At 42.8% G+C, this 72,089-nt stretch overlaps 2 protein-coding genes across 7 annotated transcripts; both read left to right on the top strand.

The window, feature by feature from the left end:
• Positions 1–4,897: 4,897 nt before the first annotated feature.
• On the top strand, positions 4,898–44,931 carry LOC120023466 (E3 ubiquitin-protein ligase HECTD1-like). 5 transcript variants are annotated; one of them, XM_038967484.1, is made up of 41 exons: positions 4,898–5,124; positions 7,962–8,245; positions 8,497–8,731; positions 11,758–11,985; positions 12,226–12,507; positions 13,027–13,297; positions 13,554–13,630; positions 15,336–15,434; positions 15,689–15,803; positions 15,943–16,114; positions 17,055–17,193; positions 17,398–17,568; positions 17,731–17,953; positions 18,177–18,440; positions 22,753–22,829; positions 23,980–24,114; positions 24,438–24,584; positions 24,790–24,884; positions 24,983–25,088; positions 27,888–28,022; positions 28,149–28,288; positions 28,412–28,735; positions 28,860–29,026; positions 29,285–29,461; positions 34,624–35,451; positions 36,280–36,501; positions 36,747–36,925; positions 37,206–37,362; positions 37,521–37,743; positions 37,881–37,935; positions 38,626–38,808; positions 39,199–39,415; positions 39,580–39,784; positions 39,981–40,182; positions 40,526–40,663; positions 40,816–41,447; positions 41,696–41,774; positions 41,870–41,963; positions 42,079–42,229; positions 42,544–42,688; positions 43,891–44,931. In XM_038967484.1, the coding sequence occupies exons 2-41, from the start codon at positions 8,106–8,108 to the stop codon at positions 44,026–44,028; spliced, it is 7,767 nt and encodes a 2,588-aa protein (XP_038823412.1). In that variant the 5' UTR covers positions 4,898–5,124; positions 7,962–8,105; the 3' UTR covers positions 44,029–44,931. The 5 variants fall into 5 exon arrangements, with proteins under 5 accessions (XP_038823412.1, XP_038823414.1, XP_038823415.1 ...); XM_038967486.1 differs by having other exon boundaries at positions 36,747–36,880; XM_038967487.1 differs by having other exon boundaries at positions 34,765–35,451.
• A 2,415-nt stretch (positions 44,932–47,346) lies between these two features.
• LOC120023210 (striatin-3-like) lies at positions 47,347–65,805 on the top strand. 2 transcript variants are annotated; one of them, XM_038967249.1, is made up of 16 exons: positions 47,347–47,825; positions 54,707–54,810; positions 54,998–55,071; positions 55,180–55,261; positions 55,540–55,716; positions 55,996–56,131; positions 56,545–56,686; positions 59,491–59,627; positions 62,095–62,270; positions 62,398–62,445; positions 62,597–62,718; positions 62,941–63,108; positions 63,274–63,414; positions 63,685–63,792; positions 63,912–63,998; positions 64,142–65,805. In XM_038967249.1, the coding sequence occupies exons 1-16, from the start codon at positions 47,577–47,579 to the stop codon at positions 64,309–64,311; spliced, it is 2,121 nt and encodes a 706-aa protein (XP_038823177.1). In that variant the 5' UTR covers positions 47,347–47,576; the 3' UTR covers positions 64,312–65,805. The 2 variants fall into 2 exon arrangements, with proteins under 2 accessions (XP_038823177.1, XP_038823178.1); XM_038967250.1 differs by having other exon boundaries at positions 55,183–55,261.
• Positions 65,806–72,089: the final 6,284 nt, after the last annotated feature.

Genomic DNA, 72,089 nt, shown 5'->3' on the forward strand with positions numbered 1-72,089 from the left:
AATTCCATTATAAATTGTATTAAGTTCAGTCAGATTCTAACTGGATGAATTATTATCTTTGTGTCCCTGTCTCTGTTAACAGATAAGCCCAACCCTGCGGTGGCTGAGATCAGTCTGTTGACAGCTCTCACCATCTTCCTGCTGTCTGCCAGTTCTGAAGTCACCACAGCCCAGCCACTGCAGACACGCTGCATAGACATGTTTTAAGCCATCCTGGATTCTAAAGACCCTGTAGAAACTCAGAACTAAATAGTTCAGCAGTAATACAAAACTAAAGCACAAGACAGCTTTTTAGGACTCCTTGGTGACCCACTGTCTTATGATGACTATAAAAGTATTTTAAGAGTCAACTTTTCTACTATTCTAAGTTCCTCAGTATTACATTCTCTTCAAGCGTTCAATGCAAAGATATTCTCCCTACTGATTCTCATATGTAAAGCATATGTAAAGGCGTTATCCACAGCTGACTCTACACCAGCTCTCTACTCTTCCTCAGGTGCTCAGCAGGAGTTACCAGCTGCTGATGTCAGTGTACCAGAGCCAGACGGGGGTGGTGCCCTTCATCCAGGCCCTGGAGGGCTGTGTGGTGGGACACCTCCAGGGTGTGGAGAGGAGGATGCCCCAGAGCCCCGAGGAGCTCCATGCCATCCAGGATGGAGTCAGGACCCTGGAGGGCTGTGTGGTGGGACACCTCCAGGGTGTGGAGAGGAGGATGCCCCAGAGCCCCGAGGAGCTCCAGGCCATCCAGGATGGAGTCAGGACCCTGGAGGGCTGTGTGGTAGGACACCTTCAGGGTGTGGAGAGGAGGATGCCCCAAAGCCCCGAGGAGCTCCAGGCCATCCAGGATGGAGTCAGGACCCTGGAGGGCTGCGTGGTGGGACACCTCCAGGGTGTGGAGAGGATGCCCCAGAGCCCCGAGGAGCTCCAGGCCATCCAGGATGGAGTCAGGACCCTGGAGGCTCTGGTATTTGCTGCAGACGAGACACACCGTGAGTAGGCTAAGTTACCTCAGACTCCTGAATGCTGTGGTCATTAGTGGTCAATATTATTCGTCAGCTTTTCTAGATGCTGAAGTGGAAAACAATAATACGTTCCCAGGTTGGATAATGGGTGTCAAATATGGATTGGTTGATATTTTTCTTTCCTTTCCAATTGTTCTGTCTTTCTGTCCCATGATGCATAGTCTTATTTTGGTTGTGTTTTGATCTTTGACCTCCAGGTTCCTAGTTGGTGGCCATTCTCCTTCCCAGCCTAATTTCTTGTCTGCTGGATGAGAACACCCTGCTCTCTGCCCCTGCGACCTGCATGAGTCCGGCCTGCAGTACCTGATGCGCATTGGCCCCCAGCACTCGTCCGTCTTCAAGGCCCTGATGGCATCCTCACCCCACATGAAGGCAAGGCTGGAGGCTGCTGTCAAGGGCAACCAAGATAGTGTCAATACCAAGGCCACACAGCCCCAAGTACCCAGCAAGACCCCACCCAGCATTCAATTCAAGACCAATTTCTTGTGAGCCTATATTTACCGAAATGAATGCTTAGTTATCATGAGCAGACATGAAACAGAAACACCCACATGTTGTCATTATTAGTGCATACCGTCACTTTATCTTAGTATGATTCTTATCCGAATGGTAGTTACAGTCTGGTTCCATTGCTGCAACTCAAAATCAAATCAAATGTATTTATATAGTCCTTCGTACATCAGCTGATATCTCAAAGTGCTGTACAGAAACCCAGCCTAAAACCCCAAACAGCAAGCAATGCAGGTGTAGAAGCACGGTGGCTAGGAAAAACTCCCTAGAAAGGCCAAAACCTAGGAAGAAACCTAGAGAGGTACCAGGCTATGAGGGGTGGCCAGTCCTCTTCTGGCTGTGCCGGGTGGAGATTATAACAGAACATGGCCAAGATGTTCAAATGTTCATAAATGACCAGCATGGTCAAATAATAATAATCACAGTAGTTATCGAGGGTGCAGCAAGTCAGCACCTCAGGAGTAAATGTCAGTTGGCTTTTCATAGCCGATCATTAAGAGTATCTCTACCGCTCCTGCGGTCTCTAGAGAGTTGAAAACAGCAGGTCTGGGACAGGTAGCATGTCCGGTGAACAGGTCAGGGTTCCATAGCCGCAGGCAGAACAGTTGAAACTGGAGCAGCAGCAAGGCCAGGTGGACTGGGGACAGCAAGGAGTCATCATGCCAGGTAGTCCTGACGCATGGTCCTAGGGCTCAGGTCCTCCGAGAGAGAGAAAGAAAGAAAGAGAGAAGGAGAGAATTAGAGAGAGCATACTTAAATTCACACAGGACACCGGATAAGACAGGAAAGTACTCCAGATATAACAAACTGACCATAGCCCCCCAACACATAAACTACTGCAGCATAAATACGGGAGGCTGAGACAGGAGGGGTCAGGAGACACTGTGGCCCCATCCGATGATACCCCCGGACAGGGCAAAACAGGAAGGATATAACTGCCGTATGGACTCGGGAGAGGCGAAGGTTGAGAGTCATACGTCCTCCAAAACACGACCCTGCCAAGCCACACTGCTTCTTGACACACTGCTCGCTTAACCTGGAAGAAAGCTGCACCAATGTGTCGGAAGAAACACCGTCCAGTTGACAACCAAAGTCAGCTTGCATGCGACCGGCCTGCCACAAGGAGTCACTAGAGCGTGATGGGACAAGGCCATCCAAACCATCTCCTAACCCGGACGACGCTTGCCCAATTGTGTGCCGCCTCATGGGTCTCCCATTCGCGGCCGGCTCCGACACAGCCGGGTCTGTATTGACGCCTCACCACTGCAATGCAGTGCCTTAGACCGTTGCACCACTCGGGAGGCCATAGTAGGATTCTTACCGCATTAATATTTTTAATAGTCACTAAAGCCAGACACAGATCAAGGACAGTGCCGTAAAAATAATTGTATGACTTTGTATAGTTTAATTTCATGGTAGAATAGGTGTTCATTTTAATTGTTTAATCTCTATGTCTTTACTCTGTTGTCATTCCCTCAATGTCATCATCGGACACAGATCCCTAACCAGGGAGCTCAAATGCTGCTGCTAGGTTGACACAGGGAAAAGGTCTGTGGTTAGTCATATCCTATGTGGGGAGTATTCATTAGTGCAAAGTGTAGCAAAACATTTTGGACTGTAGCAAAACGGAAAAGGAAAACAAGTATTTCTTATGGACAAATTCAGGTAGGTCCCTCTCCGTTTCGGCCTGTTTGCTTCCTAGTGAATACACACACCCCTGTTCAATCAGTGAGGGAAACATTAGTTCACCTCTAACCACAGCATTTTCATTCACATCTAAACTTTGCTTGGCATCCATGATTGGATGTCTACAGTATTTGTTTGGTCATATCATTTGAATGGCTGTCATCATATTATGTAGAGAGGCAGTCTATACATATATTATACAGACATTTTCAAAGCTGAAAGAGATACAGCATACATACATACACACTACTGTCATAATTGTAGACTGTTGAAGAAAAACACTTATCTGTGTTAACTTCATTCTCCAACACAACTTAGGTTTGAATTGCCATAGCAATACAGGTCAATCAATGTAAACTACCATGTACTGAAATGTTTTTTTTTTAAGACTAATTGAACTGTACAGAGCAGTGTGTCCACAGAACAATAGAACCACTGCACTGATGTTCTTGAAATGGCATTGCACTTATCATACTGTTTAATGTTGTAACTACATGGCCAGCCAGCAATCAAAACTTTGTTATTAAGTTAACATTATAATGGTCATAATCTTAGCACTGTATTATGGTCACTGACTACATTAAAAGGGCTGCATAGAGATCCACATAGCCAGCAGTCAGTTAGCAGCATCACTTTATCGTTACTACCATAATCCTCTGTGTTCATGTTAAGTTACCCTACATAAATATCCTGGGTTGCTAAGTGTGATAGAATGTATGTCAAAATAAGTTCTGCTCCAAAGAGACACTCATCAGAATAGTGGTTTATGAAATGGATGCATGCATCGAATTTCAATCAAATGCAATTAAAATTGAATTGACAGTATAATATTGGATCAGTCAATCGTGGGAAGGTGGTTCAGAAAGTTCAGAAAGTTAACACAACAAATGAAAAAATGTATGCAACAAAAAAAAAATCTGGTATGGAGGACATTGTCCTGCTTTCAGCTTGGCTTTTGCTCAGGCTGTTTAGCACTTTCATACTGCATTTGTGCCTGTGAGGATACTGTAAAATGTTAGCCTGGCCATTTATTTTGTAAACTGTACAAATAGAAATATTGGGTGCAATTAACACATTCTTTTCTAATGGCAGTGGGTGAATAAAACCAAAATGTGTTGTATTCATTGCTTCATTTGTCGTTGTCTATAACATATGTGAGGGTATGGTAGCATACTGTATGCATGTATTCTGCATTTAGCATGTTCTGTCTGACTGACTGCAATATTCATGAATGACACCAATTGAGTATGTACAGTACCAGTCAAAAGTTTGGACACACCTACTCATTCCAGGGTTTTTCTTTATTTTTACTATTTTCTACATTGTAGAATAATAGTGAAGACATCAAAACTATGAAATGACACATATGGAATCATGTAGTAAACAAAAAAGTGTTAAACAAATCAAAATATATTTTAGATTCTTCAAAGTAGCCACCCTTTGCCTTGATGACAAAGGTTACCACATGATTCCATATGTGTTATTTAATCGTTTTGATGTCTTCACTATAATTATACATGAGTAGGCGTGTCCAAACTTTTGACTGGAACTGTAGGTCCATCCTTTACATAAATAAAGTTATTCTTGAAATGGGGTCTCTGTGCTTTTCCACGTATTGTAGCTAGCGCCCCCTGGCATATAGCCGCAATGCTGTCAGCCCGTGAATAGAGAATACAGTAGGACGCTGCGTAGCCTCGTGATGCATACGACGGAGAGCCAACTCGTTTACCTCGACTGCTCTCCATTTCGCCTGAATTTATGTATTGCATTACTGTCCACTGTGACCTTTATGGCTCGGTAAAAATAACTGTGAATTACGTATTTTATTCCCCTTAGGTTGGATTGTACCTTTACGCACTATTGTATTTAATCGGCCGTCATTTTATTTTTCGTCATCTGAAAGACGGTGAGTGTGTATCTACTATGTTTGTGTTGTAAACCGAGCAACCTAGTTTTTCCTACGTGTTATGACTGACAGAAGTGTTGCGGCCTTGGGCTCTCTTGGAACTGAATCCTCGCGGATTATGTGTTGATGGTCAGGCCATGCATTGTAACATTGTATTACGACCATGTTTTGAACTCTTCTGTATTATTCAATCCGCAGAATATACATGTTAGTAATTATTGTAGCAGTTTCATTGTTTGATTTTAGGCGACTAACGACTGTTAATCTGACTCGGTAGGATGAACTAGGTACGCTAACGTTAATTTAGCTGTCTAGTGATGTACATATTAACCAAAATAACACGCAAATGTTGGCGTCCTCCTATACAGTCTGCTGTGTTTGATATATTATGTCGTTGAGCATGAAGTAGTAGTTATTGAATTAATTGACTTGTATTAGCTAACAAGTAACCGGTTAAATGCTAACGTTAGTCATCTAACAGTAAGCTAACTACAACAGGTAATACGTTATTTGTCTTCGTGGACAGATGGCTAACGTTATGTTGATAGAACTGGGCTAGTTAGCCAGTACCTAGCTAAGTGTAGCCAAGCCTTATAGCAAACGTTAGGTTGTTTACGCTAGCTAGCTATGCAGTATAAATTGTTATGCTGCCACTTAACGTTAACTAGCAGTTCTTTCACAACTGTAATGTCAGTAAATTACGGTTGCTAAACTTCTCTGCAGTAAAAGCGAGCCAAGTCATGGTGGAATTAACTAGCACCTGTAGCTAGTTAGTTAGGTCTATATAAAGACCTGTTTGCTGTACTTTCTGGTGTTACTAATAATAATGGATTTGTGACTTGTTTTTGTGACATTAGCTAGGTACTTGAATAATGATAATGTCAAAAGTAAGGAGATGGGCTGTCTGCACATTATTAGTGTGTCTCTATTGTCAGTTAGACTGTAGATGTAAGATAGATAAAAGTGACCTAGTTCTGGGCTATCCTTTCTGGACATTCAGTTGGTGGCTCAAAAGAAATGGAACCTAGGCCTAATTCCTACACAAGTACTAGAAACTTCTGGGAGACAATTCGGTGGGAGTCAGTAGTTGCCAGTTGTAGAAACCGCAAATGTTCTCTGTCAATTTGTGATTAATCTGTTGATAAGAGGATCTACCCCAAGCATCTTATCCTATAGCCATCCAGGCTCAAACAAAGGACACTGTTTTACTGTTTCAAGTCCTAATGAACATAGTCCAACCCCCAACCACAAATAGTTGAACTCAGTAGTGTGTGGAGATGATACCTCCAGTCTGCAGCCTGACTCCTGACCCACACTAAATCCTGGCAGCACTTCACCCCTGTCCTCTGTGGACTCCAATAGCTCCCTGTCTCCCAATGCATTGATGATAAAACCCTCCTTCTGACCTACAAAGCCCTCACCATCTTGCCTTGCTCCTAGGCTCTGAAACTCCCTCCCTCCCGCCATTTGTAACTCTTGAGTCCATAATTATCTTTCAGTCCCTCCTAAAGCGCCCCCCCACCCACATACAAGCAAAGAAATACACTACAAAGACACTCCTCTCTTCACCATACTGAGCAGCACCTACCCCTTACCCTAAACCTGGTTCGTATCCCAACCCAAATCTTACCCCTTACCCTAAACCTGGTTCGTATCCCAACCCCAATCCTACCCCTTACCCAAAACCTGGTTCGTATCTCAACCCCAATCCCGCCCCTAAACCGGTTCATATCCCAATCCCGCCCCTAAACCGGGTTCGTATCCCAATCCTGCCCCTTACCCTAAACCGGGTTCGTATCCTAATCCCACCCCTTACCCTAAACCGGGTTCGTATCCCAACCCAAATCCCGCCCCTTACCCTAAACCGGGTTTGTATCCTAATCCCACCACTTACCCTAAACTGGGTTCGTATCCCAACCCCAATCCCGCCCCTTACCCTAAACCAGGTTTGTATCCCAACTCCAACTCCATTCCCATCCCTTACCCTAAACCGGGTTCGTATCCCATCCCAATCCCGCCACTTACCCAAAACCGGGTTCTTATCCCGCCACTTACCCTAAACCGGGTTCGTATCCCAACCCAAATCCCGCCCCTTACCCTAAACCGGGTTTGTATCCCAACCCAAATCCCCCCCTTACCCTAAACCGGGTTCTTATCCCCACCCAATCCCGCCCCTTACCCTAAACAGGGTTCTTATCCCAACCCAAATCCCGCCCCTTACCCTAAACCGGGTTCATATCCTAACCCCAATCCCGCCCCTTACCCTAAACCGGGTTCGTATCCTAACCCCAACCCCGCCCCTTACCCTAAACCGGGTTCGTATCCTAACCCCAACCCCACCCCTTACCCTAAACCGGGTTCTTATCCCAACCCTACCCTCCCCATACACTGATACATCATACTCTTTCCCTTCTTTGAGCCCACCCCTCTTTTTATTCATGCTTTTGTTTAGTCTGTTTATTTTGACTCCTGTTTTATTTTTTTTATTCTTGATTTCTATGTTGTAAAGTGACTTTGGGTTCTTGAAGTCACATTTTTTTTATTGTTACATACAGTACCCAGAGAAGTGAGGCCCAAAACCTGTTATTTTCCTGAGAGGAAAAGTTACTGTTGCTTAGTTCTTTATAGCAATTACCATGTTTCAGATGTCACGTGAACTAGCTACAAACCTTTGTTGCTCTGATTTGCCCTACTTAATCCCATTGGCAACTGCAAGTTGAGCCAGTCATGATTAAACTAAACGCCAGCTTTCGCTCTCTCTCTCCCCTCCTCTCTCTCTCTCTGCTCCTCTCTCTCTCTCTCTCTCTCTCTCCCCCCCATCTACCTCTCCACCCCAGGTGAAGGAAGACTACATGACACACAGGAGGGAGCAGTGATTGGACCTGTCTGTGTTTTCTCCATCCGGCGGATGAGTCCCCAGCTCAGCCCACAGCAGTGATTGGGCTAGGTGCCAGATAGGGAGCTGTAGCAGGGGGGTAATTATGGCGGACGTGGACCCAGACACCTTGCTGGAGTGGCTCCAGATGGGCCAGGGAGATGAGAGGGACATGCAGCTGATCGCCCTGGAGCAGCTCTGCATGTTATTGCTCATGTCTGACAACGTGGACCGCTGCTTCGAGACGTGAGTCACCAACACACACTGTCAACTGTATCTCACAAACATCTCAAGCATTAGTCATACTGTTGAGAGGACAATGTCGCGCTTTTACAAACTGCCTATAATGACGGCACAAGCCTTTTTATTTGGTTACTGTTGAGTTGTTCGTGGATGCTTATGTTTATATAGCTAGTCCTCTCTTGCGAAATAGATTTTATCTCATTGAGAATAACCTGTATAAATAAAGGTTATATATGCCCTCCTCTGTCCCCCAGGTGTCCCCCACGCACCTTCCTCCCCGCCCTGTGTAAGATCTTCTTGGACGAAAGCGCCCCGGACAACGTGCTGGAGGTGACGGCCCGCGCCATCACATACTACCTGGACGTGTCGGCTGAGTGCACCCGCAGGATCGTGGGCGTGGACGGGGCCATCAAGGCTCTGTGTAACCGCCTGGTGGTGGTGGAGCTCAACAACAGGACCAGCAGAGACCTGGCCGAGCAGTGTGTCAAGGTACGCTTTTATTTAGAATTTGGGCTTGAAACATTATCCTATTAAACACTGTGTGAGCATTACACCAGTGTGGAGAATTCGTTTTTTTGTTCTACTTTATAAAAACAATTCCCTTGCTTTGTTTATTTTTATGTGATCGACTGTTTGCTTCAGGGCATAACCAGGGCATAAAATGAACACCTGCCAAATGCGGGTCGATTTAGGTATTGGTGGGTAAGAATTAGAGGTCGACCGATTTTATGATTTTTCGACACCGATACCGATTATTGGAGGACCAAAAAAAGCCGATACCGATTATTGGAGGACCAAAAAAAGCCGATACCGATTAATCAGCCAACTTTCTTTTTTTTATTTTCTTTTTTTTTATATATATATATGTGTGTGTGTGTGTGTGTGTGTGTAATAATGACAATTACAACAATACTGAATGAACAATGAACACTTTTATTTTATCTTAATATAATACATCAATAAAATCAATTTAGTCTCAAATAAATAATGAAACAACATGTTCAATTTGGTTGAAATAAGGCAAAAAACTAAGTGTTGGAGAAGGAAGTAAAAGTGCAATATGTTCCATGTAAAAAAGCTAACGTTTAAGTTCCTTGCTCAGAACATGAGAACATATGAAAGCTGGTGGTTCCTTTTAACATGAGTCTTCAATATTCCCAGGTAAGAAGTTTTAGGTTGTAGTTATTATAGGACTATTTCTCTCTATACCATTTGTATTTCATATACCTTTGACTATTGGATTTTCTAACAGGCACTTTAGGCAACACAGTAAAGTGCTGTTTGAATGAATGCTTACGAGCCTCAGTCAGACTGCTCTATCAAATCATAGACTTAATTATAATATAATAACACACAGAAATACGAGCCTTAGGTCATTAATATGGTCAAATCCGGAAACGATAATTTCTAAAACAAAACATTTATTCTTTCAGTGAAATACGGAACCGTTCTGTATTTTATCTAACGGATGGCATCCATAAGTCTAAATATCCCTGTTACATTGCACAACCTTCAATGTTATGTCATAATTACGTAAAATTCTGGCAAATTATTTCGCAACAAGCCAGGTGGACCAAACTGTTGCATATACCCTGACTCTGCGTGCAATGAACGCAAGAGAAGTGACACAATTCCCCTAGTTTAAAAGAAATGCATGTTAACAGGCAATATTAACTAAATATGCAGGTTTAAAAATATATACTTGTGTATTGATTTTAAGAAAAGCGTTGATGTTTATGGTTAGGTACACATTGGTGCAACGACAGTGCTTTTTTCGCGAATGAGCTTGTTAATCACCTGTTTGGCGAAGTAGACTATGATTCAATGATAAATTAACAGGCACCGCATTGATTATATGCAACGCAGGACAAGCTAGATAAACTAGTAATATCATCAACCATGTGTAGTTAACTAGTGGTTATGTTAAGATTGATTGTTTTTTTACCAGATACGTTTAATGTTAGTGTCCAAAAATGCTGATTACCGATTGTTATGAAAACTTGAAATCGGCCCTAATTAATCGGCCATTCCGATTAATCGGTCGACCTCTAGTGAGAATGTCTACTTCACCAGTCACGTTGGCGTGTGTTCAATTTTCAGGGCTCTACAGTGCGAGCATTACATTTGCATTTGTGAATAAAAAATTGTCAAAAGTCAAGTATGAGCATATGTGCGATTTCTAGCATAAAAATGCTGAAGTAGCTGTTTTCAAAGTATTTCTGCTGTTTTGTTTCATAGCCGCTAATCGCACCAAGAAATACGAATACTACATCCCACCTCGCGCAGCAACAGTTTTGCGCACTGTGAGTGAAGTGCTGATAGATCATTCTTTGGAGGCACAGGCATCAATGTTGGTCTAATTTACTCATGACCCACAATTCAATGCAAACTGTAGTCACATGTCAAACTCCGGTGGCACGGTGTCATTTAATCAACATGGCTGTATTTTCGGCATGTGAGATAAAATGATGATGCTGGCTTGCAAAACAAATATGTATAGATGACATTGATTTTAGTGTTGGCATATTGGCTTAGTCTCATAGTGAGGAGCCTATAAAACGTTGTTAGCTTTATAAACAGATTTTTGGGAATTCTGAAATTTATTGGAATAAATGACCAAACTATAAAACTAGCTAGCCAGCTATAAGTAACTGTAGCTAGCTAGCAACCTGACAGGAGTGCTAACTAGCTACGTTAGCTTGCTAGGCACAATAATAGCTTTAGATTGGTTGTTTTTTAAGCTCAATTTCAAGATTTCCACCAAGGACGTTGCCTCTCCGATCATCACTCTCCCTCGCTTGGGCAAGGGACATTTAAGGTACACTCGGATGTGACGATGTAATACGTCATTCAAGAGCTGAGGGTTTAGGGCCGAGGGCTGTCTACTTTTAATTTGGACTGCAGCCACTGTCTACTACTAGTCACATCCCAAATCTCACAGACACACGTGACATGACTCCAGTGGCCCTGTTACCACAGTAATCTCCCACCCTTAAAGGGGAAGCAGAAAGTTTTGTTTAATCTGATATTTTTGTTAAAAGAAAATATGAAATTTAAATTTAGCAATATACCACATTACTTAATACATTTATTGTTTTAGAAACATTACAAAACATGGTCTTTAAAAAAAAAAATATGGCCCAAAAATATTTTGGCTGGTAGATTTCTTTTCATCTACCTGCCACAGTGGCTGGTGGAAGAAAAATAAAATGTTACTCCCTGCAAGAAAACATTCTCTTTCTTTACCTGGAACCTTTTATTCAAATCACAAGATGCGTATGAGGAGTTTATTCAAATTAGGTCTTGAATATGTAGGTCATATTTCACAACAAATATATCTGGTTTAGGAAGGGCTCATGTATGTGGTAGAATATTACAGAACATGCTCCTACTCAAAAGTAGTCAGGTGCAGAGTCCTCGTTGTGAAATCCATAGTAAAATAGATGGGCTGCGCATCATAAATAATACATTCTGAATATATTCTTCTGCTGACTATTTGTTGTGTCATTTGTCAGGTGCTGGAGCTGATCTGTACCAGGGAGTCTGGTGCAGTGTTTGAGGCTGGGGGTCTGAACTGTGTGCTTAGCTTCATCCGGGATAGTGGTCATCTGGTCCATAAGGACACCCTGCACTCTGCCATGTCTGTGGTGTCTCGCCTGTGCAGCAAGATGGAGCCCCAGGACTCCTCTCTGGAGACCTGCGTGGAGTCCCTCTCCAGTCTGCTCAAACACGAAGACCACCAGGTGAATGGGACACCCACTCAGGGGTCATCGGTTGGGGGGGGGGGGGTCATCCATGCACATTGGTGGTGGATGAATGAGTTTTCCCCATTTCTATATAAAGTGCTTTGAGCTACTGGAAAAGTGGTATATAAATCCAATCAGTTATATAAATTGAATCAATTATCACTGGAAAGAAGCTTGAAGGTCTAGTTGCAAATGATTGCATTGTTATTAATGAAAATGCAACCCATTGATTGACAGGTGTCTGACGGTGCTCTGCGCTGCTTTGCCTCCCTGGCGGACCGGTTCACCCGTCGAGGGGTGGACCCCGCGCCACTGGCCAAGCACGGTCTGACAGAGGAGCTGCTGTCCCGGATGGCGGCGGCAGGGGGCACGGTCTCCGGCCCCTCCTCCACCTGTAAGCCAGGCCGGACTTCCACTGGGGCCCAACCCACCGCCGCTGACTCCAAACTCTCCAACCAGGTGTCCACCATCGTTAGCCTGCTGTCCACGCTGTGCAGAGGCTCTCCCCTCGTCACTCATGTAAGAACATTTTACATTTAGTCTTGTTAAAAAAACATTTACAAATCAAATTGCCCATTGTTGGGACAAAATACTTTTCTCAATGTAAGTCTTTAAGTACCAGCTCATATCTCAGAGACTACTTACTCCCTGAGAAGAGTTTTATTAGATGGCTTTTATTTTAAGTCCTCAGCCTTGTCAAATTATTGCAGTTTGATTTGTGGTAGCTGTATTTGGTGTTATGAGCACTCTGGGACACATTTCTGTATTAGTAAGAATTCATCATGTATTTCATAGCAATTTTATTGGCACAGAATGTTTAATATATGAACTGCAATATCTTGAAAGCTAACAGTAATAAAAATAACATAAAACGTTGAAAGGATCTAATTTCAGAATATATTAGTGAAGAGAACTGTATTGTAATGAGAGCTATTCTGAAGTGACACTGACTAGTATAAGAGAATAATGGGATAATAATAGAAGTGGTGTTTTTGTTTTGTCTCTCTGTGTGTGTGTATTTCCTGTGTGTGTGTATAGGATCTGCTACGCTCTGCGCTGCCTGACTCCATGGAGAGTGCCATGCAGGGGGACGAGCGTTGTGTTCTGGACACCATGCGTCTAGTGGACCTGCTGCTGGTGCTGCTGTTCGAGGGCCGCAAGGCTCTGCCCAAATCCACCGCTGGCTCAACAGGACGCATCCCGAGCCTGCGACGGCTGGACAGCTCCGGGGAGCGTTCCCACCGACAGCTCATCGACTGTATCCGCAGCAAAGACACAGACGCTCTCATTGATGCCATCGACACCGGAGGTGGGTGGGTGGATAGTATTGGCTCAAAAGTAATGCACTGTAAAGGGAATAGGGCACCATTTGGGACCCAGATATATCCTGTATGTTGGTCTGTCAGGAGGCTAGGGCACATGATGATGTGGCAGAGGAAGTTTGTCCAATCTGGTGTAATGGTGCCATTTTTCCTAATTCATTTAAATGTGTCATGTTTATGAAAAAGTGTCAGCTGTTATTGCGCACGCATAGTCAATTGCTTAAAATGGTTCCTATGTTGCAGCTTTTGAAGTGAATTTCATGGATGACGTCGGGCAGACTCTTTTGAACTGGGCCTCTGCGTTTGGCACACAGGAAATGGTAAGCTATTTTAGACTGAGTCTCGTATCCCTCATCTCTTTACAGAGATTACCCAATACATTATGGTGACCATTACGCATGCGAACAGAACAGAATGGCTCATTGTGTCAGGGGGATTAAAGATATATTTTGGAAATGAGGCACTGCATCTAGTTCCCCAGAGTCAGATGAGCTCATGGATACCATTTTTATGTCTCTGCACGCAGTTGAAGGAAGTTGTTAACTAGCGCTAGAACAATTGCTTACTAGCGTTAGCGCAATGCAGAATCCCATATACAGTGCCTTCGGAAAGTATTCAGACCCCTTGACTTATTCCACATTTTGTTACGTTACAGCTTTATTCTAAAATGTATTAAATTGTTTTTTCCCCCTCGTCAATCTACACACAATACCCCACAATGACATCATAATAACAAAGAAAAACAGCTTTTTAGACATTTTAGCAAATGTATAAATAAAAAAAACAGAAATGTCACATTTCCATAAGTATTCAGACCCTTTACTCAGTACTTTGTTGAAGCACCTTTGGCAGCGATTACAGCCTCGAGTCTTCTTGGGTATGACTTTACAAGCTTGGCACACCTGTATTTGGGGAATTTCTCCAATTCGTCTCTGCAGATGCTCTCAAGCTCTCAGGTTGGATGGGGAGCGACGCTGCACAGCTAATTTCAGGTCTCCAGAGATGTTTGATCGGGTTCAAGTCCGGGCTCTGGCTGTTTTCTTGGCTGTGTGCTTAGGGTGTTGTCCTGTTGGAAGAAGAACCTTCACCCCAATCTGAGGTCCTGAGCACTCTGGAGCAGGTTTTCATCAAGGATCTCTCTGTACTTTGCTCTGTTCATCTTTGCCTCGATCCTGACTAGTCTCCCAGTTCCTGCCGCTGAAAAAACATCCTCACAGCATGATGCTGCCACCACCATGCTACACCATAGGGATGGTGCAAGGTTTCCTCCAGATGTGATGCTTGGCATTCAGGACAAAGCGTTCAATCTTGGTTTCATCAGACCAGAGAATCTTGTTTCTTTAGGTGCCTTTTGGCAAACTCAAAGCGGGCTGTCATGTGCCTTTTACTGAGGAGTGTCTTCCGTCTGGCCACTCTACCATAAAGACTTGATTGGTGAAGTGCTGCAGAGATGGTTGTTCTTTGGGAAGGTTCTCCCATCTCCACAGAGGAACTCTGGAGCTCTGTCAGAGTGACAGGTTCCGAATACTTTCCGAAGGTACTTTGTCATTGCAATAATGCTAGTTAGCATTGGCTCAGTAAACTACCTCTAACTTCCTTTATACAGGGACACAGAGACACAAAAATTGTATCCATGACTTAATCTGACTCCGGGGAAGTAGATAAAGGGCCTCATTGACAAAATCCCAAAGTATCCTTTTAAGGACAGCATCTCTTCCCTGTTGTGCTGCAAGAATGGGCTCAGTTCTCTAGGTTCTGTCAATAGGTGTCCATAGCAACAAGCTGTGTATGCATGGCCTAATGCAGACGGATTACTATGGTTTGGTTAAATAATGGCTTGTTTGTCACCCCGAAACCAGACCACGACACCGTTGTATTCATTTGGCACCAAACAGAAGAAAATGGACTGAAACAAGGAGAGTCCAATAATAAACGTCTGTTCCAAAATGTTGTAAAAAGTTGTTATTTGCGTGCCTTCATTATCAAGACCCTGTTGAATAACCCCTGTTGTGGTTGATGTCCCAGGTTGAGTTCCTGTGTGAGAGAGGTGCTGATGTCAACAGAGGTCAGAGGTCCTCCTCCCTCCACTACGCTGCCTGTTTTGGACGGCCTCAAGTAGCAAAGGTAGCTATGGTCTCTTTAACCTTGAGAGGAAGTCTCTTGTAATGTTCGAACTGCTGTTTTTTCCACCAACATCCCTTGATAAAGGCCCAGCAGCTGGACTGTTGGCTGCTGGTGTATATTGAATTCAATGAACGTAAAGAAAACATAGGATAACGTTTTTGCGTGTGCACTATCCTCCTCTATATGTTGTTTGGAAATACAGGCAGACCTATGTAAGTTCCCCTAGTAAGCATCATTTTTCTATGTGTCTATAGACTCTACTGCGACATGGAGCCAACCCTGACCTCCGAGATGAAGATGGGAAAACTCCCCTGGACAAAGCAAGAGAGCGTGGCCACAGTGAGGTGGTAGCCATTCTCCAGTCTCCTGGTGAGTTCTAACAATATATTAACAGCTGTGCTGCCGACTGACTTCCATGAAAATCCTTGGTTGTCAGTGGCTCATGCCCATCTGAAAATAAAGGACAGTGGTTATTTCACAATTTGTTGTGTTCTCTTTTGTTCTGAAGGAGACTGGATGTGCCCCGTTAACAAAGGAGAGGACAAGAAGAAGAAAGACTTGAACGAGGAGGAGGAGGGCAGCGAACCCAAAGGAGACCCTGAGATGGCCCCCATCTACCTGAAGAGGCTGCTACCAGTATTTGCACAAACCTTTCAGCAAACCATGCTACCTTCTATTAGGTAAGCACAACTTTGAGAGTAACTTGACCAAAGGAGCTTTGTCCAAACTCACAGAGATGTATATATTACTGAGGTCCTGAATGCAATTTTATTTGAATAGGGACATATACAAATCCATTAACACAGGGTTTCCCAAACTATGGGTCGCGTGATTTGAAAATGGGTTTGCGAGAGAAGTTTTGCGGTTGGTTCATAGAACCGTAACCTCTGGTAGCCGCTACATGCTGTTGTAATAAACAGTGTTATTTTTTTCTTCCTACACATGTGTCTCTATCTTTTGAATGGTTTAAGCTACAAAATATTATGACCCCATCACTGAAAGATACTGTAAGACTCTCAGGAACACGTACGTACTGTTTCTCTCTACTATGCCCACAAGCTGTTAGCACCGAGTGGACAAGACCAGGCTCTAAATCAGACTGGGGGGGAAAGAACATCATCAATGATAAGGTTATTTTCTACATAGAAGATCATACAACATTATTGCCTGATGATCTTCTAAACTTCCCAATCCCTTTTCTAAAGCATTTCAGTCACTTCAAACCATAATGTCTGCTGATTGAAATACTGTCAGACTGAAAAAGTTTGGAAACCCCTGCATTAAAGGTGCAATATGCCGAAATCGTGCCTCCATTTCCTCGTTGCTAAAATTCTAATAGTTTGCATAATTTCAGTTTCTCGTTCAGAGAATCATTATACCATCTAAACCGCTGTGAAATATATTTTCAATAATCAAAAATATTGTAGTTTCAGCTGTTTTGAAGCTGGTGTACAAAACCGAAAGCAAAAGACGCAAAAACGACATCTGTTCTATCGCATCTTATACTTGCTTTCAATGATCATGACAGATCTATAACTCACATTTCTATGGGCATTTGGTCAGGTTGCCCAAAAAGTGACATATTGGTGCTTTAACATGTCATCCCTCTGTCCCTTACAGGAAAGCTAGCCTGGCTCTGATCAGGAAGATGATCCACTACAGCTGTGAAGTGCTGCTGAAGGAGGTGTGTGACTCTGACGCCGGTCACAACTTGCCCACCGTGCTAGTGGAGATCACCGCCACCGTGCTGGATCAGGAGGTACTGCACTACACAACATCCATCTCTTTGTGTATGTGTGTGTTCAAGATGCTTGATTAGGAGGTGTCCGTGCGTTCTCGTGTGGGTGATCCTCCACTGTTAACAGTCTACCAATAACCTAATGCCTGTTAAAAAGCAATTTAGTTGCACCAGCTCTCTAGTAATCCACAGGCTAAGTTAAATGTGGTGTCTCTTCCCGTACAGGACGATGATGACGGTCACTTGCTGGCACTGCAGATCATCAGAGACCTGGTGGACAAAGGAGGAGATGTCTTCCTGGACCAGTTGGCTAGACTGGGTGTCATCAACAAGGTGTCCACTCTGGCTGGACCCACCTCAGACGATGAGAACGAGGAGGTGTCCAAACCAGAGAAGGTGCAATAAGAACACCATAATGCAGTCCAAATATACACTGATAGAGCTTTGTGATTTCTGTGTAATAAAAAGCGTTCTGCAAAGAAAATGTATTTAAAATCTCTGGATAAGAGCGTCTGCTACATGACTAAAATGTAAAGTAAATGTCTCTGGTTCCACCAGGAGGACGAACCACAGGAGGATGCCAAAGAGGTGCAGCAGGGGAAGCCCTACCACTGGCGTGACTGGTCCATTATCAGGGGGAGGGACTGCCTGTACATCTGGAGTGATGCTGCAGCCCTGGAGCTCTCCAACGGCTCCAACGGATGGTTCCGCTTCATCCTGGACGGCAAGCTGGCCACCATGTACTCCAGCGGCAGTCCAGAGGGAGGCTCCGACAGCTCAGGTAGACCTAGCTACATACCTTCTCAATTGACCTGGTATGTTATGACTTGAACTTTCCTCAACTAGTTACTTATTCCTCTCCATCTCTTATTTGGAATTGAGGCCAGAATGAGCTCCCTCCACTCACATACATGCAGTTGTAACAAGTGAATAAACTTATTATAATGGTGATATCATAACCAACATCAAACTGTTCCAATTCCTCTAATGTACTACCCACCCAGAAAGTCGTAGTGAGTTTTTGGAGAAGCTGCAGCGTGCCCGGAGCCAGGTGAAGCCTGTGACAGCCAGCCAGCCCATCCTGTCTGCCCTGGGTCCCACCAAGCTGACGGTGGGGAACTGGTCCCTGACCTGCCAGAAGGAGGGAGAGATCGCCATCCACAACTCTGACGGACAGCAGGCCACCATCCTCAAGGAGGACCTGCCCGGCTTCGTGTTCGAGTCCAACAGGGGCACGAAGCACTCCTTCACCGCTGAAACATCACTAGGTCTGTTAGTTTGAACTTCAGTGCATATAGATCATATAATTTTGTTGTATTTAATTCTGTAGTTAAATGTGCCTAAATCGTTTATAGATCTCTCATTTTATTATTTATTTATCTCATCTCAGGGTTTCCGTTATGAAAATGTGGCCCTGGACATTTGACTGGCAGAATTTTAATTTTCCGGATGTTTTGAGAAATTTACCATAACCTGATTCTGACCCACGATGCTCAGAATGACAAAAAACACAATTTATATTATGGTAATTAATCTTAACAGAACATGCAAATCGAGGATGCGATGATGTGTCCTTACTGCACACATTTAGTTTTCCTCAGTAATGAACAGCAAAATCACTAGCCTATACATAGGCTGTGCGTGACTTTCATGTTTCGGGAAGCACATTTTCACCGTAAAAATGCACCTTTTATAATAAATCATTCCATGCATCATCACATTTGCAGACTTATGTAAGAGCCTACTAATCGTAATGTGATTAGATTGGATAGTCATAATTTAGGCTAATATAACTCAATCACTGTTGCATGGCTGAGCGTGTAGTGTAGAGGCCTGGACTATAAGCTATATCAGATATGTTTTTCCTGTGCAAAGAAAGAAACCTACGTCATGCAATTCTACTGAACTTTATATGACTGGAGACAGCAGAATCTTTTTTTAGGCCTCTGAGAAGGGGAGATAAATAGAATATGACGTTCATCTAAACTGGAGGAGAAAGTTATTGTCCTAAAACAAACTTTTATGTGTCACTGACCCAACAATGATAGAGTGAATATGCGCAGTGCACACTCACTGGGGATCTGGCCGATGTTCTCTGCTGGTGCCAATAAGATAGACTACAGGCCTACTCTTGTTCACTCAATTAAGTTGATCATTTTCATAACTTAAAGACATTAGTATTTTTTTCATTGTCTTCTCTTCACAGCAATAGCCATTTGCTTTCCAAACTGTTTTTATTTATTTCTGTAAAGACAGAAGTATGCTGATTAGGCTATATAATTTTGGCAATTTAATTCAATTTACTTAGGGAAAGCTTAGATTCCCCTAGCCTTTTGGACGTGCCGCTTATGTCAATCTACTACCCCAATAGTAAAAAAGTTTACCTGGTCTATTGGTCAGCTTGTCAAGAAAGAAATATCCCAAACGGACAGTTGTGGGACGATAGATCCCAAATTCATACAACTTTTAAAAAGCAATGAATCTGATGCAATACATCAGAACGTTTCGCTTAAAATGTTGATCAACTAATTCTTAACTTTATTAGTGCTGCAATGCACACAAAGCACTAGGATATGGACGATGAAATAAAAGAATTGCCTCCACGGCAGTGATTCTCAAATCATATCGTCAGGTCAGCAAGGAGGAAACTAGTTTGCTAATGAGGAACCTTTGAGTTTAGGAGGCTCTTTTGTGATCAACCTTGACAGCCAAACTGTCCATTTTGGTGAATACTGATTTTGAATAATGTGTATATAAACTATGTAAATAATACAAATTATTTGATTTATGTAAATTACATGAATACTGTATGTCTATTTTGAGTTTAAGATGAGCGAGAGGACAAAAACATTTTTTTTTTCATGAGCGTGGCCTTATTTCTATTACAGCATATTGGAGGCCTGTCATTCATATTCCATTCACCCAGTTCAATGTAACATCAATAGGTTTTAGGCTACTACAAAATGTTCCTATACCCATCATGAGGTTGCTACAACTTAGCCTATGAAAAGTTGTAGTAGCAGGTCTAGAGAGAAATTAGGTGAGACAGTGACACATGGACAGACAGTGACACATTCAATACCGCCTTTCACACTCCTGCCTGCATCTAGCTGATCTAGGGTGTAATTATTAGTCCAACAGTTGCAAATGAGAGTTTCTATTGGACAAATTCAGGTATGTTTATCACTGTTTCGTTCCGTTTGCTTCCATTTTTAAGAAATGTTTTTCAACAGAATAGGCGGAATGAATACACCCCTGATCACACACAAACACAGTTCACTTTCATAGCAGCCACGTTGTATTCCTTCTCATCTCTACACGCTCTCCTCTCAGCTTTTCCCTTCGCTTGTGGACGTCAAACCATATAACCTACACACAGCCTACATTGTTGTCACCATATTAGCTAAAGTAATGTGATAGACAACATAGCTAATAGTACTAACACATTAGTAAACCCACTACAAGCATGCAGTACAGTGTAAAATCAGTAAGCAGTTTAGCAGTTGCACCGGTGGGTCTCGGTGGCAATAAATGAGTAAAACCAAAAGCTTACCATGACTTGGAAGAGAAATTCATTTGTTTTCAAACTGTTCAACTATTGTCTTTCTCTCTCTTTGGGTCAACTACTCACCACATTTTCTGCAGTGCTAGCTGTAGCTTATACTTTCACTACTAGATTAATTGGATGGATAACATGTTAGTTCATGCTGCAAGAGCTCTGATAGGTTGGAGGACATCCTCCAGAAGTTGTCATAATTACTATGTAAGTCTATGGAAGGGGGTGAGAACCATGAGCCTTCTAGGTTTTGTATTGAAGTCAATGTACCCAGGACGGAAGCTAGCTGTCCTCCGGCTGCACCATGGTGCTACCCTACAGAGTGCTGTTGAGGCTACTGTAGACCTTAATTGCAAAACAATGTGTTCTAATAAATTATTTGGTGACGTGAACATGTTTATAGTATAGTTTTATCTAAAAATGACAATGTTTCACTATAAAAAAAAATATAGAAATAATAATTCACTGAGGAATTGTCCTCACCTTCCTCCTCTGAGGAGCCTCCACTGCTCTACAGATATGGTTGGGTTTTGCCTAGGCTACTTTGAAGCAAGGTAATGTCTCATATGTAGTGCCACATTCTGGTTTCAACAATTAGGTAGCCATATGTTTTCTAAATGCATACTGCCTCCAGCTCATTGCAAAGTGTTGTGTGGCGCACTGAAGCCTCCCTACTGTTGCCTAAGCATTTGAATAGCGAATGAGAAGTGCACTGAAATTGCCAGTTGATAAATCGAGTAGCTTATTTTAATCATGGCCCAAAAATGTATAAGATCCATAATGAATATACACCCTCCAATTTAATTACCCTAAATTATGCAAATTAACTCATAGACCAATAAGTATGACCAGTCAAATGTATTTCCATCAATTAATAGGCTATAAAGCATTATCTCAATAGGATTTGTTTTCTATTCCCGGGACAATTGGCCTTTAAAAAAAGAAAAGGCCAATATTAGCCGGTCAAAAGCCGGCTAATACCGGCTAACGGAAACCCTGAGACTATATAAAAAATTATGTGGACACCACTTCAAATTCGTGGATTTGACCAGTTCAGCCACACTTGTTGCTGACGGGTGTATAAAATCCAGCACACAGCCATGCAATCTACAAAGAAAAATATTGGCAGTAGAATGGCCTTACCGAAGAGCTCAGTGACTTTCAACGTGGCACTGTCATAGGCACATTTCCAGGTTGTCAAATTTCTGCCATGCTAGAGCTGCCCCGGTCAACTGTAAGTACTGCTCTTGTGAAGTGGAAACATCTAGGAGCTACAATGGCTTAGCCATTAAGTGGTAGGCCACTCCCCCTGCCCGAATGCATAATGCCAACTGTAAAGTTTGGTCGATGATGAATATTCTCTGGTGCTGTTTTTCATGGTTTGAAGGGGGCTAGGCGCCTTAGTCCCAGTGAAGGGTAATCTTAACTCTACAGCATACAATGACGTTCTAGGCGATTCTGTGCTTCCAACTTTGTGGCCACAGTTTGGGCAAGGCCCTTTCCTGTTTCAGCATGACAATGCCCTGGTGGACAAAGTGTGAGGTGCATAGAGAAATGGTTTGTTGAGATCTGTGTGGAAGAACTTGACTGGCCTGTAAAGTTCCCTGACCTCAACCCCATCGAAAGCCTTTGGGATTAATTGGAAGGCTGACTGCGAGCCAGGCCTAATCGCCCAACATCAGTGCCATACCTTACTAATGCTCTTGTGGCTGTATGGAATCAAGTCCCCACAGCAATGTTCCAACATCTAGTGGAAAGCCTTCCCAGAAGAGTGGAGGCTGTTATAGCAGCAAAGGGGGCATTAACTCCATATTAAGGCCCATGATATTGGAATGAGATGTTCGACGAGCAGGTGTCCACATACTTTTGGTCATGTAGTGTATGTGTGTATAAAGAAAAATGTGACGTTATCCTCTACTAGAATGATGTGGTGATGGCTAGTGGAAAGCCATCAAGTGCATTTCCCAGTCCGCCCTGCATTTGATGGGGATTGTCTTAAAGTTTTCCTTCTCTGTGTTGTACAGGGTCAGAATTTGTGACTGGCTGGACTGGAAAGAGGGGAAGAAAGCTCAAATCCAAATTGGAGAAAACAAAACAAAAGGTGGTTGAGTGTCTGCTGTTCAGTATTTTTTTTTTTGTTTAAAGCCAGCTTCCTTCTTCCTGAATTGAGAAGATTACTTTGTCTATTGTCACAGGGACACTTTTTGTTGTTGTTGCTTTTAGAGCACATTACATATTATCCATCTAGTTTAGCTGTCATATCATTCTTCTGTTTAATATAACAGCAGGTAGGCTTGGGCAGTATCCAGATTGTCATACCTTCATACCAGCCTTGTTCCATACTGGGATCTTAGGTAATACCGGCACTAAACACAGGGAGCACTGTTTTCAAACTCCACTGAGCCTTTGTAACACGAAGGTTAGCAATGCTAACAAGTACATATAAAATCCCATAGAGAATGCTAACGATCACATTGCAAACATTTTATACAGTCTCTGACCTAAACTATTTTCAGGACAGACATCCCAGCTCATGATGTTATTACAAGTAACTAAAAAATGCTACTCCCAGTTTACTGCACGCACAAAACTAATATTAGACATATATTGGAAGAAGCTAACCTCTTTGCTAGATAGCTAAGTAGCTACTACATTAATGAACCAAATGTACAACTGCAGAGCATTTGGCACATTTTAGACAGTTAACTTAATAGTTCTAAGATATCTAGCTGGCGAACATTTAGTTGTGAATTCCATACTGTAACTAGATCACCTGGCAGGTGCTGCACAGCAGTGAGCGACTCATAAGGCTCTGGTCTCTCGTCATTGTGTGCTTGTAAACAAACACTAGGTGACTGGGTACTACTACCTGTAAGCTTCATAATGAAAAATGATCTGACAGGTGAAACGAAGAACACAATCTTCTTCATCTCCTAACATATTTGACAAGTTGACTATGTATTTTACTTAAAAAGTAGCTGCAAATATTCCAATGTATAAAAAAACTTCATAGTTTCAACAGTATTGGAAAAAACATCCTGTGTCTATTTCCAAAAACCCCCGGTATACAGCCCAAGCCTAACAGCAGTTTTATGCTAGTTATCCCTCACTTTTTCCTTAACACCCAGCGACCCTAGAGCCCCTCTGTCTGTTCCTATGATGTGTGGTTGTGTTACCTTAGTTGAATGCACTGATTTGTAAGTGGCTCTGGATACGAGTGTCTGCTAAATGGCTAGAAATGTGAAACGCAGGTGAAGACCATGGCCAGAGACCTGTATGATGACCACTTCAAGGCGGTAGAGAGCATGCCCAGAGGGGTGGTGGTCACCCTGAGGAACATCGCCACCCAGCTGGAGTCTGCTTGGGAGCTGCATACCAACAGACAGGTAGGGGGAAAAAGCACATCACCTCTAACCTAAATGTATGTCAGAGTCGGATAACATTATGATTACCTACAGACAGGTAGGTGGGGGAATCGCCCTGGTCCACTCACAGATTGACATCAATTCACGTCTACTTGCACTTTATGGAAAGTGCGTCTTAATGCAATTTACAGTAAAATTGTTACTTTAATTAAAAAAACTAAGTAGATATTTTGATTGACTCACTCTGATATGTAGTTGTTTTCTTGGTTGTTCTGTCTGAAGCTGTAGGCTACAGGTTTGATGACTCAGTGAAAGTTAAATGTGCTGTTTTGTTTCTGTGGCAGTGTATCGAGGGAGAGAACACATGGAGAGACTTGATGAAAACGGCTCTGGAAAACTTGATTGTGGTTCTCAAGGATGAGAACACCATCTCCCCCTATGAAATGTGCAGCAGTGGCCTAGTGCAAGCACTTTTTACAGTCCTTAATAATGTAAGTAAGATGGGATGGATGAGGTGTACAGGGACAATTTGCCCAAAGTAGTACTCTATACAGTGAATATGGTTCCATCTGGGCTGCAGATTTCTCTTCCTTTCATACTTTTTCTCAACACTGTCTGGGTAACCAACTTCCGCAATGTTCCTCAACTTCCTCGTTAGTCCAACTCCAGCTCAATTAATGTTTTTCTCTTTTTCAGAGTGTGGAACTTGATATGAAACATGATTGTAAACCATTAATGGAAAGAATAAATGTATTTAAAACCGCATTCAGTGAAAACGAAGATGATGAAAGGTAATAATATAAAATTATATAATTAATTTGTATAAATGTATTTTTAAATAATAAAAACCTGTCAGTGGCTCACTTCCTGGTTTGTCCCATTCATTCAGCAGACCCGCAGTTGCCTTAATCCGCAAACTACTAGCAGTCCTGGAGTCCATTGAGAGGTTACCTCTGCACCTGTATGACACCCCAGGCTCCACCTATAACCTGCAGGTGAGTCTCCTCCACCACACCTCTCAGTAGTATAGTGGTGATGGTCAGTTTTTGTTTGTTCCAGCGACCTGTTTTAAAGCTTAGGTTCAGTAAAACTCTTTCTAGGGATGGGCATAAGTACTCGAACTAACGTCAAAACTCGATCTTTAACCAGAGATCCCATTTTTTTCCAAATACAGTGCATTCAGAAAGTATTCAGACCCCTTCCCCTTTTCCATATTTTGTTATCTTACAGCCTTATTCTAAAATTGCTTAAATTGTTTTTTCTGCCTCAATCTACACACAATACCCCATAATGACAAAGCAAAAACAGGTTTTTAGAAACTGAAATGACATTTACATAAGTATTCAGACTCAGTACTTTGTTGACGCACCTTTGGCAGCGATTACAGCATTGAGTCTTCTTGGGTATCACGCTACAAGCTTGGCACACCTGTATTTGGAGGGTTTCTCCCGTTCTCTGTGGATCCTCTCAAGCTCTGTCAGGTTGGATGGGGAGCGTTGCTGCACAGCAATTTCGGGTCTCTCCAGAGATGTTCGATTGTGTTCAAGTCCGGGCTCTGGCTGGGCCACTCAAGGACATTCAGAGATTTGTCCCGAAGCCACTCCTGTGTTGTCTTGGCTGTGTGCTTAGGGTCGTTGTCCTGTTGGAAAGTGAATCTTCGCCCCAGTCTGAGGTCCCCAGCGCTCTGGAGCAGGTTTTCATCAAGGATCTCTCTGTACTTTTCTCCGTTCATCTTTGCCTCGAACCTGACTAGGCTCCCTCTCTGTCGCTGAAAAACACCCCCACAGCATGATGCTGCCACCACCATGCTTCACCGTAGGGATGGTGCAATGTTTCTTCCAGCCATGATGCTTGGCATTCAGGACAAAGCGTTCAATCTTGGTTTCATCAGACCAGAGAATCTTGTTTCTTTAGGTGCCTTTTGGCCTTTTGGCTAACTCCAAGCGGGCTGTCATGTGCCTTTTTACTGAGGAGTGTCTTCCGTCTGGCCACTCTATCATAAAGGCCTGATTTGGTGGAGTGCTGCAGAGATGGTTGTCCTTCTGGAAGGTTCTCTCCCCCCCCCCCCCCCCCCCCAATCAAGTTGTAGAAACATCGCAAGGATGATCAATGGAAACAGTATACCCCTGAGCTCAATTTCGAGTCTCATAGCAAAGGGTCTGAATACTTGTGTAAATAAGGTATTTCATTATTTGCAAAAAATATATAACTGGTCGCTTTGTCATTATGGGTGTAGATGTGTAGATTGAGGGAAAATATTTTTTGATAAGTCTGTAATGTAACAAAATGTGGAAAAAGGGAAGGGGTTTGAATACTTTCCGAATGCACTGTACTGTGAAACTATTTGCTTTTGATTCTCGTGTTCATTTGTGCATTTGCGGGACACAACAACAAATAAACCAAGCCAAGCATCACACAGTTATGTTCTTTAAATTCCCTTTTCCTTCTGTGTCTCACTCAATTAAGTTCTGATCGCTCCCTCTACACGTGTGTGCTTACAGAAATAAATGCCTATAAAAACGTATCTAACTGATTGGATACACAAGCTACATTCCTTGCCAAATGACGACAGTTTTATCACAAATTCTAAATGGAACGGTTGACTGAAGTAGGGAAATATGTGTTCCAGCAATGACGTGCAGTTTTGGAATAAATGCGTACTTTTCCGCTTAGGCTACTTTGCGGTGCCACAGTCAAAATGTAAAAACAATTATGAAAACAAAAATACGCTTTTCGATCTTAATTTAAGGTTACAGTTAAAATACAATTTTGTAGAAACGGGCAGGGTTTATGACTTTGGCAACTAACAGTAGTGACAACCCTACTTTGTAAACTGCTAGTGGCATTTAGAATTGGTTAGCCTAGGCTATAACCCCCCCAACATAGACAGGCTCTACACTGAACATCTGCAAAAACATTAGTTTGATAAAGACGGTGTATTTTCATCAGAATCGTTAAGCTAACCAGATGTTCTGGCCATAATTCAAATCCATGCGGTGTTCAATGTAGAATTGTTAATCCTTTTAGAAAATAACAAGGAACAGGTATAATAAACTAAATTCTAACAGAAGACATAGTTTGGTTTGTAACTCTGAAAAATGTAGTTCAACTTGCCAAATTGAGCACTGTTTCAAATGATCTCTTTGAGAATAGCTGTTCTAGACGTGAGATGCGATTCACATTCTGTTCTATTTTATTCTGTTTTATTACATCATGGTTATTTTTACTATAAAATAGGTGTCTTGACAGTGATAAGGGCTCGGGAAATTTAGTGTTTTGTCTGCTAAATGAACAAAAAAATGCTATGTCATAGCAGAGCTATAGGCTTCTACAAGCAAGCGCCACTGCTGGGGTTACTAACTTTTTTAAGTTTGTGTTCCACAATATAATATAACCAGTTGATATTACGGTTTCAATAAATGAATCATAAATGGCCCTTTTATTTATTATATATATATCGGTATATCAAGTTTGGACACACCTACTCATTCAAGGGGTTTTCTTTATTTTTACTATTTTCTACATTGTAGAATAATAGTGAAGACATCAAAACTATGAAATAACACACATGGAATCATATAGTAACCAATAAAGGGTTAAACAAATCAAAATGTATTTTATACTATGGATTCTTCAAAGTAGCCACCCTTTGCTTTGATGACAGCTTTGCACTCTTGGCATTCTCTCAACCAACTTCATGAGGAATGCAAGTACTCCTGCAAGTACTCGAACAGTCAAAGGTCAAATGCCCATCATTCGTCCTTCCTGTGTGTGTGTGTGTGTGTGTGTGTTAGATCCTAACGAGGAGGTTGCGTTTCCGTCTGGAGCGTGCGCCTGGGGAGACGGCGCTGATCGACCGTACAGGGCGTATGCTGAAGATGGAGCCCCTGGCCACCGTGGAGTCTCTGGAGCAGTACCTCCTCAAGATGGTACCACCCCCTCTTCCTTAACCATGTTTCATCTTCTCTCACTATCTGTCCATTCAGCATATTTGAGGGGATCAGTTTGAGCAAACACTCACGCGGTCTCAGAGTAATCTCCTTTCTCTCCCCCAGGTGGCCAAGCAGTGGTATGACTTTGATAGATCCTCCTTCATCTTCGTCAGGAAGCTAAGAGAGGGACAGACCTTCACATTCAGACACCAGCATGACTTTGACGAGAACGGAATAGTCTACTGGATTGGTACCAATGCAAAGTACGTCTCCTCCCATCGTCGTTGTGTTAAGACCTGATGATCAGCTAAATGCTTATTATACAATACAAGAAAGTATTTAGAAAATAACCTTGTATTAATCTTGTGTGTTTCCTCTGTCTCCAGGACTGCCTATGAGTGGGTGAACCCAGCAGCCTACGGCCTGGTGGTAGTGACCTCCTCTGAGGGTCGTAACCTCCCATATGGCCGACTGGAGGACATCCTGAGTCGGGACAGCTCTGCCCTCAACTGCCACACCAACGATGATAAGAACGCCTGGTTTGCCATCGACCTGGGCCTGTGGGTCATCCCCTCTGCCTACACCCTGCGCCACGCCCGTGGCTACGGCCGCTCCGCCCTCAGGAACTGGGTGTTCCAGGTGTCCAAAGACGGCCAAACCTGGATGAGTCTCTACAACCACGTGGAGGACTGCAGCCTCAACGAGCCGGGGTAAGTAAGCCTTGTCCCAGTCAGAAGGGCCCATATCCAGGAGCCTATGGTCAGGAAGAACTCAGGATCCAAAACCTATAAGTCTGATTCTGACAGTGAGTTTGTGTCCTGTCCTGTTGTGAAGGTCCACAGCCACTTGGCCTCTGGACCCGTCCAAAGAGGAGAAACAGGGCTGGAGACACATCCGCATCAAGCAGATGGGGAAGAATGCCAGCGGGCAGACCCACTACCTGTCTCTGTCAGGCCTGGAGATCTACGGCACCGTCAGTGGTGTGTGTGAGGACCAGCTAGGTAAGAGTCTGCTCCTGGGTTCTCTTGAGGTTTCTTCTCTCTGGGGGATTTGTCCGTGCCACTTCTGCTTGCTCTTTGGGGGTCTAAGCTCATACCACTGCTGTCAAGAAACAGTCAAAATGCATAAGTATTTTAGTAAGGTATGTGCGAGGAGCACTCTTTTTACTGAGACACTAGTTGGAGTATGTTTATGAATCATTATTCATTAGATTTGAATGATGCAAAGCAATCTGACCAACCTCCTTCTCCCTTCTACAGGTAAAGCAGTGAAGGAAGCGGAGGCCAACCTGCGCAGGCAGAGGCGTCTGTTCCGCTCCCAGGTGATGAAGTACATAGTGCCCGGGGCGCGCGTGGTGCGGGGCATCGACTGGAAGTGGAGAGACCAGGATGGCAACCCAGCAGGAGAGGGTACGGTGACGGGGGAGGCCCATAACGGTAAGACACTAGTACATCCTGAGCCCCACCATCTAATAAAACATCCCTCTGTGTGGAACTGAAGACACACACACGGCTTGCATAGAAAGCTTTTGTTTTATATGAAAAAAGTGTTTGTTAACTTCTCTGGGATAGTTGGGACGCTAGCGTCCCAACTGACAAGCACCCCCAACCCCCCCCTCACTGATTAGCATCGCGTCACAATTAAATAGTAGCATGTAAAAATGTAAATATCATTAAATCACAAGTCCAAGACACCAAATGAAAGATACAGATCTTGTGAATAAAGCCACCATTTCAGATTTTTAAAATGTTTTACAGGGAAGACAAAATATGTAAATCTATTAGCTAACCACGTTAGCAAAAGACACCATTTTTCTTTGTCCACCATTTTTTCTCTCCACCAGTAGCTTTCACCAATTCGGCCAAATAAAGATATTGATAGCCACTAACCAAGAAAAAACCTCATCAGATGACAGTCTGATAACATATTTATTGTATAGGATAGGTTTTGTTAGAAAAATGTGCATATTTCAGGTAGAAATCATAGTTTACAATTGCACCCACCATCACAACTCGACTAGAATAAATACAGCGAGCAACGTGTATTACCTAATTACTAATCATAAAACATTTCTTAAAAATACACAGCTCACAGCAATGGAAAGACACAGATCTTGTGAATTCAGACAATATTTCAGATGTTCTAAGTGTTTTACAGCGAAAACACAATAAATCGTTATATTAGCATACCACATGTGCAAACGTTACCCGAGCATTGATTCAAGCCAAAGAGAGCGATATCGTTATCATCGCCAAAATATATTAATTTTTTCACTAACCTTCTCAGAATTCTTCCGATGACACTCCTGTAACATCATATTACAACATACATATAGAGTTTGTTCGAAAATGTGCATATTTAGCCACAAAAAAACGTGGTTATACAATGACAATACTAGCAAAACTAGCCTGAAAATGTCGGGCGCCATTTTGGACAGTGATCTGGCGTAATGAATAACTAATCGTAAACTTTACTAAAAAATATAGGGTGGACAGCAATCGAAAGACAAATTAGTTCTTAATGCAATCGCTGAATTACATTTCTAAAATTATCCTTACTGTGCAATACAGGGTTCGCCAAGCGAAGCTACACAAAACAAAATGGCGGCTTATGCGTTTGACATTTTTCAACAGAATAACGATTTATCATCAAAAATAGTTCTTACTATGAGCTGATCTTCAATCAGAATCTTGGGCAATGTATCCTTTCTCCGGTCTAATCGTCTTTTGGTCGAAAGATGTCCTCGTCCTGTCGAAATGGCCACTAACGTTCGGCATGTACTGGAAACGTGACCGGCTCTTCAAAGTACGTCACAAAGAAATGCCTCAAAATCGCACTAAACGGATATAAATTGCTATAAAACGGTTTAAATTAACTACCTTATGATGTCTTTAACACCTATAACGAATAAAAACATGACCGGCGATATATAAGTGGCTAAACCAAAACTTGGAAGGAGGCCAGTCCGACGACCACTCTGCGTCGAGCGCACTGTTGAAAAGGACGTTCTTTCCGCTCCAGGGTCTATTTATAGAGCCCGGATTGCGCAATCCACTCCATTCAAAATCTCCCCGCTTACTGACATCTAGAGGAAGGCGTAGGCAGTGTTTGTAGCATCATAGCATTCACAGGGACTTATGAACTGACCTGGGAGCAGGGGCCAAGATTTCTGAAATCTCACTCCCTGGCAGGAAAAGTGCTGTAGAATGAGTTCTGTTTCACTCAGAGACATAATTCCAACGGTTATAGAAACTAGAGAGTGTTTTCTATCCAATAATAACAATAATATGCATATTGTACGAGCAAGAATTGAGTACTAGGCAGTTTAATTTGGAGATCAATTTTCGCTAAGTCGAAACAGCACCCCCTATATCCCAGAGAGGTTAAGAAATGTTCTGTGGGACTTAGTCGGCTGACATGATGATGCATGTTTAAACTGCTAAAGCAGGACCTAATGCTGAGCTTTATCCCAGAATAATCCCATACGTCACCCCATCATCATCACGGGGGCAGTGTTATAATAGTAGTTCAGAGACATCGGGCTAAGTAACTATGACGATTGAACATAAGATGTGCAAAAACTAGTGACAAGGGAGTCATTGATAAATATGGTAGACCAACCACAAAACAAATTGTGAACATCAAGTGCATTTATATAATTTGAGGAGCCTTTAGTGCATCTTAACCCAAAGCACCTATTACTAACGCTGTTAGAAAAGTCTCACTTTTGTATGTTAAATACTGTGGGGGCAGCCAGAAAATATCAACCAGCAGTTGTTCATTGTCCTTTCATAACATTATTAGTAACTTGAAAAACAATGTCTGTATCAGACATTGTACAGGTAGTTTGTGGGTGACGCTACTCAACATTTCTAAACGGTCCAGCCTTTGTTCCTGGTTTTCCAACTGAAGGCTTTCTCCTCTGCTTCTGACCTCACACTATAGGCCTATTACTTAACCTACTGCTTCTGACCTCACACTATAGGCCTATTACTTAACCTACTGCTTCTGACCTCACACTATAGGCCTATTACTTAACCTACTGCTTCTGACCTCACACTATAGGCCTATTACTTAACCTAATGCTTCTGACCTCCCTAGAGGTCGACAGATTATGATTTTTCAACACCGATACCGATTATTGGAAGACCAAAAAAAAGCTGATACCGCAATTTAATTTTTTAAATTTAATTGTTTTAATTTGTATTATTATTTTTTAATAATAATAAATAAAAATATTTTTTATTTTTTATTTTTTATAAATGATGACAATTACAACAATACTGAATGAGCACTTTTTTTTATTTTAACTTAATATAATGCATAAATAAAATCAATTTAGTCTCAAATAAATAATGAAACAGAAGTGCAATATGTGCCATGTAAAAAAGCTCATGTTTAAGTTCCTTGCCCAGAACATATGAACGCTGGTGGTTCCTTTTAACATAAGTCTTCAATATTCCCAGTTAAGTTTTTTAGGTTGTAGTTATTATAGGAATTATAGGACTATTTCTCTCTCTACCATTTGTATTTCATATACCTTTGACTGTTGGATGTTCTTATAGGCACTATAGTATTGCCAGCCTAATCTTGGGAGTTGATAGGCTTGAAGTCATAAACAGCGCAATGCTTGAAGCACAGAGAAGAACTGCTGGCAAACGCTGGAAAGTGCTGTTTGAATGAATGCTTACGAGCCTGCTGCTGCCTACCACCGCTCAGTCAGACTGCTCTATCAAATATCAAATCATAGACTTAATTATAATATAATAAATACACAGAAATATGAGCCTTAGGTCATTAATATGGTCAAATCCGGAAAATAAAACGTTTATTCTTTCAGTGAAATACGGAACCGTTCCGTATTTTATCGAACGGTGGCAAGCCTAAGTCTAAATATTGCTGTTACTTCATAATTATGTAAAATTCTGGCAAATGAATTACGGTGTTTGTTAGGAAGAAATGGTCTTCACACAGTTCACAACGAGCCAGGTGGCCCAAACCGCTGCATATACCCTGACTCTGCTTGTACAGAACGCAAGAGAAGTGACACAATTTCACTAGTTTAAAAGAAATGCATGTTAGCAGGCAATATTAACTAAATACGCAGGTTTAAAAATATATACTTGTGTATTGATTTTAAACAAAGGCATTGATGTTTATGGTTAGGTACACATTGGTGCAACGACAGTGCTTTTTTTTTGCGAATGAGCTTGTTAAATCATCACCCGTTTGGCAAAGTAGGCTGTGATTCAATGATAAATTAACAGGCACCGCATTGATTATATGCAACGCAGGACAAGCTAGGTAAACTAGTAATATCATCAACCATGTGTAGTTGACTAGTGATTATGTTAAAATGTTTTTTATGAGATACGTTTAATGCTAGCTAGCAACTTACCTTGGCACCTTGCTGCACTCGCGTAACAGGTGGTCAGCCTGCCACGCAGTCTCCTCGTGGAGTGAAATGTAATCAGCGTCGAAAATGCTGGTTACCGATTGTTATGAGAACTTCTAGTCGGCCATGCTGAATTAATCGGTCGACCTCTAGGCCTCACACTATAGGCCTATTAGTTAAACTACTGCTTCTGACCTCACACTATAGGCCTACTTCCTCTTTGTCCCCATTGGCAAATAAGGCCATGCTTTATGTTAATGAAGGATAAATAATTACCTTGAAATGCACTAACTGTAGAGGCTGACTACAGAGCAGCGTAGTTGTTGATCTGAGTCAGTGCTACTGCTGTGTGACTAGACTGCATTACGTGATGCTCATCCTCCTATTGCTCTCCTACCCCATTATTTTACTTTTAACATTTTATTTTTTATTATCATTAAATACAAGGGGCGTGTAAAGGATTACATGTCTATCTCTGTATGCCAAAAGTCTTAAAACCGATCCCATTATCATTTACGTATTTGACTAAACTTGCAAACTGTCACTACCATTATACCCTTTTTGTTATTAGTTTGATATTTTGAAGTGCAACCCTCCCCCTCTCCCCCAACTTATCAGGTAACCTTTTCATACTTGTACAATCATTTCCTCCGTCGCTATCTGTTAAATCTCTGGGCAGCCATGTTTCCAGTGTGTTTTTAAATACGTTTTGACTAATTGTCTCCATCAATCAGCTGAGTGCATGTTGATGTCACAATTTGCAAGCTCTGAATGGGCTCCATTGCAATTTTATTATATTTACATTGACAACGATATTATTCAGTTCCTTTTTCTCAAGTGGCTTTCAGCTTTGCATTTGCTAAATTCTACCTTGCTTTGTCATTTTCTGTAACTCATGATTTCTATCTGACTGCTTCACCTGGACCAGAGTACTAGACCATACAGTTTCATCAGGACATCCAGTATCTCAATTTGACTTGCTATTGGTTTTACTATTCAGCACAATGCTAACATACTGACTATCAGCTTCAGTATAGCTGTATAGAATGGTATACTGACGGTGAGTAATGGATCTAGTCTGAATCTGTATTCAGCCCACCTGTAGACAATGTCACAAACATGGTTATCTGGTCCAGTGTTGAGCAGAACTGCTGTCTTGACTTGCTCTCTGCTGGGTCTCACTACATTCATATCCTTTTCCAGGCTGGATTGATGTCACCTGGGATGCTGGTGGCTCAAACTCTTATCGTATGGGTGCTGAAGGAAAATTTGACCTCAAGCTTGCGCCAGGGTACGACCCTGAGTCTGCGCCGTCACCCAAACCTGTCTCATCCACTGTTTCAGGCACAGCGCAGTCCTGGAGCAGCCTGGTGAAAAATAACTGTCCGGACAAGGGTGGCTCCTCGGCTGCAGGGGCCAGCTCCTCCAGCCGGAAGGGCAGTAGCAGCTCGGTGTGTAGCGTGGCCAGCAGCAGTGATATCAGTCTCAGCTCCACCAAGTTAGAGCGTCGGGCTAATAGCCTGCTGGAGCAGGGAGGGGTACTAGGGGCTGGTGGTGGCATCCCTGGGGCAGAGGGCCAAGAACCCATTGTGGTGCTGTCCTCCGCCGAGGCCGGATCCACCTCCAGCACCAGCACGATAACCGCGGAGGAGGGTGGCGAGCGGAAAGCGGGCGCGGACAGGCAAGCAGCGGCAGACGCCACGGCCATCTCCATGGGACTAGTCAGCGTCAGCTCGCCTGACGTCAGCTCCGTGTCTGAGTCCTCCAGTAAGGAGGCTGCTTCCCAGAGGCCTCTATGTTCCGTGGCCAGCGCCCGTCTGTCCGTCAGCTCTCTGCTGGCGGCCGGCGCTCCCATGAGCTCCAGCGCCAGCGTGCCAAACCTGTCGTCACGAGAGGCTAGCCTCATGGAGTCGTTTGTGCGGCGAGCTCCTAACATGTCCCGCACCAATGCCACCAACAACATGAACCTGAGCCGCAGCAGCAGCGACAACAACACCAACACACTGGGACGAAACGTCATGAGCGCTGCCAGTGAGTATTCAGCCTCTACTGTCTGCAGGCCAGGGATACATGCAGCCTTCAGTCCTCCTCAACCTTCAGTCCTCCTCAGCCTTCAGTCCTCCTCAGCCTTCAGTGCATATAAAGGGACCACTGTCCTGCCAGCTCACTCGACATTATTGGCATGACTTGTAGAAGGAGCCTTGTAGCTTTGGTTTAGAGTTTAGCTTCATAGAGTTTAGCTTTAGCTTGTACAGTAATAAGTTATCACATTTTTACATTAACCTAGAGTAGTAGTCAACAAAATTTGTTCTGGCAATGTAAAAATTGTAGATTGTGTTGAATATTGATATGATTGCTAATCCGACTCTTGATCACCACACAAAGGGAAGGAACAGGACAGACACTCATCTAGCCAAGAAGAAGAATTACTGACTTCACATCTGAATGGTGTTCCTGCTTTTGTGCTGCAGTTTTTTTCTGTTTTTTTTCTCTCTAATATTAGGCTATTTCATTAAACCAAGGAGAATCAAATGCCTCACCAATAAATCATATTATTGCATTGCTGACAGAGTATTACTGACATGTTCTAATTACATTTTTGCGTCATCCTTGTGTAAAGCGAGCGGTGATCAGTGCATTATTTTCTAATGTTAACCTTCAAAAGTAAGATGTGCAGTTTTTTTAAAACTCAAAACATTACTTCCAGTGGTCAGAAGGTGCTGACTGAGGCTTGAATGTGACAAGCATGTGTAGTGGTAGAAGAGCAACCAGCATTCAGTTTTAACTGGAACCAGTCAAAATAATACCTGCTTCTTTTTCTGTTTGGGAACTAATTGCATTTTGGGTTTTTGTTTGCAGCTTCTCCTCTCATGGGTGCACAGAGCTTTCCTAACCTCACCACCACTGGTACCACCTCAACTGTTACAATGTCCACATCCATAGTAACCAGCAGCAATAATGTAGCCACGGCAACCACAGGTTTGTCGGTTGGCCAGTTGCTCAGTAACACTCTGACGACCAGCCTGACCTCTACGTCTAGTGAGAGCGACACTGGTCAGGATGCTGAGTTTTCCCTTTATGGTAGGCTATACTAGACTTACTATTATTCCTATATTATACATCTCTCCTATCCTCCTCCACTACTCCTCTGCTTCTTCATCATTTAACACATACGTGTTTCTACTGCCTAACTTCCATCTTGTCATTTCACACTTCTTGACTCATCAGTGTCCTCCTCGTACATTTGGCTAGTGCTTTCTGACTCTATATGAAGTGCATTATGATCAGAGTTGTTTCTAGTGAGATTTCACCACCTCTCCCTGCAGACTTCCTGGACAGCTGTCGTGCTAACACGCTATTGGCTGAGTTAGATGATGAGGAGGATCTACCTGAGCCTGATGATGATGATGATGAGAACGAGGATGACAATCAGGAAGACCAAGAGTATGAGGAAGTTTTGGTACGGTCCAGGGTAAACCTTGGTTTCCACATTCATTTTAATAGGGTAAAATCTGTTGCAGTTTCTATTCATATAAAGTGTACTTGTCGATTGCATGCTTGCACCCTCGTAAAAAAAGAATTGCCTGAAAACCTCCCTATTTCAGTTTAAGTTCTTGTCAATTTCGAATGTGACGTGTGTGACTAAATGTATGTGACCTTGTTTTTATGAAAGTTTTGTTTCTCCTGTAAATGTCGATCTGTTGCATGTTGTTTGTGTTGTGTGTAATATCTTGCCTGCCACTCCCAGAGAACTAAGGGCTGTTGTTCATGTCCTGTTTTATCAGGAAGAGGAAGAGTATGAAACCAAAGGGGGTCGGCGTAGAACCTGGGACGATGACTTTGTCCTCAAACGGCAGTTCTCTGCTTTAGTCCCGGCGTTTGACCCCAGGCCAGGCCGGACCAATGTCCAGCAGACCACTGACCTGGAGATCCCTCCCCCAGGTACACAAACACGACACAGTTCAGTTCAATATCCATCTGTGGATGGACTTGGATTGTACATGATTACTAGACAAATGGCAAGTCTTTCACACCTACTTAAATTGCACCCTAGGGCATAGTGGTGAGCTCTTTCCTCATGTTTTTCCTTGTCCTTGCAGGTACACCTCGCTCTGAAGTCCAGGAGGAGGTTGAGTGTGCCCCCTCCCCCCACCTCGCTCTCATCCTCAAAGTGGCAGGGCTTGGAACCACCCGAGAAGTTGAACTACCCCTCTCCAACTACAAGGGTACTATCTTTTACTATGTCCAGAAGCTTCTACAGGTCTCCTGCAACGGGAGCATCAAATCAGATAAACTACGCCGGATCTGGGAACCCACATACACGTAAGTCTGCCTGGCAGGATGCTAGTTTATTTGGGTGTTTAGTTTTTCCTCAGGATTCTAACTTGACGCTATGATGAAATCTAAACTGAAAGTAGCTGGAATTAATGGCAGATCTCCATTTTTACTTTGTTTTGCAGGATAATGTACAGAGAATTGAAGGATTCGGACAAAGAGAAGGAAGGCAGAAAAATGGTAATTAACAAGTTTCACACCTCCCGCCGTCTTTCTCCTGCCCATTTTTTAAATCTTTGCTGTGAATTTTTTGTGGCTGTTTTCAATGTGTAGCGAAATGCTCCTCCTGGATAATTAAACAGACCTAGTCTCGAAAACCCGACCTAGGCAACAGTGACTCTTTATGGCGTAGAGGAACTACGTCCCTTCCCACATCACTACCTTATCCGCTTGAATACAATACTAAACAGTAGCTGGCAAGATTGAGATCACTGAGGTTATTTTTAGTGAGTGCATTTCGCAAGTGGCTATCTTCAATAAACCACTGCAAAGATTTTGCCTGAACTTTGGTTTCCAATTGCAACATTCTGGAATGTCTGCATCGTGATTTGTTGGGAGAGTTGTCTATCTGAAGAGGACCCACTCCGGAACAAGGACACTTTTTTTTTTTTTCTCATCAAAGTTGCCAAAAAAGTCTGTTATTGAAACCGGACCCTAGTCATTGTTGCCTAGGGTCGGGTTTTCGAGACTATCTCACTAACCTTTAAAGCAGCAAGGATACTGTGACTTAAAACGCTATTAGTTATAATGTAACTAGAGTAACTGCACGGGTCTCTTTTTAGTGGTTAAACCAACCTACTGTAATGCATGTCTATTTTCCTTGAGACTTTACAATCAGGAAAGACCAACATTTGGTTCTTCCTGTTGTAGGGTTGCTGGTCTGTAGAGCATGTGGAGCAATACCTTGGCACTGATGAATTACCAAAGAATGACTTGATAACCTACATGCAGAAGAATGCAGACTCCTCTTTCCTGCACCACTGGAAATTAACCGGCACTAATAAAAGTATTAGGAAAAACAGAAATTGTTCTCAGCTCATAGCTGCATATAAGGTATAGACCGGCATCAAGATGTTGCTTATCTGTCTATGTATCTATTTATTTTCCCTTCTCTGTTTTGATATATTGTTTTCCTTCTTGCTTGACTGTCATTTGTCTAGCCACTTGTTAGACAGTTTTTGCTGTTCTCTTAACTTTATCCAAATGGCTTGTGGCTGTTCTGTAAATTATGCATTACCATGATTTACATAGTGAATCTGTTCCCTTTCATTATTTTGTTGTACGAACATAATGATTGTGAGAATGCAGTAACTGGATGTATGTGCAGCAAAATAGCCATGTCCAGTTTTATGCTACTGTCTTCGCTGTTAATCAGAGAGTTTGTAGAGTCAGGTAGCTGCGGAAACATCAGGTTTAAACCACGGTCCATATGATTGCTTGCAGGACTTTTGTGAGCATGGGTGCAGGTCGGGGGGCCTGAGCCCTGGGTCTCTGGGTGCCATGCAGACCTGTGACATCCTGAGTGTGGCTAGTGAGCAGGCCCAGGCCAAGGCTGGCTCCAGCCAGAGCGCCTGCGGTGTGGAGGATGTGCTCCAGCTGCTCCGCATCCTCTTCATCATCGGAGGAGACCCCCACACCCACACACGCACCTTCCAGGAAGGTACAGATACACACCTAATACCACCTCAGACCGCCCTCCCCATCACATATCACCTGAAGATAAAATGCTACCTTATTTTATTATCCTCTTGCAGTGAAAATGTTACTTGTTAGTGTTCTTAATAACACACGTTGTTGATTAACTGTGTTTTTTACAATATGTAGAGGATCTCCAATTCAATGCATCGCCCGAGGAATTCACCAGCAAGAAAGTCACAACGAAGATTCTCCAGCAGATCGAGGAGCCTCTGGCCCTGGCCAGCGGGGCCCTCCCAGAATGGTGTGAGCAGCTTACCAGCAAGTGTCCTTTCCTCATCCCCTTTGAGACACGGCAGCTCTACTTCACCTGCACTGCGTTTGGAGCCTCCAGGTTAGAGCTGCTTGACGTTTAAACTAAAGGGGTGTGTACTCCTGAAACTGGTGCAACGTCTTCTCACATCCACACCCATTTCATGTCTTTGTTTATATAGCATTGAATAACAAACTAATACAGCTCTCGCATATTACAGGGCCAATTATTGCTGTTAATTTCATTGACTTCGTACTGTATTGTCGGTGTACCTCAGGGCGGTAGTGTGGCTGCAGAACCGGCGGGAGGCGACCATGGAGCGCTCGCGGCCCTCCACCACGGTGCGGAGAGACGACCCTGGGGAGTTCAGGGTGGGCCGGCTCAAACATGAGAGAGTCAAGGTCCCCCGCGGAGACCAGATGATGGAGTGGGCTGAGAGCGTCATGCAGATCCACGCTGACAGGAAATCTGTTTTGGAAGTAAAACACCACGCCTGATTAAACCAGATTAATTGTACTCCTGGACTAACATGTATGCTCATTGGAGAGTCTGTGTGAAGGGATTATTGATTGTCATTGGTACCCATGAATAAGTGGTCCATGTCATGCTAAATGAAATATGTACTCATTCATCCAATTCATAGGCATACATTTTGTAATCTTACTGTACACCTGTTTTTTTCCAGCTTGGTAATGTATTCCCCTATTTCTTTGAATGGTATTGCCACAAGAGGTTATAGTGACTGGTTATGAGATAGCTATGAGAGGTCATAGTGACTGGTTATGAGAGGTCGTAGCGAATGACCAGTCTCTCTCTCCCCAGGTTGAATTCCAGGGGGAGGAGGGTACAGGCCTGGGTCCAACACTGGAGTTCTATGCTCTGGTGGCAGCTGAGTTCCAGAGGACATCCCTGGGTATCTGGCTCTGTGATGATGACTTCCCAGACGATGAGTCTCGCCAGGTAAGTGCTGCTTCACTGTCACATCATTCAAATGTAGTTCTAAACGGTAATATTTGAACCATGTCAGTGTCACCTTTAATTAATATTTTTGGGGTTAAGGTCATGTCAATGAAAATGCCCTGCTTCTTATTGACTGTGTTGTGTACTATCAGGTGGATCTGGGTGGGGGTCTGAAACCTCCAGGCTACTACGTCCAGCGCTCCTGCGGCCTGTTCCCAGCCCCATTCCCCCAGGACAGTGACGAGCTGGATCGCCTCAGCAAACTCTTCCTCTTCTTGGGGGTCTTCCTGGCCAAGTGCATTCAGGACAACCGCCTGGTGGACCTTCCCATCTCACGACCCTTCTTCAAGTTGCTCTGTATGGGTGACATCAAGAGCAACATGTCCAAGCTGCTGTACGCCTCCCGTGGGGGCCCTCTCCTCCTCGATCCCACCGAGCAGCACCACCACTTCTCAGAGATCCAGTCGGAGGCGTCTACCGAGGAGAGCCTGGACACCTATTCTGTCGGAAGCTTTGACGAGGACTCCAAGTCCGAGTTCATACTGGACCCCCCTAAACCCAAGCCCCCGGCCTGGTACCACGGCATCCTGACCTGGGAGGACTTTGAGCGGGTCAACTCCCACCGGGCCAAGTTCCTGAAAGAGATGAAGGAGCTAGCGGTGAAGAGGAGGCTGATCTTGGGGAACAACAGTCAGTCTGAGGATGAAAAGAACACTAGGCTGCAGGACCTCATGCTGAAGAACCCATTGGGCTCCGGACCCCCACTTAGTGTAGAGGACCTGGGGTGAGCACAGCTACTACCACCACTCTTACTGAGCTTCTTAAATTAGTCAGGCATTCAGTGGATAATATCCTGAACTGGAATGACATTTTTGCTAATTACATTGTTTTGTAGGCAATGATTAATCGCTTTTGAATTTGTTCACTTTTCTTTTGGCAGTTTCCCATGATGCTGATATAGTATTTGATCTTGACAGCTGTAAAGTTATGTCATCATTCAACATGGTTCATTTTGAGTCCCTTTTCCCTCAGATTGAATTTCCAGTTCTGCCCCTCATCCAAAGTGCATGGGTTCTCAGCAGTGGACCTGAAGCCCAATGCGGATGACGAGGTAGGTAGAGCACCACTGTTGGCTCTGACCTGAGTTGTATTAGTTAGATGAGTTGTCTGAAACTGTCCTGTTTCCCTCTCTGTTCATCCATCCAGATGGTGACCATGGATAATGCTGAGGAGTACGTGGAGCTCATGTTTGACTTCTGCATGCACACTGGCATCCAGAAACAAATGGAGGCATTCAGAGGTATGCCTATTGATATGACTCGCCAATTGGATCTCTTTAGCATTAGTTATCACAAATAAGTTTGTTTTCCTACACTACATTTTGGATGTAATGAAATGAACGGTTCCTTTCTCAGAGGGCTTTAACCGAGTGTTCCCCATGGAGAAGCTGAGCTCCTTCAGTCACAAGGAGGTGCAGATGATTCTGTGTGGAAACCAGTCTCCATCCTGGACAACTGAGGATGTCATGAACTACACAGAGCCCAAGCTGGGCTACACTAGGGACAGGTATGATGATCCTCCATCTACTGCAGCTTGTAGAATAGAACTTCCTTTGGCCAACTTGGAAATAATTTCTTTGTTGTTAGATCTCCTTGTATTGACTGTTAGTCATGCTTTAAAAGGGACTCAAATGACAAGAACTGAAATGGCAAGGTCACTGACATAACCAGAACATTACTTACTTAATGACCTTTGTTTCTGGAGGAACATGAGGCTTGTACTAAAGTACCAGTTCATCAACTGGCGTTATCTAACAGCTTTTCATATTTAGCTGGAGAGTCCTTTTAATGGTTTCATCGGTTATCTTGTCCTCTCCACAGTCCTGGGTTCCTGCGTTTTGTGCGGGTGCTTTGTGGAATGTCGTCTGACGAGAGGAAAGCCTTCCTCCAGTTCACCACAGGATGCTCCACTCTGCCCCCTGGCGGTCTAGCCAACCTGCACCCACGCCTCACCATCGTTCGAAAGGTAAGGAAAGGGCTCTCTATGATGCAAATCACTACTGAGTTTAGGAAACTATGTCAACCTTGCAGTAAGCCATCCTAATGAGGCTGATGTTGACATGTTTCAGAAATGCTGACAGTAGGAATTTGGGGAATGTTTGATATTAAATGTATTCTATTTAGCTTTAAAACAGTACAATATTATAATCCAAGAATGACACTACCTCCATCACTAATATCTGCCACTCCATACCTCTGGGATTATAGACAGGGTTCAAACTACACTGAACAAAAATATTAACGCAACTAGTGGTCAGAGTGTTGAGCCAGTAACCGAAAGGCGACTGGATCGAATCCCCGAGCTGACAAGGTAAAAATCTGTTGTTCTGCCCATGAGCAAGGCAGTTAACCCACTTTTCCCGGGCGCCGAAGACGTGGATGTCGATTTAAGGCAGCCCCCTGCAACTCTCTGATTCAGAGGGGTTGGGTTAAATGCGTTAGACACATTTCAGTTTAAGGCATTTAGTTGTACAACTGACTAAAGTGTTGTTCCCATGTTTCATGAGCTGAAATAAACATTTGCACAAATTTGTTTACACCCCTGTTAGTGAGCATTTCTACTTTTCCAAGATAATCCATCAACCTGACAGGATTGGCATATCAAGAAGCTGATTAAACAGCATGATCATTACACAGGTGTACCTTGTGCTGGGGACAATAAAAGGCTGCTAAAAAGTTGAGGGAGTGTCAATTGGCATGCTGACTGCAGGAATGTCCACCAGAGCTGTTGCCAGAGATTTCAGTTAATTTCTTTACCATAAGCCGCCTCCAACGTCATTTTAGAGATTTGGGCTGTACGTCCAACCTACCTCATGCCCTGAGACCACGTGTATGGCGGCGTGTGTGCGAGCGGTTTGCTGATGTCAACGTTGTGAACAGTGCCCCATGGTGGCGGTGGGGTTATGGTGTGGGCAGGCGTAAGCTACGGACAACGAACACAATTGCATTTTATCGATGGCAATTTGAATGCACAGAGATACTGTGATGAGATCCTGAGGTCCAGTTATGTGAAATCCGTAGATTAGGATCTAATGAATTTATTTCAATTGACTGATTTCCTTATATGAACTGTAACTAAAATCTTTGAAAGTGTTGCGTGTTTTGTTCAGTATATAGTTTACCGCAAGGTGACTGCAATGCAATTAAACTAATTGTTCCTTTCCATAGGTGGACGCGACAGACTCCAGCTATCCCTCTGTTAACACTTGTGTACACTATCTGAAGCTGCCAGAGTATTCCTCTGAAGACATCATGAGAGAGCGTCTCCTAGCTGCCACCATGGAGAAGGGCTTCCACCTCAACTGAGCATGCCCTGTCTGCCCCATTATGACTGACAAACCCCCCCTGCTGGTGAAGCCTATTGTGTTTTGTTGCAGAAAAATAGATCTCTCTCCCCCCTCCTCCCAACCCCACCAACCACCCTCCCTTAAATATCCCCTGTTCCGTCCTTTCCCCCTGAGAACTCTAGGAAAACAGTCCCATGTTGGCTCAACTAGCTACTGATACAGATAAGGTCCGGGGCACCCCCAACTTCTTCCACTCCACCCACTACAGCTCACTCCCTCCCCAGGGCACACTGCTGCTTGAAGGACTTGAGCGACTGGAAGACAGTTTCCTCATGGTCTACAGTGTTTACTCTCTCTCATACTCTGGCTGTGAGCATCTGTACATTCTCTGTGGATTTAAGGGTTTTTAGATTGCCACCATCTCTCCACCACCCGGCTGTCAACCCCCTTCCTTTCCCTGCGTGACGTGAGGGGAGAAGGGTATCTGCTTCTGTAGTGCTAACTGTAGTGTGTTTGGGCATTTCCTTACCAGGTTAAGTTTTACTAGTGCCTGCATTGTTTGAATATTAGGATTACATTTTTCCCTCATTTTACTTAATCTTACGGCATACAATCATGATGCACATGCTTATTATTTTTGCTCTTCATTTTTCTTTCGTTATGTATGTTTTGATTGTTTGTTATCCTGCTATAAGGATCAAAGTCCCTGAGTGCATTTCTTGTGTAATTTTACAATAAAGCTATAGAGACAAAAACACTGGTTCTGTGTGCAAGGCACATTTTTAAAAAAGAAAAAAGCAAGCTATGCTTTCCCTTGTATTTTCTTTGTATATTATAAACATTTATTTAACTCAAGTTGCAATTTGAAGTACAGATATTTTCAAATGTGTATGCTCCAAAAAATTAAAATGTTTGCAAAGTATGAAACATCTTGTTTATTTACTTAATAAAAGACCTGAATTACATATTCCAGGCACATTCAAGAACCAAACACAATACAGGGTTTGTGTGATACCTTAGTCAATCTATCACTACAGCTGTCTAAAACCTTCCTATTCTATATTAATAACAATGGGTTGTTGATAAATTCAAGTATGAAGTCCATGCCATCCAAATGATTCAATGTGTTCCCTTTTTCAAAGACTGATAGTCATCTTGTTCAAACAACTGCTCAATGTGCCTCAGAATTCTGGTCCAGAGCTAGTAGAGGTGCCAGGATGCGGTTCTTGTTGGTCTCCACTAACATTGAATACATTAATACACATTACTACTTTACACCCTATCCCAGTGTAAAGTAGGGCATTTAACCCCCCCCCCCCCCCCCATGAGCCCTTTCCATTAGTAAGACATTTTGTTATTGTTAACCCTGGCTACTCAACAGAGGGGTCAAAGTTCACTGTGACATTTCAGTCATGGATTCTTTGAAAAATAATTAAACATTGAAAATGTCAAACTCACAGTTTAATACATGTACAAAGTGATTGTCTTTTTGTAAAAGGATGAATTGACTTTAAGTTTCAGTCATAGAATTTAACCTCTGCATTAACATGTCTCACCAGGTTGAACAACTTTAAAAAACCCAACCGACTGTAGTTGCATTACACTTCTTATGACTGGTCTGACCCTGGCAAGTCTGACTGCCCACTGAGAAAAAGACTCAAACAATGACAGTTGTCTTCATCAGTCTGTGCAGTGCCGCACTAAATGCCAGGCCTGGAATGGCACAGTCGGCTAGCCACATGACAAGCCCCTAATGTGAGGGGTGGACACGCAGACAAGCCCAGCATATGTTTCAATTAATTTCCTCAAACTGGTTAATAACAAAACGTATCATTTGTAAAGGATACATCCAATTCACTCTTTTAGGAGAGAAAAACAAAGCAGTTACATGGTTATTTTTATTGTATTTATTTAACCTTTATTTTGACAGGGAGTCATGCTGAGACCAAGGACTCTTTTGCGAATGAGCCCTGTAATTACGAGAATATTCACATCAATACAAAAGGCAAAATAGAGATACATTAGGCAAACCAAGGATACACCTGCCAATGGAAAACAACTTAAATGTGTAGTATTGGCTTCTCTAATGGGGAATGCTCAGTTTAGAGTCATGTGTTTTTGTCCCAGAAAAAGCTGACCTTTGAAATGCTTAGCTATGCACAGGTGGTTGGATAGTTGACATGCAGAAAATCTAGCATACAGCCAGAATGTGCTGAAGTAGTGAATAAAAAGACACTCTGAACTCACCACATGACTGAAGTACTTGTCAAGAACCTCAAAGTTGTGAGCTCATTCTGTGGGAAAGAAAGACATCCCACACCATGAATCATGAATACTCTCAATAATATAATCTCAACCTTAATCTGATAACACTATTTTTACACATAACTCTCACCTTATGAACTCTCACCTCAGTGTCACTGATACCAACAACTATGAAGAGAGCAGCATACTGTCGATATACTAGTTTGAAGTCCATAAAAGGGGCACTAGATAGAAAATAATAGTTACTTGGATGTTTGAATAGCAGAATGAGTTCTGTGTCACCTGTATAAAATGCATGTGGACTGGCAGTGGCAAACTAACTCAGCATGAAGAATGGCATAACCAAAATTATAAATTAAAAGGATGGATGTAGGTTATTGAACTGGATTTCTTTCTGTTCTGTATTGTCTCATCCATGCCCCTGTCACCAGTTATGTACATCTTCTCACTGTTGTGTCCTACCCCTGAAAGGCAGGTCTGGCCCTGCTTGTTCACCATCAGGAGGAACTTGATCCTGGTGACCTCCTAGTCCAGTGTATCTGCAAAAAAGGAAGGAATAATATAAATAGCAAATCATGCATAAAGTCTTTACGTAATACTATTTTGTGTTAATGCATCTGTAACCGAACAGTTATATCCAATTCAGCAAAGTCAGGACGACTATGGCCAAGCTTTGAATGCATTCAGTCAAGCTTGAATACTATTAGGCTACTCACCCTAAACCAACAACGTTTCAGATGCAAGTCAGACCTTGATGAGTCTGACAAGATACATATAAACAATATACTCAGGAACACTCAACAATGAGCAGAGAGAGGTCCATGGTGCTGGAAAGAAGGCTCCCTGAGAGTCCCAGGCCTGCCATGCAAACACCTGATTGTTCGTTTTGTATCAAGATATATTTTTCTAATCATTTTTATATTATTTCCCTGGTTCACATTATTTGTCTGTGGTGTAACTGTACTAACGGCAGACATGCCCATGCTCCTGTATTTGGATCATTGAGCTGCTTTGGATGACAGGAAAAAATAAAAAGGTGAGCATGTCCCATCATGCAGTGCGGGCAAATTCTTCCTCACCCCCGCAGTAAGTAGAATAGACTCTCATATCCAAGGATCGGACTAATGGCGGTCGTTAAATCAGTACACTGAGAGCAAGTTCAAAACATAGCCCTGTCTCACTACAGTCGCCGAGGAATTTCAGGGAAAGGTATCGTCAAATCCATACGGGAATAGTGAACTGAAAGGGGGAGGGGGGCAAATTCAAGCAGCAAATTGTGCTGGGACTTTCCTCTTCTTAAAAATGGATGAACACCCCGGCGGAGGAGGAGTTGGAATGGCCGCCCCAAGACCTCAGCAACAACCGCTGGGGAATAATAACGCTAATCCCCAAATCGGTGGTGGAGGTGGCTCAGGGATGGGGCAGCAGCATGACGAGATGCCACGGCCACAGCAGTATACCATCCCCGGTATTCTACATTATATCCAGCACGAATGGGCCAGATTCGAAATGGAGAGAGCTCATTGGGAAGTGGAAAGGGCCGAACTTCAGGTAGCAAGCTAACTTGGTTAACGTTACCTTAGCTAGCTAAATAAACATTATATTGAGCAACAATGCATTTTGCCTGGATAGTGTGCAACATTTGTTTTACACCCTTTGCATACAGTGGCCATGCTTCGATAGATAAACGTCTACTGTAGTTTGTCCGCCCAACTTGATTATGTTATCAAATACCACCACCAGCTAGCTAGTCACGGATAACAGGTAACGTTAAATAGCTAACGTTAGCTTGCCATCCTGCTGTGTGCTAAGCTATGTCACTCTTTTTTTACAGTGGAACATCATCAGGTTGATGTGTTTGCAATGTCTTACACGTGATTTTATTAATAATGTTAACTCTTGTTGTTGTGGTATTCCAATTTAGAGTCGTTGAACTACAGAATGATCTAATCAAACCACTGACAGTCAACTAATCTCCGAGACTAGGAGCCATTTTGGTTTGGTCATTATGGCGACGACTTGGCTGGGTCTTCTTGAATCACGTTAAGTAACCATCGATCTTGAATAGGAATAAATCCCATTTTATTGATCATATCAGTTGTGCAATATTTTTAACAAATATATTTTTCAAAGTTTATTTCAAACCAATCGAAAATCCCATAGTCTGATGCCAGTCAGATGGCTCGTGCCTGTTGTTAGCAAGCTAACGTCAACAAAGCTAGCTAGCTGTCAAGGCCCCACACAGTCTGACAGTGGCTATGCACTTTACGATCGAACGGTAAAAAAACAAACATCTGTGGCTTTAGACTTAGCTAGTTTGCTATCTAGCTACATTACTTTTATAGTTGTTTGTTTCACGGATGCCATCTTGGCTAGGAATTATTTATAATTTTTGTGCGTATTTTTTACATTTTGCACGGTTTTGTTATAACAAGTTTATGACATCAGCTAAGTGATAATTCTGTCTTGCAGAATGCAGAGATTAAAGGGAATGTTGGTTCAGTTTTATGATTGTAATAATAATGAATGTGGAAGTGTTGAAATGCCTGGGACAGAGAGTAGAGTACTGCTTTGTTTGAACACAACCCAGGCCAGGCCAGGTGAGGTGGAGGCAGACTTTACTGACTTGCTCAGTGACACATGCCTTCAGCATGACTCACCAGTCAAGAGACTGAAATGGATAGAAAGCAGCACAGTCTTCCGCATCCCTGTAGTGCTCTGTGTATTTCCCCTCAGGACTAGTGAAGTGACAAAACTACATGTTATGACCCTGTAATTGGGTGCCTCACTAGATGGCCAAAAAACGAGCCCGATTTAGGGCACTGCATGTGCTTCTACATCTGCATTGCTTGCTGTTTGGGGTTTTAGGCTGGGTTTCTGTACAGCACTTTGAGATATCAGCTGATGTAAGAAGGGCTATAATAAATAAATTTGATTTGATTAAGGGTTTATGTCATAGGTATTTTTATATATTTTTTTACATTTCACATAGTCCGTATTTGAAGTGCAATATGATAGATAATTGTCTTGTCAACATAAAGTAGTAGCCTATGACCTGCCTAATTTGGCAGAACCATATGCTGTTATATTGTTAAACTTTTTATTGATAAAACAATATGAATCAGTGTATGCGCTCTGAACTTCTTTCTTGGTCACATTATTTAAATTTTAAATTATTGAAGCAAGCTCACAGCCTAGATTATTTTGGTCAGCTGCACCTTTCCTATTGTTTGAGTTGCTTTGTGGTCCAGCCACAAGCAGTTAGCTTTGTTAGCACAAATCACTTCAATGTCCACAGCAGTCGCATCAGGCCTGGAAGTATCTGGGTTAAATCAGGCTTTATAGGTCACTGAGACATCCAGGGCATATTATGAACCATTCTTATGTGCTCTGTTCTTCCTTTGCCCTGGCTGTAGAAGACAGGCAGGCAGACAGACAGAGAAATGGTAGACTGACAGGGCCCTTTCTATTCAGAATCTGTCTTGGAAATAAAATGTTTATTAACACACAGACGCAGTGATTGTTCTATCTGGGTTTTATTTTTGATATGTTGATGCTGAGTATTTAAACACCACAATGAAGGTTTGACAGGATTATGTTATCCAACTGATAACATGCTGTTCTCTCTTGATGAAATTGAAATCACTAACTCAATGTAGGCCTATATTCATACCTTAGTACACTGACTGCACACACAGAAATAATGTATTATTCACGCCATTCTTTCATTGTGCTTGATTTGGTGGGTGATGTATTTTTCCACTGGGCGCAGGTGTTTCCTCAGGATGTGTATGGTGATGCACAACTATGTCAGCACTCTATCCTTAAAGCATCAGTGTTAATTAGTAGTACACTGCCATTTACTTCCACAGTTCTTTCTTGGTTATACATAACATCTATAAGTAGACACGCTGAAAATAGCTGTTCTACTTAATGGACTACCTCGGCTCCTAAAAACGGTGCAAACTGTGTGTATGCATTTGACAGTTTCAGTCTTGTCTGATAATAAGGTATTATTTTTAGGCCAGCGTTGTGAAACCTAGATAGTTGAAAATATGAGTTCACTGACTTATGTTTATTCGTTGTTTATTGAAGCAAGATGGCTTTTATACACAAAAACACAAACAAGTAGACAGACAGGCGAATCCAAAATACAGCCCTAAATGTATCCAAATGTGTGAATAGGCCTAAGCGGTGTTCCTTTGCAGTGAAGTGGTAGGTATATGATACGTTGGGGACAACAAAGCTCCAAAAGGCGGCAATGTCTATTCCTGTTCCAATACAGCCCATTCCTTTGTCAGTATGTTAACTTGGGTCTGTGAGCTCACGCTGTGTCCCCAGTCTGACCATTACACATCTCAACGCTGTGACCTCACACATACATAGCAGCTAGGCCTATACTGGCTTTGCTAGCTGCACTGGGATTGGTTTGAGGTGGTATCTGAAGTGTGGTCCTTCGGGCAGGGGCGATTCCCAAAGTGGTTTTAGCAGTAGTGCTGTAACATTTAAACTATGATTATAGTTGAGATTTGATCTCTGATTAGTGTACTGTATTTGTAACTATGCCTGCCATGCTCCTATCAGGGATATTGAAAAGTGAGGTTAACAAATTGACTAATTAGTATGCCCTCTTAGATTTTAGCTGTATATTAAATCTACACATACAGTGATATTTATTTGAAGAACGTTGTAGCCAGCTGTATCTGCAGAGCTAGTAGCATGCTTGTGTAACAGACTACTCTGTCCCCTGGCTGTTGAGTTGGTTCCAGTGTGTACACAGCTGTTCGTTCAGCTGAAACCTTCCTTCTCCCTCTAGCTAACATTGACTGGCCAGACCTCCCATGCTTTTGGTAATAGCAAGATGTTAATTTGGCCCTTGGACTTGCTTACCAAGAAAGCAGGCAAAAGGAAGAGAATATCGTACACAAAATATTACTGTTCTGTTTAAGAGACCTGATCTCAGTCGACTGAAGTGAATCCTATTGTTAAAATTGACCCCAGTTCTCCCATGTTTTCCTGTAGGGAGTTACATCTCCTACTCCTTCTCTCCTTGAATGTGGACTTATGTCTTATCTTATTACTGTGAGGGAGTGACTAGACCAGGTGAGTCAATGGTTCAGATCCGCCGTAGTGTTTTCTTTGCTGGTATGGTCTAATACCAGAGCAAAGGAACTGTTATGTAAGCTAGCCGGTGGCCCAAGATGTGGAGTCACTATGTCAGAGCCAGGGCACCACACTTTCTCAGTCTCCATGACTACGGAATGGAAATCGGTCTCCGGTTTACCTGTCAATTTACAACTGGGTCGCTATGGGCACCATGACACCCAAACAGTCAAGAGAGGGGTTTTTAGGGGCAGCTGTCTAATATTCTATATAGGTGCAGGAGCTCAAGCAGTAGAACATTCGAAGTGCTGGTACTCTGCTTCCATGAGCTCCTGCCCAAGTCGAGCACTGCCCCTACAGTCAAGGGGGGGCTGACTAAAAATACCCCATGCCTGCTACCCTTTAAATGGCATTGGGTTTCACAGCTGCTCAGTACTCCCTAGCAGTACAGAGTTGAGCAGGAGAAGAGGGCCAGCTAAATAGTTCTGTATGAACTGAACACCCCTACAGGGGTGATGGTGCTAGAGAGGCCTGTGTTACAACCTGGGCCTGCTGCTCTGCTGATCTGAGGATAGTCAGACACACTGCTAATTGCAGTCCTACCCTGACCCGCCAGGTCTATACCAAGGTTCCCCCAATTCATCTGTGCCTTATAGCTTTTTGTTAGTTTAGCTCTATTTTTGCATCCACAGTGACTCTTAGAGAGAAATTTAAAATGTCTAGGGTCAATGTTGTACAGCCGTGGTCACCAACCGAGTGATCACAAACAACTGGTTGATCTCTAAATCAAATTTCAATAGTCAAATGCACCAAATACAACAGGTGTAGACCTTAAAGTGAAATGCTTACTTACGAGCCCCTAACCAACAATGCAGTTTTAAAAAATATATACGAATAAGAAATAAAAGTAACAAGAACTTAAAGAACAGCAGTAAAATAACAATAGCGAGACTATATACAGGGGGGGTTCAGAGTCAATGTGCGGTGGCACTGGTTAGTCGAGGTAACATGTACATGTAGGTAGAGCTATTAAAGTTGATAACAACAGAGAGTAGCAGCGGTGTTAAAGGGGTGGGGCAATGCAAATAGTCTGGGTAGGCGTTTGATTAGATGTTCAGGAGTCTTATGGCTTGGGGGTAGAAGCTGTTTAGAAGCCTCTTGGACCTAGACTTGGCACTCTTGTACCGCTTGCCGTGCGGTAGCAGAGAGAACAGTCTGACTAGGGTGGCTGGAGTCTTTGAAAATGTTTAGGGCCTTCCTGTGACACCGCCTGGTAAAGAGGTCCTGGATGGCAGGAGGCTTGGCCCCAGTGATGTACTGTGCCGTTCGCACTACCCTCTGTAGTGCCTTGCGGTCGGAGGCTGAGCAGTTGCCATACCAGGCAGTGACGCAACCAATCAGGATGCTCTCGATGGTGCAGCTGTCGAACATTTTGAGGATCTGAGGACCTATGCCAAATCTTTTGTCTCCTAAGGGGGAATAGGTTTTGTTGTGCCATCTTCACAACAGTCCACAATCATCTCCTTTGTCTTGAACACGTTGAGGGAGAGACAAAGGAGATGATTGTGGACTACAGGAAAAAGACGACAGAGCACGCCCCCATTCTCATCGGCGGGGCTGTAGTGGAGCAGGTTGAGAGCTTCAAGTTCCTTGGTGTCCACTTCACCAATAAACTAACATGGTTCAAGGCATTCCTAGTCCATCACCAAACATTTCTGTTGAAAAGCCACTGATAAAAGCATAAAGGCTTGCTCTTCTTTTTTCTTTGTTTTGTGTGGTTGGTGGTAGATGCACTTAATTCAGAAGCCCTGTGCACCGGTTAAGCAAAGTGTTCCTGTTTTTAACCATTTTAATTTGTCTCCGCCTACCCGGGGGACCAGGAGATCTGTGGCTAAGTCCAGTGCACTTATGCGCTGGCCAATCGAATAGCACAAATCACTGTGCCTACCTTCAGCTTCCATGACCCCGGCCACAGCAAAGTTTGTTAGTAGCCTACGTGAGATTTCATAACATTTAAAACCATGACCAGTGAGAGACTGTCAAAGAATGCAGCAAAGAGCTGCTGTTTGTATGAGTGAGTTTATGTTTTAAGTTTTATTCAGCACTGTCAATAGTTCTTATTAAACACAATTACAAAACATTAAATGCACTTCTCTACTTCCACTCGCGCTGCAGCTGCAATGAGTGAGTAGCCAAGTGTATCGATAGCCCTGCGTTTTTGTTATTAGCTATTTTGATATAGAGGAGTATTTCACTTTCTCTAGTCATAGAAACAACATGAATTTGTGCTGAGGCAGATGCTGTGCCACTTGAGGTCCGCCATCAGGTGGAAGACTGTCTCTCCTCTCTCTGGTCAATCACCGGTGGAAATGAAGGAGAGCGCAGGGACTGAGGCAGACCCTTTGCTGCTCTCCATCTGCTGCGACTATTGCCATGTTAAAAACAACTGGGAACTCAAATATCCGACTTCAGTGTGTTCAAGACAACTGGGAACTCGGAAAAAACTAGATCCGACTGGGAATTTTTTGGGAAACTGTAATCCAACTTGAAACCTCTGGCATCTTTCGAGAGCTCCGACTTTCGACCTGAAGTTCACTGAAGTCATGATTTGACCTCGATTTTTCCCAGAGTTCCCTGTTGGCTTGAACGCACCATGACCATCAGATGCAGATACCATCAGTCCAGTAAAATTAAAAAAAAGTGAGTTATTTCAAATTATGCTAAGCTGTGCTTCACCAACTGATCTATTTTGTTATCAAAGCTCGAGTTTTGATATATAATGTGGTCTGAGAAGAACAATATTTGCAGGCCAGGCATATAGCCAATATGCTGTGATAATGTATTAGGCCTACTGCACAAACCTCATTCCTACAGAACTGTTATTAGGTTAATGTCATATATTTTTAAAGTCATGTTTAAAAATGTAAAAAAATAATCTGAGCCGTAGATCTCTGCTTGCTTTTTTGACTGCGAAAGTGATCTTGACTCAGAAAAGGTTAGTGACCACTGTTGTACAGGGTCCCTAGCTGGAATAGTAAGCCCCTACATGTGGGTTGTTTGTGTGAATAATTCAAGTTGAATTTGATACAAAGATTTGATGGAGTAATTTTTTGAATGGAATATGAGGACAAGAGGAAGAGTGGTAGTACTAGGTGATGAAGTTGTTGCTGCCTCTGAAACAGATCTGATGTTAAATAATTCAGTAGTGTTTGATACACCACAAAATATTACTTTTAATGTGTAGTGCTATCAAAGTTGAGAATATAATGTTGACTTTATCGGCAGACGCTAAACGTATTTCTTATTTTTTCTTCTCTTGTTTCTTTCAGGCTCGAATAGCATTCCTACAAGGAGAAAGGAAGGGTCAAGAAAATTTAAAGAATGATCTAGTTCGAAGAATAAAGATGTTAGAATATGCATTAAAGCAAGAAAGGTGAGTCTATACCTATTACCTAATCACTTTTTACATGAGTCCATGTAAGGCCCATTTCAATCTTCGTCTCATTTACCTCAATGCCTGACATTTATACATTGCCTGTAAATGTTGTGCATAACTGCAAAGTATGCTTTATTATCTCGCCACATGTACTAATCTCTTTACTTTGTCTTTACACTACTAGAGCAAAATACCATAAATTAAAATATGGAACAGAATTAAATCAAGGTGAAGTTAAGATGCCCAGCTTTGAATCAGGTACGGACCTCCTCTGAACTGCAATAAAACATAATGATGACAAATATAATATGTTGACATACAGCTAGCTATACAGCAGTTTCATTAACGTTTCTATTGTGTTTACAGAAGATACCAAAGACACAGAGGTCCCTGCTGTACCTCAGAATAGTCAGCTGACGTGGAAACAGGGCAGACAACTCCTCAGACAGTGAGTACTCTACAGACAGCACACACGGTTTACAGGGCCTCTCATGCAGCTAACACGCTTACTTATTGATCAAGATGAATTCCCATCCGGGCCTGCATCTCAGAATAGGAGTGCTGATCTAGGATCAGGTCCAACTTGTCTGTCATCTTATTCCTTATGATCTAAAAGGTCAAACTGATCCTACAGCAGCACTCCAACTCTGAGACGCTTTAGGAATACGTGCCCAGGTTTACTTAGTTAGCTAAGGCATTTTTATGTGTAATTTTTTGTCCCAACAGATATCTTCAGGAAGTAGGTTACACGGACACAATACTAGATGTGCGGTCTCAGAGAGTGCGTTCGTTACTGGGCCTGTCCAGCTCAGAGCAGAATGGCTCCGTGGAAAACAGGAACCTGGATCAGATCCTCAATGGAGGAGAGTCTCCAGCCAAACGAAAGGGACACGATATGAAAAGGTAGGTAGGTAGGCCTCATCTGATCATGCATACTGCCACTGACTTCAGTGACTGTCTGAAGGAATTGGTGTTATCCAACTGACACAATGTTGTTCACTTTTCCTGGCGACTTCCCAGATAGCAGATTTCTGATTGATTCTGTACATTCTGCCTCTGTGCTCAGAACCGTCTGCTCTGAATAGCATTAGATGCATCATCCAGACCTGTGCCATGTATGTGAATAATCAAATCATCCACAGTGATGAATTGCTCTAAATAGTTTTCTACCTGTTTTACTAGGAATCCAGGAGATGTTCTGGAAACATTTAACTTCTTAGAAAACGCAGAGGACAGTGATGAAGATGATGATGAGGAAGGAGACCTGATGGAGGATATAGACAGTGGCAAACACACAATAAAAAAGCATAAGATAAAGGTGAAAACCTCTTTGCTACAGATGATTACATCTGGTCATAAGTGAAAAGACCATTCCTAATGCTGTGCTAAATGTACTGCCGCTGTCATCACTGTGTAAATGGTTGTAATAATGGCGTACTAAGACCAAAGCGGTGTTCTTGACACTAGACTAGTTTCTTCAGACCTGATTCTAAATGTTGATATTCATCAAGAGAGAACCTTTAAATGCCTGCTGTGTTAAAGAAGTCAACACAATTACATTGGTACAAGAGCATATGGAACGAACATACCAAGCACTAGTCTCCTAAAATCGAATATGGAAAATAGAAGTATTGTAAGTTAAAAAAAAACTTTTAATACAATTATTGTATTAACTCTATATCTTATAATCCCACTGTGCCAGACCTGACTGTATGTTTGTCCTCTGTCCAGGTTGGGAACGAGGGCCTGGCCTCTGACCTTCCAGATGACCCCGACACAGAGGAGGCTCTGAAGGAGTTTGACTTCCTGGTGAATTCTGAGGATGGAGAGGGAGCAGGGGAGGCCCGGAGTTCAGGGGACGGGACCGAATGGGGTAAGAGGATATCAGATACCTATCTCACTAGCTGCTGAGAGCTAACTTATAGATGTAAAGTCCTCTGTTTAGGGGACCTGCATGGTTCTGGTACCGTTTCTGACCGTCATTTTCGATAATAAAATATGTGGACACTGTAGATCGAAATGCCTTGCATTGAGCGATAGCCCTTGTTCCCACTGACAGAGTATGTTTTCTGAGCCTGTGTGGAATAGGATGTAAAATCTGAAACCACTTGAAGCTGGGATGTCCCTCCTACCATTTCATTGCTCTTCTGACCGTCCATCAAGTCCTGGCTGAAGACAGCCGCTGACATGTCTGCAATCATTACATTGTTGCACAGCAGGAGAGAGTGGTTTCATCATGGTTGCACATTCAGGGATCAATTTATCTACAATAATGAATCGATTTAAAAAAAAATATATATATAACACTTTGTTTGTCATAGATGGATAATATTAATATGAGATGAAAGGCAAGTTCCTAAGAAGAAAAGGGTAAGCTAGAGCTCGGTGAGATTTTCACAGCAATAGCGGCAGACGTTTTGATCAAGTGAGACCTTCAGAAAGTATGCCCATTTTCTCTAACACTAAACATACAAATATGTATTTTACAGTTATACGGAAGGTTAGTCGTTTTATCATTTGATAATGCTATATTTTGAAAGCATATATCATTTCAAGTCTTATTCATACAGTTTAGTTGAATAGGAAATACATCAATACTGTATTTCATATTTCTATCATTTGTACTGTGTACATGAGCTTGTGTCCTCAGAAGTGACTACACCTTAGCAATTTATAAAAAAATGTACAGGACAGGTGAGATTATAACCTTTCTTGGAGTATGCAGCATTACTAATTATTGTTTATGGCCCTCATGATAAATAATAACTTTTGGGGATTATGTAGATGACATTTAGTTACATTAAACTCCCTGGAGTCGTTTGCTGCACCGGTGCGTCAGTCTAAATTACATAACAAAAATAACCCAGTCAAAATCTGTCCGTTTAAACTAGAGATCTCAGATATTTTTGCAGCGGGTGTGTCTCAATCCACCGCATCCGGCGGTGTTGCACTTCTGCATCTGTTGTAAAAGGTGGCAGAGCCAAAGAGGTGTTTGTCACACCATGAGATATCCCAAAAATCGCTATTCTTAAGAAAATGTCTGTAGCGTAAGTACGGTTTGACGTACAAGCTAATGGGAACCCACTGTGGAAGAGGAGATTCTCACGAACACATGTTTTGCTCTCCGACCTCCACAAGTGTCACGGAACTTGTCTGAAGGTAACCAGTACAAGTTTTAAAAAACGAATGGAAGTATGAAGGTAGTTTTGTGCATACCCCAAAAAAGGGTTACATGTCTGTTTAAAAAAAAGTTAAACCAATTTTTTAAATCCTAGATGTTTCTTATGAAGTATTTTTTGATTGTCCTTTTTGCCATGTATGAATGTGTTATTAAATCCCTTTCTATGGGCTTTATTAGTAAAGGCCAAAATGTAAATATTTTTTTTTATATATACCTAAAGGGGTCCTAAAATTCCAAATCAAATAATTTTTTTAACAATTCCATATGTCAGCTTAGCACCCCTCTCCCCCATCTTCTCAGACTCTAAAGAATTTACTGGTTATACCCCATTTTGCACCATGTCCATTTGGCATAAATGCGCCAAGTCTAATTTGTTAGCCAATATGGGTGTTTGGTAGAAGATCTGTGGACTGTGTGTGTGTGTGTTAGGTAGAGGATACATGTCTATGTGTGGGCCAGTGGTAGATAATAATTGAACTGGGGTGGGGGGTTATTCTAATCTGCATCAAGAAAGGCCCACCCTGTGGAATCTCAATTGCGCCAATGCTGCGTCAACATTCCTCCTCACTTGTGCACAGGATATTCTGAGCCCTGCCACACACACCTCACTGCTGCTGCATGCCCTGTTCTAATCACAGACTCTAGGGTCAGTCACAGTACCCTCAGGCAGCACTACTCTCAACATTACTCTCAGCACAACGCTTCACAGTGGCTGAGAGAAAGAGTTGCGTACAGAGCACCAGTCAGGCTCATTAGTCATGAAATGAACCCTGTTCTATACAGTGCTGGTCTATTTGTTTTAGTTTTGTGCAGGAGGCCTAACCCGTGTCATTGCTTCTCCTCGTTAAAGCTGCAATATGTAACTTTTTGGGCGACCTGACCAAATTCACATAGAATTGTATGTTATAGATTTGTCATGCTCATTGATAGCAAGTCTAAGAAGCAGTAGGTCTGTTCTATGTGCGCTAGTTCTATGCTTCCGGTTTTTAGACGGGGTTAAGTTTAATTTTTGCACCTTTTCGGTTTTGTACATCAGCTGAAAATATCATATTTTGGGGTTATGGAAAATATATTTCATAGCTTTTTAGATGGTACAATAATTTCCTACACTATACTTGCTTGTTTTGTCACAAATTGAAATTAAGCAAACTATTAGAAGTTTAGCAATCAGGAAATGCACTATGCAGAAATTGTTCCGCCATCTTTAGTGTTAGTCTGTTTAGGAAATTGTTTGTTTCATTGCACGCATCAACATTTTTTACTCAGGCTTTGACGTCTACCCAGGGGAATACTTAACTTTCTACTAGTGTTTAACATGGCAAGATAATATTTTCTGTCTAGCAGCTTAGTGTGCTGCAGTCTTTCCCATTTAGGTGAATGTTTTAGCACCCTGCTGAGAGGAGCTGAGCTCTTTGGTTACCAAGCATCTCTGTCTCTGTCTAGGTGTGGCCTGTATGGTGTTTAATAAAACCTCCTCCTCTCCGTCCTGTTCTTAGCCGAGCCCTTACCGTTTCCCTCAGGTGGGGGCAAGTCCTTTATCATGGGCTCTGATGACGTGTTGGAGAGTGTCCTGGGACTGGGAGACCTAGCTGACCTCACTGTCTCCAATGACGACGCCGACTACAGCTATGACGTAAGCACCACGATTCCCACCTGCCATCCTTGAACCCTGAACACCCCCCTGCCCCTCCCCACCCTCTCCTGAATACCTCCCTGCCCCTCCCCACCCTCTCCTGAACACCCCCCTGCCCCTCACCACCCTCTCCTGAACACCCCCCCTGCCCCTCCCCACCCTCTCCTGAACACCCCCCTGCCCCTCCCCACCCTCTCCTGAACACCCTCTCCTGAACACCCCCCTGCCCCTCCCCACCCTCTCCTGAACACCCCCCTGCCCCTCCCCACCCTCTCCTGAACACCCCCCCTGCCCCTCCCCACCCTCTTCTGAATACCTCCCTGCCCTTCTATCTCCTCAATCACCCTTGAACCCCTCCCTTCTCTCTCTCTCTTTCTCATTTAATTCAATTAAATGTGCTTTATTGGCATGACGTAACAATGTACGTATTGCCAAAGCTTACTTTGGATATTTACAATATTAAGATAATGAGAATCAAAATTGTCAACAGGACAACAGTAACAACAATAATCTAGAGTCAAAATAACCATACATTTAACAATAACAATAAGCATACAGTAGAGGACATGTGCAGGTTGGTTGGTCTGTCAGACACTGTCCCTCATCTTATGGCAGGCAGCAATGTAGTGCGCTGCCAACCCACAGCTCTCTGCGTCCTCCCCCAACAGGACGGGTAGCCTATTCTCATCAGAGAGGTCTTTGAAACCTTGAATCATTCCCTGAGATCTGGATTTTCTCTGAAAAATCCAATTTTAATGCTGCACGTATTGCCAGTATACATTTGATTTAATTATGTCATATGTTTTACCTCCTACACCACTTTCAATAACTTTGTAGAACAGTCCTGTATGCCAAATAGAATCAAATGCTTTTTGGAAGTCGATAAAACAAGCAAATATTTTGGTATTATGTTTATCTATCAGGGTGTGTAGGGTGTGAATATGATCAGTCGTGTGATGTTTTGGTATAAATCCAATTTGGCTTTTACTCAAGACATTGTGCTTAATAAGGAAGTTAAGAACTCTTACATTTATAATACTACAGAAAACCTTCCCCAGGTTACTGTTCACACAAATGCCTCTGTAATTGTTAGGGTCGAATTTGTCTTTGTTCTTAAAGATTGGGGTTATGAGTCCTTGATTCCAGATGTCAGGGAAATAACCTACACTCAGGATCAAATTAAACAGTTTTAATATAGCCAATTGAAATTTTGCACTGGTGAGTTTGAGCATCTCATTTAGGATGCCATCGGGCCTGCATGCTTTTTTTTAAATTTGAGGGCCTGAAGTTTCTTATAGAGCTAGTCCGATTTTGATTGTCCTTTTATAGCTTTTTCTAATCCATTCAACTTCTCATGAATTTGGCGTTGTTCTGCGTTTGTGTCAATTTGAACGGTGTTGTAGAGTGTTTTGAAATGTGTTGTCCATATGTCACCATTTTGTATCGCTAATTCCTCTTGTTTTGATTATTATTTTTTCAATTTTGCCATAAGTTTGTTTGGACTCCTCAATTAGTGTCAGCTGCTTGCTGTTGTACTGTGCCTTTTTGGTTCTGAGGTTACTTTTATTGAGTTTAAGTCTCACAGTAATGAAGGCGTAATTCACCATTATTTGGGTCTCTGTGCTTTTGGTTGCATAGTGTTCTAAGTTTTTCCCTTATACTTTTACAATTAGCATCAAACCAGTTGTCATCTGTGATCTTTTTTGTTTTGTTTTTGATCAATTTCAGTTGTGCTTCTTTTGCCGTTTGTGTGTGTGTGTATATACATATATGTATGTATGTTAGTTAATGTTTTTTACTGCTATATTGATGCCTTCTTAACTTTCTGGATACCACATTCATTCACAGTAATTCACAGTAATCTAAGAGTGTTTGGATATTTTGGTTCCAGGTTGCTTTCTGGTATTCTTCTGTGCTGTTTTGGCCCCATCTGTATGACTTTCTGATGTACAGCTTACTGGGCTGTGAATGTGTGGTTGTTTCCATGTCTGTTCTTTTGAGGAACATCGTAATTTGGCTGTGATCAGACAGAGGTGTTAGTGTCTTGACAGTGAATGAGCTGAGAGAGAAAGGGTCAATGTCTGTGCTGTGGCCAATAGGTGAATCTCCCCAAAGAGTCCCCGTAACCTACTATTGACACAGTACAGACCCAGGCTTCTACAGAGCTGCAACTTTTTCTGTCTTTTTCTCTCTCTCTCTTTCTTTCTCTTTCTTTTGCTCTCCTTTCTCTAATTTCTCTATCTCTCTCTATAACAAAGCGTTGAGAGGGGGAATGTTCTTGCTTTGACAGTTGGTCAGAATCATCACAAGTCATTAGGAAGTGGAGGGGCATACCGCCCTCCAGTAGTTCTAGTGCAGTCTATTCCCCCCTTGCTAACTCACCACCAAGCTGTCTCCATTTTTCACTCCACACTTGTTTAAAGTTGCCCTTCTCTTCTCCTCCCCTGTCCGGTCGATCTATTTTTAGCTGCCAGCCAATAAGGACACGTTCAGGAAAACGTGGAATCCCAAGTACACCCTGCGCAGCCACTTTGACGGGGTCAGGGCTCTGGCCTTCCATCCTGTAGAGCCTGTCCTGGTCACCGTGTCTGAGGACCACACCCTCAAACTGTGGAACCTGCAGAAAACTGTGCCTGCCAAAAAGTAAACACACACACACACTTGTTTACATGGTTGGATTATCTTGTCATTATGGAATTATAGAATGTATCATTAGATTAAATGGGTCTGAAAACCCTTTTTAAGGAATTGTTTGTTTCCTCTTCTTTAGAAGTGCCTCTTTTGATGTGGAGCCTATTTACACGTTCAGAGCTCATGTGTAAGTATCTAATTACCAGAAGGTGCAGTGGTAAAGAAGACAACCTAATAGGATAAAGCTGTAATTAATCAATACAACTGTTTTTCATTTGGCTTTCTCTCACTGTATAATAATGATGTAAATTATTAAAAGTCCCCTTTCCTCTTCTCAGGGGGCCTGTGCTGTCCCTGGCTATGAGTTCCAGTGGAGAGCAGTGTTACAGTGGAGGGATTGACCACACAATACAGTGCTGGAACATCCCCAGCTCCAACGTGGACCCTTATGACACCTACGGTAAGGTTGGCACATTTAGCATGGCCACTATTCTGTCTCTCCTCTGTGCCTTCACACATTGACCACAGTAACAGAAGTCAGGAATACTTTCATTCATCTGTCATATTATTGGAATTGACTAGTAGACTTTCTCTTCACTTTATTCCAATCACGTCATTGAGTAATCACGGAGCTGTTTTTCCCACCCTTATTGAATGGGTATGACTGACCCTGTCCCCTCAGACCCCAGCGTCCTGGCTGGAACCTGGCTGGGCCACACAGACGCCGTGTGGGGGCTGGCCTACAGCGGGATCAAGAACCGCCTGCTGTCCTGCTCTGCAGACGGAACCGTCAAGCTGTGGAACCCCCAGGAGAAGAACCCATGCATCAGCACTTACAATGCAGAGAAAGGTAGGAACACTGTGCACTTGAACTTCCCCAGTAGTGTGATGGAGAGCTTGTTATCCACACTGACATGACATTGGCACTTGTCTGTGTGTCAAGTGGCCAAGGTCAGAGAGTACTGGTGTAAAAGCCTCTTTAACTGACAGGTGTCTCTGTCTGTGTGTACGACAGAGCACGGCATCCCCACTGCGGTGGACTTCAACGGCTGTGACCCCGCCCACATGGTGGCGTCCTTCAACACGGGCAACGCTGTGATCTATGACCTGGAGACGTCACAGACCGCCGTGGTGTTCGCTGGTCAGGGGGAGAGCAGTAAGTCTACAATTTAGACTAGAACCCTAATCCTAACCTAGTCAAAACCCTAGCCTGGAGCCTTATTTAACATACTAGCGATGCTAACCCTACGCTCTGTGGTAGGACTGGGGAACTTTTAACTACTGCATTCTGCTATTTGTTGTTGTTCTCCTGTGACCTGCTAGATATATGATATATCCTCCCAGAGAAGAAGTAAACACTTTTAACTGTCTTCATTCCAGATGGTGTATTAATAGTGAGTTGTGTTGACCCATCCTCTGTTTTCAGCTCTGTCTGCAGCCAACCACATCAACAAGGTAGTGAGTCACCCCACCCTGCCGGTCACCATCACGGCCCACGAGGACAGGAACATCAAGTTCTTTGACAATAAATCGGGTAAGTGGGCAGTAGGGGACACTGTTTAGCTAGTTACTCTCACTGTTACGTCTCTGTCTGCCATATCTCTTTATGGACTGTTGTCTGTCTGCCTGCCATATCTCTGTACTGTCGTGTAGGTAAAGTGATCCATGCGATGGTGGCCCACCTGGATGCCGTTACCAGCCTGGCTGTGGACCCCAACGGGATCTACCTGATGTCAGGAAGTAAGTACAAGCAACACTACTGCTCACTCGCACTGTAGCAAAATGTTTTGTATGGACAAGAAAAGTCTTCTTTTTGAGTTCAGGTAGCTAGTACCTCTGTTTCGAAATGTTTTCTCCCTATTGAACACATTCCTCCTCCGTAGGCCACGACTGCTCTATCCGTCTGTGGAACCTGGACAGTAAGACCTGTGTGCAGGAGATCACTGCCCACCGCAAGAAGTCTGACGAGTCCATCTATGACGTTGCCTTCCACCCGTCTAAGGCATACATAGCAAGTGCCGGGGCCGACGCCCTGGCCAAAGTGTTTGTGTAGTTGACCTGTGCTGCTCTGCCAGGTTGAGTGGGTAGACACTGAGAGAGAATGGACTGCTTCACTGCCTTGTTTAACAAGAGTAGCATTTTATGACACTACATTGAAGCTGCCTCCCTCCACCCCCATCCATGTTGAACTCAACACTTGACAGAAACCAGGTGCCAAGGGGACTTATGCCAGGCGTGGTGGTGGAGAAGCGCCCAATCAGTTTTATCCTGTTTTCAAACTAAAACAACAACATTTACCTGTAATTTACTGTAAGTTTAAAAAGCTGGAGTAAAACAAACTAGTGTATGTAGTCTTTTTGACTGGGTTTGAGCTGAGCTAATATCGGTTCTGTCGGTATAGTTCAGTGGCCGAGGGACAATTGAGATTTCACCTGATTCATACTACAGGGCTGACCCCTCACCATACAGGGCTGACCCCTCACCATACAGGGCTGGCTCTGATATTTTATTTTCATCACGGTTCCAGTAACTATGGTGGATTTGTAACCAGTTCAGCTCGGTTTTGTTTGGCTTGCTAGTGTGAAAAGGGTATTTAACAGGACATGGCCACAGCCCCTGGTGGGCCGCCTGGGAGACCCTGTGGCGTCAGTTCAGTTCACACTAAACATGAGTCAAGCGTGGAATATAGAGTCAGTCAACTTCACACTTTAGCATTAGTTTCATGACATTTTTGTGTAAAAAAAAATAAATCTAGTTTTTATAATCCTTTTTATATAAATAAAGTCTGTCATAACAGCACTGAAAATTATGTATAAAAAAAAAGGGAATATTTATTCCCGGTCTGAACCCTCCGTCACAACTCATTATGTCCCCCACAACCATCATCTTACTGTTCCCCCATCACTGAAAACACTCAGTGATCTCGCCCTTCCTAACCCAAGGATGTGATCTCTGACATTGCTTTTACCTGGCTTTGTCACATGAGTAAAGACTGTAGGACTAAAAGAAGCACAGTTCATGGCTTCCTGAGAGAGCGCTCTCTTTTCAAATAAACTGCATCATCCTATCACTATGTGATATTTTGTACACCTTACTGTATTTGAGTTTATTTATCCCAGGTTATTAGACATCTTTATGCTATAAATCAGTGCTTTGAAGCAAGCATGGGGTGTAACCGTTTTATTTTTTAAAATTATGTTTTAAGTGATTGGAATAGCAAACAAGATTAATCACGACTCAGTCTTTTGTTTGATTGTACTTTTCTATTTTATCCTGCAAAACTATTTTATGTTCAAACATGCTACAATTTCTGGTGTAACTAAATGCTTTTGTTTGTGTAATGCATGATAAATACAATAAAGTATTTTTTCTAGTCTTCCAAAAAAAGGTTCTGGTCAGTTTGCGAGTTTTGATGAGTTTTGTAAGGTTTTTGATTTACAAACTATGAATCAGCAGATTTTAAAGATTGTACCACATAGCAAAATGAAACTGTTGAAAAATAATGTATATAAAATGTCTATAATAAATATTAAATGGTGTACCTGTACATAAAGTCTGTTTTTGTTTGTAATGCATGCAACCTTGTTTTGTTGGATTAATTGTGTTTGCAAGATAAACAAAAATCTATTGAAAAGATGCATGAAAAATGGCTTTATTGAAAGAAATTATAGTAATAAATACAGAATATAGAATCATTCCATTCTCAATTTAAAAAAATCCCAAACCCCTTTACTTAAAGTACAGGTCAACATGCAAATGTACTGTAGGTATGATGTACAGTATACAAAATAAACTGGAAGCCATATCAAGCTGAGAAGTGATACCGGTTTATATTACAGTGTATTGTTGACGAGGCTGAAAGAGAAAGAATACCTTGCTCATCACTAACCGATCTATAGGTATATACACGCAAAAGAATGTAGACACCCCTTCAAATTAGTGGATTCGGCTATTTCAGCCACACCAGTTGCTGACTGGTGTATAAAATCAAGCAAACAGCCATGCAATCTGCATAGACAAACATTGGCAGTAGAATGACCTTACTGAAGAGCTGATTGACTTTCAGCATGGCACTGTAATAGGATGCCACCTTTCCAACAAGTCGGTTTGTAAAATTGCTGCCCTGGTCTACTGTAAGTGACGTTATTGTGAAGTGGAAGTGTCTAAGAGCAACAACGGCTCAGCCGCGAAGTGGTAGGCCACACAAGCTCACAGAACGGGACCGCCGAGTGCTGTAGCGTGTAAAAATCGTCTTTCCTCGGTTGCAACACTTACTACTGAGTTCCAAACTGCCTCTGGAAGCAACGTCAGCACAAGACATGTTCGTCGTGAGCTTCATGAAATGGGTTTCCATGGCCGAGCAAGATCACCATGCGCAATGGAGTGGTGTAAAGCTCACCGCCATTTGACTCTGGAGCAGTGGAAACGCGTTCTCTGGAGTGACATCACGCTTCACCATCTGGCAGTCTGACTTACTAATCTGGGTTTGGAGGATGCCAGGAGAACACTACCTGCCCCAATGAATGCACATATTCCTCTCATTCCTCTAGAATCCATTTCTTTTTTGAATGGGAAATACTATTGTACACTGGTTGTATAGTATCCACATCCATCATGTGGTACTATGTGTGTACTAACAATACAAGGCAGAAAGGACCTGTGTTAGTGCAGCATCCCAGGCACGCCATCTCTTTGATGGCTTACATCACATCTTTGGGTTGAGTGAAGTTAGTCAGGAAGAATTCTGTCCGAGGGGTGGCACTGGAAAGACGAGCACTGTACATAGTCAGGAAGAATTCTGTCCGAGGGGTGTCACTGGAAAGACGAGAGCACTGTACATAGTCAGGAAGAATTCTGTCCGAGGGGTGGCACTGGAAAGACGAGAGCACTGTACATAGTCAGGAAGAATTCTGTCCGAGGGGTGGCACTGGAAAGACGAGCACTGTACATAGTCAGGAAGAATTCTGTCCGAGGGGTGTCACTGGAAAGACGAGAGCACTGTACATAGTCAGGAAGAATTCTGTCCGAGGGGTGTCACTGGAAAGACGAGAGCACTGTACATAGTCAGGAAGAATTCTGTCCGAGGGGTGTCACTGGAAAGACAAGAGCACTGTACAGTCGTGGCTAAAAGTTTTGAGAATGACACAAATATTAATTTCCACAAAGTTTGCTGCTTCAGTGTCTTTAGATATTTTTGTCAGATGTTACTATGGAATTCTGAAGTATAATTACAAGCATTTCTTAAGTGTCAAAGGCTTTTATTGACAATTACATGAAGTTGATGCAAAGAGTCAATATTTGCAGTGTTGACCCTTCTTTTTCAAGACCTTTGCAATCCACCCTGGCATGCTGTCAATTAACTTCTGGGCCATATCCTGACTGATGGCAGCCCATTCTTGCATAATCAATGCTTGGCGTTTGTCAGAATTTGTGGGTTTTTGTTTGTCCACCCGCCTCTTGAGGATTGACCACAAGTTCTCAATGGGATTAAGGTCTGGGGAGTTTCCTTGCCATGGACCCAAAATATCGATGTTTTGTTCCCCGAGCCACTTAGTTATCATTTTTGCCTTATGGCAAGGTGCTCCATCATGCTTTTGATTGGGGGAGAAGGGCCTTGGTCAGGGAGGTGACCAATAACCCGATGGTCACTCTGACAGAGCTCCAGAGTTCCTCTGTGGAGATGGGAGAACCTTCCAGAAGGACAACCATCTCTGCGGCACTTCACCAATCAGGCCTTTATGGTAGAATGGCTGGACGGAAGCCACTACTCAGTAAAAGGCACATGACAGCCGGCTTGGAGTTTGCCAAAAGGCACCTAAAGGACTCTCAGACCATGAGAAACAAGATTCTCTGGTCTGATGAGACTAAGATTGAACTATTTGGCCTTAATGTCAAGAGTCACGTCTGGAGGAAACCTAGCACCATCCCTACGGTGAAGCATGGTGGCACCATCATGGCACCCGAGGTGCCTTATGTTGAGGTTGAAGAGGTGAAACTCTATAGCAGTGCCAAACATTATCCCTCTCCGGGCCTACACAGCCTCTTAGTCTTTGCACTGCTATCGAACTCCTCCAGCCTCACCGGTGCACGGCTGCTCCACACACGCTGGACACAGCTACGTAAAACCCCAGAACCGAACACAGACACCCTCCAAAGAGAGAGAGAGAATAAATAGGGAATACTGTCTGAGCTCCTGGTGTTTTCTAGAATGTAGCCTATTACTCTTAGTTTTGTATGTCTTTCCCTTCTTCAGTCTCCACAAATCTTCAGTCTCCACAACTCGCTACCAAATCCTGCAGGCTATAATTAATCAATAAGGCACCTCGGGGGTTTGTGGTTTATGGCCAATATACTACGGCTAAGAACTGTTTTTAAGCATGACACAATGCAGAGTGCCTGGAGACAGCCCTTAGCCGTGGTATATTAGCCATTTACCACAAACCCAGAGATGCCTTATTGCTATTATAAATGGGTTACTAATGTAATTAGCAGTAGAAATAAATGTTTTGTCATACCCGTGGTATACATCAGCCAATCAGCATTCAGGGCTCGAACTACCCAGTTAATAATTAAGAACAACTCTGAAGAAAAATGACCCTCAGTCAAACCTCTACGTTAATTACATTTTGAAGAGAAATAATAAACATCACCTTTTGCTTTGAGGAATTGCTTTCATCCAAGTAAAACAGAGAGTGTCTGGTGTAAAGCTAAGCACAGACAAAATCCTAGAGGAAAACCTGTTTGTCTGCTTGCACCTGACGCTGGGAGATGAATTCACCTTTCAGCAGGACAATACATTGAAACACAAGGTCAATCTACACTGAGTTGGTTACCAAGAAGACAGTGAATGTCCCTGAGTGGCGCGTTACAGTTTTAATTTAAATCTACGGCAAGACCTGAAAATGGTTGTCTAGCAATTATCAACAACCAATTTGACAGAGCTTGAAGAATTTAAAAAATAATAATGGGAAAATGTTGCACAATATAGGTGTGGAAAGCAATTTGACACTTACCCAGAAAGACGCACAGCTGTAATCACTGCCAAATGTGCTTCTACAAAGTATTGACTCAGGGGTGTGAATACTTATGTAAATGAGATATTTCTGTATTTATTTTTCAATACATTTGCAAAAATGTACAAAAACATGTTTTCACTTTGTCATTATGGGGTATTGTGTGTAGATGGGTGAGATCTTTTAAAATATTTAATTAATTTTGAATTCAGGCTGTAACACAACAAAATGTGGAATAAGTCAAGGGGTGTGAATACTTTCTGAAGGCACTGTAGATGATGTGGCACAAGTGCGTTTATCCCCCAAAAAGGAGATAAATTCCACCTTACAGATATTTTGTAGAATACGGTGTTCTTGAGATCTAAGATTCCAAATTCTTGCAGGGGGAAGGAAAAAGGTGGTATTCCTTGGAAGTTTGTAGTATTACTGGGATCACATCTGAGCTCCTTAAATAATGTCCTCAGATTCCCCAGGCATCTCCCTGCAGTGACATCAGAGGAGGAGGGGTCTACTAGAGACCTGTGTTCAGACTGAAAAGAGGGGACATCTGAACTAATAAGCCAGGACAATAAGGTGGCCTCAAACTTGGAATTAAATATGAGTCAAATAAAGTGAGATGTTGATGCTATTATTCCAGGGAAGCTTGTTGTTGCGTTATAGGTCAGATTACTTAATCTATAAGCAATTAAACACATTTAAATATACAGTAGAAGACTGTTCACTAGGTAATCATATTTTACTAGAACTATATTGCATGTGAGGATTGTTGTGATTGATTGTGGTTTTAGTAACCAGTGCAAGAATAGGTTCTCCACACACAGCAACATGACTAGGCCTACGATCAAATCAAATCAAATTTTATTTGTCGCATATTTATGGTAAACAAGAGGTGTAGACTAACAGTGACATGCTTACTTACAGGCCCTTCCCAACAATGCAGAGAGAAAACTAGAAAAATAATAGAAAGATAATAACACCAGGAATAAGTACACAATGAGTAACGATAACTTGTCTATATACACGGGGTACCAGTACCAAGTAGATGTGCAGGGGTACGAGGTAATTGAGGTAGATATGTTCATATACAGTAGGGGTAAAGTGACTAGGCAACAGGATAGATAATAAACAGTAGCAGCAGCATATGTGATGAGTCAAAAGAGTTAGTGCAAAGGGGGGTCATTGCAGGTAGTCCAGGTAGCTATTTGATTCACTATTTAGCAATCTTTTGGCTTGGGGGTAGAAGCTGTACTGGAGCCTGTTGGTTCCAGACCTCGGTACTGCTTGCCGTGCAGTAGCAGAGAGAATAGTCTATGACTTGTGTGGCTGGAGTACATTTTTAGGGCCTTCCTCTGACACCGCCATGTTTAGAGGTCCTGGATGGCAGGTAGCTCAGCCCCAGTGATGTAATGGGTCATACGCATTACTCTGTAGCAATACTCTGTAGCATCTTGCGGTCAAATCCCAAGCAGTTGCCAAGCAGTGATGCAGCCAGTCAAGATGCTTTCAATGGTGCAGCTGTAGAACTTTTGAGGATCTGAAGGCCCATGCCAAATCTTTTCTACTTCCTTTTCTGAGGGGGCAGGGGTGTTGTCGTACCTTCTTCATGACTGTGTTGGTGTGTGGACCATGTTAATTCCTTAGTGATGTGGACACCAAGGAACTTGAAGCTCTCGACCCGCTCTACTACAGCCCCATTGATGTGGATGGGGACCTGCTCGGCCCTCCGTTTCCTGTAGTCCACGATCAGCTCCTTTGTTTTGCTGATGTTGAGCAAAACCCTACCAGGTCACTGACCTCCTTGCTATAGCCTGTCTCATCGTCGTTGGTAATCAAGCATACCACAGTCGTGTCATCAGCAATCGTAATGAGGGTGTTGAAGTCGTGGGTGAACAAGGAGCACAGGAGGGTACTAATCACGCACCCCTGAGGGGCCCCAGTGTTGAGGATCAGCGTGACAAATGTGTTGTTGCCTACACTTACCACCTGGGGGTGGCCCGTCAGGAAGTCCAGGATCCAGTTGCAAAGGGAAGTGTTCAGTCCCAGGGTCCTGAGCTTAGTGATGAGCTTGGAGGGACTATGGTGTTGAACACTGAGCTGTAGACAGTGAACAATTTTTTAAACCTTTATTTAACTAGGTAGGCTAGTTGAGAACAAGTTCTCATTTGCAACTGCGACCTGGCCAAGATAAAGCATAGCAATTCGACACATACAACACAGAGTTACACATGAATAAACAAAACATACAGTCAATAATACAGTAGAAAAATAAGTCTATATACAATGTGAGCAAATGAGGTGAGATAAGGGAGGTAAAGGCAAAAAAAAGTCCATGGTGGCGAGGTAAATACAATATAGCAAGTAAAACACTGGAATGGTAGATTTGCAGTGGAAGAATGTGCAAGGTAGAAATATAAATAATGGGGTGCAAAGGAGCAAAATAAATACAGTAGGGGATGAGGTAGTTGTTTGGGCTAAATTATAGATAGGCTATGTACAGGTGCAGTAATCTGTGAGCTGCTCTGACAGCTGGTGCTTAAAGCTAGTGAGGGAGATAAGTGTTTCCAGCTTCAGAGAGTTTTGCAGTTCGTTCCAGTCATTGGCAGCAGAGAACTGGAAGGAAAGACGACCAAAGGAGGAATTGGCTTTGGGGGTGACCAGTGAGATATACCTGCTGGAGCGCGTGCTACGAGTGGGTGCTGCTATGGTGACCAGTGAGCTGAGATAAGGCGGGGCTTTACCTAGCAGAGACTTGTAGATAACCTGTAGCCAGTGGGTTTGGCGATGAGTATGAAGCGAGGGCCAACCAATGAGAGCGTAC

This window comes from Salvelinus namaycush, chromosome 28 (genome assembly GCF_016432855.1).
Source record: "Salvelinus namaycush isolate Seneca chromosome 28, SaNama_1.0, whole genome shotgun sequence".
NCBI lineage: Eukaryota > Metazoa > Chordata > Actinopteri > Salmoniformes > Salmonidae > Salvelinus > Salvelinus namaycush.

Bases quoted from the DNA above. Each gene is read 5' to 3' on its own strand.
- LOC120023466 (XM_038967484.1), top strand. From the start codon at position 8,106: ATGGCGGACGTGGACCCAGACACCTTGCTGGAGTGGCTCCAGATGGGC. The intron at 17,954-18,176 runs GTAGACCTAGCT...CTACCCACCCAG, and splicing joins GGGAGGCTCCGACAGCTCAG to AAAGTCGTAGTGAGTTTTTG. The intron at 40,664-40,815 runs GTAAGTGCTGCT...GTGTACTATCAG, and splicing joins CAGACGATGAGTCTCGCCAG to GTGGATCTGGGTGGGGGTCT.
- LOC120023210 (XM_038967249.1), top strand. From the start codon at position 47,577: ATGGATGAACACCCCGGCGGAGGAGGAGTTGGAATGGCCGCCCCAAGA. The intron at 55,072-55,179 runs GTACGGACCTCC...TTGTGTTTACAG, and splicing joins GATGCCCAGCTTTGAATCAG to AAGATACCAAAGACACAGAG. The intron at 56,687-59,490 runs GTAAGAGGATAT...TCCTGTTCTTAG, and splicing joins AGGGGACGGGACCGAATGGG to CCGAGCCCTTACCGTTTCCC.